The 60948-nt window shown below is 46.7% G+C and overlaps 2 protein-coding genes across 4 annotated transcripts; both read left to right on the forward strand.

Annotated features, from left to right (window-relative positions):
- Nucleotides 1-15843: 15843 nt before the first annotated feature.
- HMGXB4 (HMG-box containing 4) lies at nucleotides 15844-30886 on the forward strand. Of its 2 annotated transcripts, XM_065838738.2 has the most exons (11): nucleotides 15844-16060; nucleotides 17838-17943; nucleotides 18535-18653; nucleotides 19992-20067; nucleotides 21011-22176; nucleotides 23332-23413; nucleotides 23900-23964; nucleotides 24252-24357; nucleotides 24891-25060; nucleotides 26458-26580; nucleotides 28520-30886. In XM_065838738.2, exons 2-11 carry the CDS (start codon nucleotides 17913-17915, stop codon nucleotides 28562-28564), a joined length of 1983 nt encoding a protein of 660 aa, XP_065694810.1. In that variant the 5' UTR covers nucleotides 15844-16060; nucleotides 17838-17912; the 3' UTR covers nucleotides 28565-30886. The 2 variants fall into 2 exon arrangements, with proteins under 2 accessions (XP_065694810.1, XP_065694819.1); XM_065838747.2 differs by lacking the exon at nucleotides 17838-17943 and having other exon boundaries at nucleotides 15921-16060.
- Nucleotides 30887-31631: 745 nt separating this feature from the next.
- Nucleotides 31632-52582, forward strand: TOM1 (target of myb1 membrane trafficking protein). 2 transcript variants are annotated; one of them, XM_065852804.2, is made up of 16 exons: nucleotides 31632-31772; nucleotides 39186-39270; nucleotides 40995-41073; nucleotides 41211-41360; nucleotides 41454-41588; nucleotides 41837-41983; nucleotides 42777-42893; nucleotides 43319-43452; nucleotides 44117-44150; nucleotides 44716-44821; nucleotides 45870-45990; nucleotides 48414-48489; nucleotides 48932-48994; nucleotides 50665-50724; nucleotides 51047-51083; nucleotides 51188-52582. In XM_065852804.2, the coding sequence occupies exons 1-16, from the start codon at nucleotides 31721-31723 to the stop codon at nucleotides 51334-51336; spliced, it is 1545 nt and encodes a 514-aa protein (XP_065708876.1). In that variant the 5' UTR covers nucleotides 31632-31720; the 3' UTR covers nucleotides 51337-52582. The 2 variants fall into 2 exon arrangements, with proteins under 2 accessions (XP_065708876.1, XP_065708885.1); XM_065852813.2 differs by lacking the exon at nucleotides 48932-48994.
- The last annotated feature ends 8366 nt before the right edge of the window (nucleotides 52583-60948 follow it).

Raw genomic sequence — 60948 nt, forward strand, 5'->3', positions numbered from 1 at the left:
CTTCTTAGCAAGCTCTTGCTTTCACATCAATAATAAACTGTTATACTGAGGCCCTCAAGGAGCAGCAGTTAGGCTTGAAATCATAGACAATGATTTTTTTTCTTTTTGGCACATACTGTACACTGAGAAATCTTCAACTTGCCATTCATGTTGTTCCTTTGCATTTCAACACTCACCACTCCAGTGTCACTCCTCAACCCCTGTCTAGTCTTGCTTTTTGTTTCCTGTAGCCAACCTGGCATGCTCTTTCATGAGGCACTGGGTCTATTACCATGCACAACAAGATTTCCCTTCCTTCCTGCAATGCTGTGGCACATGCCAGTGATGTCTGTCTGACTGTGTGAATTTGGAAAGACTGTCACAGGAGCTGAGGTACACAGAACCTCAGAAAATTTGTCTGCGCTCTTTTACCTCATTAGGGCATTTTAACTGATGTGCAAGATGGCAGGTTGTCAAAGTTATCAATGCTCTGACACCCACTGAAATGGGTGGTATTTAAGCAACTAAAAACCAATAAGGACCAGAAACACTATCCTTTTGCACTCTTATAAAGCCTTCTGTATGCTTACTCATGATGTGGGCTACCAGACCCTGTCCTAGACTCTCATCTGTCATAAATCAATGCCCTGCTGGTTTGCACAACCAAAGACCTGAGCCAATGAATCAACAGCTTGTTTTTCTTAATCTAAACTTGGAGTTAGAATGAGGAGTCTAGGCAGACTCCCACCTGTGTCTTTTGTAAAGCTTTGAAATATTAAATCAAAAGTCATTCTAAATTCAACACTTTTCTTGTGTCCTCTTTTCCATTTGTGTAGACCAGGAACATAATACAGCATAGTCCCACAGCAGGAAGAGTTTGTGGCTAGCAGCTGGATAAGCCTCCAGTATCAGCAAATTAAGGGGTCCAGGGCCTGAAGCACAGAGAATTAGTTTGGCTTTCGAGCATGGTCCAGCTTTGTTTTATCAACAATGATTTTTACTAAGCTCACATCTGAAGCAGCACAGGCATCGACAAAGTAGTTCAACCACTAGTTTGATCCCCAGGCACTGACTCATGCAAAACTGGCAAGGCACCTCAAAGATAACAGCTTGTAAGTTTGCCCTCAGGACTGGCCTTTCCCACCATCCACATTGTGAACCTTCAGATGGGACTTACACGGATGTTCCATGTATGCCAGGTGAGTTACTCTGCAGTAGGGGAACATACAGAGGCTTTCCATGGGGCTGAGGGTGCTGTCAGCCCTCCCACAAACTGCTCCTGCACAGCAGCATAGCCCTCAGCAATTCACACAGCCATGGGAGGTGAGGATGTGATGCCAACCTGCAGTTGCTCAGGGGGAAGCACGTCAGAGGCCTCCAAGTGGTGAGAGGCATGGGCAAAGCTGGGGTGAGAAACGTGGGCTATCACAGGATTCCTCACAGTTCTGAAGCAACACTCCGCATGAGGGCAACTTCACCTGTTCACCCCGGAAAAACTGGGGATGCCACCGAGATGGTGGGATCAATGAGGTGCAAAATGCGATAGGGGCTTCTTTTTGCTCATAGCATTGTCATGAAAGGTTAGATTCTTCACTCTTTGGAGACAGAAAGCTGGCAGACAAGCATTGTGCAAGTTTCTCATTCCTCCCTCCACCCAGAGTCACTACCAGATATGCCTGACCTTGCTGCTTCTGTATTACACTTCTGTCCATGCAGCTCAGTTCTCACCTACCTCATCCCCTGTTTTACTCAAATCTGGTGATATCTGCACAGCAGTGACAGTCCTCCTGATTTTGCTTTGCTCTAAACTGTTTTTATCCTGAGCAGAAACTGCCACAAACTATTCCCAGTCTTTTCCTTTCCCCTACAAAAACAGGTTATGTTGCAACAGGAGAACATTCCACCTCAATTTGAAGATCAAGTTCTTGTCATAAAGGGAATAACTTGGTCACAAGGCAGCTCCCAAGGCCTTGGTTCAGCATTTCGTCTCTGATCAGCAAAGCACTTAAGCACATGTTTACCTGTAGGCTGATTATTATATCCCTTAGACTTTCCAGAGCCATGCTTTTCTGCCTCTGGTTTATGGACACCTAGAGGCCCATGAACTACTTCTAATGGGGCCTGAAAGGTACTTAAGAAGAGCAAGCTTCTCACCAAGAGGCTTGTTTGCTACAGAGAAGGTCCAAACTCATGCTCAGGGAATGGAGAGACTGAGGTCCACAGCCTGGGAGCAGAGCAGGTCTGCCTGAGCCAGACCATGGGCTTTAACAAGCTGGGATACAAACTCACCCAAAGGGCTGAGATATCAACATCTCTAGGTATGTCTTTATGGTACCTTGCAAACTGATGCTAACTCATTCTGGAGCCAATCTGACAGGTAAGAGCTCCAGACTGAACATGAAGCAGTGGTGGCAAGCACAGGGCTGAGTCCGAGCTCAGACACCATGCTGAGGGATGGGCATATTAGCACCAGACTCCAGCTTGGAGGTTGTGTCAGATGGATCAGAGCAAAAGCATAATGCACTAATGTCTGCCTGCAAAACACCATCCAGACACCTCCTTACAAAAAAAAAATCTGTGGCAAGCCTGGCATTTTTCATCTTCCCCACCATCTGGACAGAAATGACACAAGCTGCTCATTTTTGCCAGGACAAAGCTGCATCAGATCCTTTTCTCACAACACTGACCAGGAAAAGGCACCTGATTTCAGCCCTGAGGGCATTGTGCCCGCTTCTGCTCTTGTTTTGCCCTCCCGTGCAACCCCAGCAAAATACAGAAGCCTGTGAGTGCTGAGCTAACCCAGCCCCATCCAATCACATTAAGTAAATGTCCCACATCTGCTCTTTATCGATCCATCTACAAATGTGCATACGAAAGTAGGTAATTCGTGCTGAGATTTACTAAAAATATGTCTAACTCACCTTGCATTTTAACTGGTCATTCAAATTACTTTCAGAAACCTATTATGTGCATTATCATTTTTATTTTCAGTGCAAAGTGATTTTTTTTTTCCCAACCAGTCAAGTTAGTGTCTACTTTTATAGAATAAATTGAGATAAATTAAGTTAGCAGCAGTATAAACAGAGGTAATAGATCCCTGTCTCTGTAGTGGCAGCTGACAGCATTATGGAAATGTAGAATGTCTATTTCTGAGTTTATTCTGATGCTGATGAGTCCGCACTGATGTTCGTCCCTCTCATTTCTCGTTTTATCACCTCTAACACAGTGATTTTTCCCCTGCAAGCTTCTCTTTCCTGAGTTTTTATTTAGCCAAGTAAATCCTAAAGGCTATTTTAAAAATTAACTATAGGAAAATGCTTAAAGTTGGCATTGTGGGTAACAGCTTTTTGTTTGAATAACCAGACTTTGTTTTGAAATAATAAAAGTTGCTGCAATTGAATGCATTCAGTCCAATAAAACTATAATCCATTTTCCCCTTGAAATATGCTCATAATAAAAGACAGCATGTATTTTTGTTTTAGGTCCATTTCCAACTTTCAACCCCTGCTGGAGGACAGCATGAAGAAAGTTAAGTAGGAAGGAGAATGAGTAAGTAAAATTTGAAGCCTCAAATGTGTGAGTGTCTGCGTGTGCAAATACATACAATTCTTTCCTTTTCTTTTCTTTTCCACTTACTACTTTTCCACAACTCTGGCCATGTAAAGAAGGCTTAAAAAATGGGTGAAACTTCAGGGATTCCTTCCACTGCCAAACTGTAACAAGAACACTTATAGGAATAAGAATTAATCCCTTAATCTTGTAGAAGTTTCCAGATGCACTAATCCCCATTATCAACTGGACAAAAAAAAAAAAAAAGAAGAAGTAAATTCACAAGTTACATAAGATGTGACCTTGGAATGGAATCATAGAATCATAGCATCATTTTGGTCGGAGGAGACTCTCAGGATCAAGACCAACCATAACCTAACTCTGGCACTAAACCATGTCCCTAAGAACCTCATCTAAACACCTTTTAAACACCTCCAGGGATGGTAACTCCACCACTTCCCTGGGCAGCCTGTTCCAATGCCTGACAACCTTTTCCTTGAAGAAATTTTTCCTAATACCCAATCTAAATCTCCCCAGGCACAACTTGGGGAAATTTCCTCTTGTCCTGCCACTTGCTACTTGGGAGAAGAGACCAACACCCTCCATGCTACAACCTCCTTTCAGGTAGTTGCAGACAGCGATAAGGTCTCTCCTCAGCCTCCTTTTCTCCAGGCTAAACAGCCCCAGTTCCCTCAGTCGCTCCTCATCAGATTTGTGCTCCAGGCCCCTTATCAGCTTCGTTGCCCTTCTCTGCACTCTCTCTAGTACCTCTAAGTCTTTCTTATGATGAAGGGCCCAAAACTGAACACAGGATTTAAGGTGGGGCCTCACCAGTGCTGAGTACAGTGGCACAATCACTCTTCTAGTCCTGCTGGGCACACTGTTCCCTGACAGAAGCCAGGATGCTGCCGGCCTTTTTGGTTTCTATCCAGCAAGATGTTTGATAACCCTGACCTTTGAAGCCTCCATCTGCTTTTTGCTGAGTACAACAGCATTTTTTGATTCTGTAAGAGTTTGGTAAAGGTGGTTTTGACATCTATGACAAGAGTCATGTCCTTTTCAGTAGGTTTGAACAAAATTGCCTTGATCCATTTAGACCTAAAACTCAATTGAAAGGAGCTGTTTCAGGAGGAATAAATGTGTGGGGTTTTTTGGAGTGGGTTTAAGGTTTTTCTTGCTGTTAAAAGAAACAAGCCAGAAGAATCACAACAACCTTTCCTTCTTCCCCCTGCCCTAGTGCTTAGCTTGTCATTGAAGCAGACAGGGAAGGAGCTATTGGACCCACAGAGACCAGATCCTGACTACCAGAGGAAACTTCCTCCTGGTTTTGGCACTGATGTATGAATGGTTCCTGGAGACTTCTCAAGTTTGGTGACATTTCTTGGGAAAACAGGCAAAACAACACTGACACTGCCAGCCAGGCTTCTTTCCTGTCTGTGCATCCATCCATCAGGCTGCTACAGACCTTGGTGTCTAATGGTTGTAGCTGGGAAAATGCCTGGGAATTATTTCTTTTTGTAGGAAATTCCAGAACTGGGAAACTTGAGGATTATTCCAGACCAAATTTATTCTGAATTTTGTAATTCTTCAGGGTATTTCTCTTCTCTTCGCATTTTGCTTGCAGCATTTTATTGAGCAAAACTGACTGCAACAGTGGAACAGCAAATAGTGTCATTAACAAGACTCCTATAAACCAGTGGCATCCCTGAGCCACGGAGTCAACCTCTGCTGGCTCCAGAGACAGTCTCTGCTCTTAGTCAAAGCTAAAATAGCTTTTACCTTGGCAGTACATAGCATAGCATAAGAAAACAGCTATTAGCACATATACATACCAGTGTCTGCAAGCTACAAATTCAGGCAATTCTGGAGAAAAAAAAAAAAAAAGAACATGGAGAAAATCATGCCTTAAAACCCAGCCTTCATGAAGGCACTAAATGGAGAACATAAATCTCTTCCTGAGGAAGAGACAAGTACTTTCTCAGCAGGCATAGCTGCCTTTGCATACCCTGCAAAGCTGGGAACTGTGGCTACAAGGAGCACCCCAGAGCGTGTAAGTGTGATAAGGAGACCATAAATGACTCTGCTGCCATCTGGTGATTTTTGTAGCCATTTGAGCTTAAGGAAAGATGCTGTAAATCTTGTCAGGTAACACTAGCTTAGCAGTGCAGGATAACATGTACAGAATCTGTGAATTTAATGTGGTAAAAAGAGGAATACGGTGAAAAATTCAGTGCTGGATGTCTTCAGAACACAATGACCATGTTGCATAGATCCACATTCAGCCCAAAAGACATTGCTGAGACATTATTGCTGGCAATGACTGGAGTAGGAACATTTAAGTAATGCTGCAGTTGACATTTATGTGACCATTTGTCTCCCAGGAGCATTTCTTGACAAGCTGTCAGAATCCAAATTTGACTTCTTTTCTGGAACACAGCAACTCTTGCTTTCCAGAATGACAGTGTTTAAGTACAAATGCATTTGCAGCTATGGTAATTACACTAGAGTTAACACAAAAAATTCCACCCTTGTTTAGAGCTGTGCTCCTGGAATCCAAGAGACATGAAAGCAGGAATGTCCACTACCTCTTTTTGTCATCTGGAAGAAAGCTTCCTTTTACCAGTCCTCTTCCTCTCCGCTAAACTCCCCTTTCTTCTTGTTTCACAAAAAACAGCGATCAGTAGTCCACCTTCTCCTGCATTGTACCTTATATTGTGCACATTTCCCATTCCTTCTCATCTCTTCACTGATATTTCAGTCTTTCTTTATATGGGAGTTTTTCCATGCGTGGACTCATCCTGGTGGTCTGACTCAATCACCCTCTCTTCATCCTTTGGAGGTGATCTAAATTGAACTGTAAGCTACTGCTGAAGGCATCGATTTGTATAATAGCACTGCAATATCCCACATCCCATAGTTGGTGCATTTTGCTTCTTTTTAACCACTAATTTTGTCCACCGACAGAAACTATTCATTTACTGAATGTGCTGAAAATATGCAAACGCACTTAATAGAAATGGAAGAACGTCTGTTGCTTTTCTCCTTGTCTGATCTTAGATGCTGTCCTCACCCTCCCACCTATCAGAGCTTATAATTTACCAGTGCTATTTCCAGGACAAATGTATCTAAGGAGTCCTAAATTTCAGCTTGGTAATGGGATTGCTAAATTCAAAGACAGAATGATCTAAATAAATATATAGAGGTTTTAGCCCAGCCTCACTCATTTTACTAGAACACTGCTGCGGAGGTGTTTTGAGCTGTGCTAATTTGCAAATTTCTCGGTAATAATCATCTTTTCTTCAGGTTCCTTCAACTGGAAACTAATGCATTTCAAGGAGGAAAATGTGAAGAAAACAGCAACAACTGAAATAGACTCAGTGGGGGAGGTTTTCAGATTTGCTTTTTATTTGGTCATTTATTTCTTCAGAAAAAGCAAGCAGCTCAACTAAATAAAAAAGAAAACTCCTTGCTTATGAAATCTAGCAGACAATACAACGGTCTCTCAAGTGATGTGGTAAAAGCTTCCATTACCTGAGACATATAACTGTGAATTGAATTGAGGACCATAAAACATCCCATTCTTTCTGTGCTCCAAGTGCAGCACCAATACTCAATAGCCTTACCAGGCTGATACTGTTAAAAAGAGAAATGAGTTGTGACCGGGATGTAGACTGATAAAATCTCTCTACTTCTCTCTACGAAAGTACATTAAGTGTTGTATCCTTTACAGAAAGCAACAACAGCTTTTTTCTTGTTTGGGACTCCCCCAGTCTGAAATCTTAATTACAAATTTCTCCCTAGGTTTCTCGCCAAAATAAATGTGGGGCATACAGACCTGCGTGACTTCTTTGGGACCTGTACTTTTTGGGAGAACGATTTATCTGCCCTTGAAAAGTGTACAACTGATCAATACACAGCCTGGGACATGATGAGGGGCTAAGGATCACTGGAAGGCTGGTCAAAACTGCTTCTCAGACTGTTAACAGCTTCAGCAGCCCCAGACACTGTCAAAACTTTCAACTTCCATCTGGATAGCAATTAAAGGAAGAAAAGAAGACATTTCAAAACATTGTTGCATGGTTGCACTGAGCTATGACCTGAAGGAGCTTCCACTCTGATTCATCTCAGAGCACCTCAGCTTCTGAAGGTTTCTGATGCAGATTGCACATAAAATGTTCTTATTGCAAGTTTACATATTGTTTTTTACTTCTGCTTCAGACCAATACTGTCTTCATACAAAAAAGAAAAAAAAAAAAAAAACACACTCAGCTTTTTGACTCCTTTGTCCGTTTGGTGCAAAGTATAGCTAAAATTCATTTGAGAGGCCTTCCACTCCTACATCTTTCCCAGTATTAGCTCAGTCATGGCCCAGACTGCAGACTTCCAGTTAGATTTCTCTTGTACCATGTCATAATGCCATGGGTCCTTGTTTTAGGTTCTTCTGCAATACAGAAAAGCGAGCTTAAGTTTATATTTATTTCAGCTTGTGGCACAGAAAGAGGTGAGGCTTCTTTAAGCAAGTTTGTTAACAAACACTAGTGAGACCACACAAAAAAGACACTGTATCCCTGAGCAATTATATTTGCCCCAAGGTCCAGGACCAGCTGCTTTTAGACAAATGGGGAAAGGTGGTTTGATGGCTCCATGTAGTACAGTTTCTCTTTAATGTGAGTGATGATTCCCAGAAAGTTTCAACACTCCAAGGTCTTTTCACCATAACATGTGCCCCTGCACACATAAGCCCAATGATAAGGATAAATATCCTCTCTGCAATAAATGTTACAACCATCTCCCATGTTCCTACTTTTGCAAGTTCATCCTCTATTCCATTTGCAAATGCTACAAGTCTTGTGATCCGTCCAGCACAAGATAGCAAACAGTTAATTTTTATTTAAGACACTTAAAACTGGTACCTGCTTAAATATAGATCCAGTATCATCTCAGACAGATGTGGGCCAGGCAGACAGCTGACCAGTTCATGGTGAGTAGTAAAAGGCATATCTGCATTCAAGTAGCAAAAAGGTCATAGCTGCATGTTCAGCATCCACTGGCACCTTGACTATCAAGAGAAAAAGTAGCATGGGGAGGAAAAGAGAGAAAAAAGAGAAGAAGGATGGTATAGCCCTGCAGTAACTAGAGCATGTTGGAGAAACAAAGCAAGAGGAGGGTCAGCTCCAGGCCTCACATGATCAGCACCCCAAATCCTCCAGTGTGATGGTGGTGGCCCACCCTGCAAAGCAATATCGAGTGCTACCTGCCTGAGACAACAGTCACCTCCTCCACAGCACGTATGCTTCTGTCACAGAGTAAACCTAGAGCTGAGCGGGCTCTGTCCTGGTCCCCAAAATGCCAAGAAGAAGCTGTATATGTTCCTTGTTTGCCATATCCCCTTGTGACTACAGGGGAAATGATAATGCAGACTGACTCTTGCTGTTTTTTTAACGTCTTATCAGAAAGACTCTTATATCCTTGCAAAAAAAAAAAAAAAAAAAAAAAAAAAAGTATTTCCTCTAGAGAGGTGGTAGTATTAGGGTAATCGTGCGAGACCTTGGTGAGACCTCTGAGCAAACTGTCTCAATTACCAGTCACTCAGCTTCAGGGAAGAATTCAATGTGAGCAAGCACAGAGCAAGGCTGCCAGGGTGGGGCGAGGAAGGAGAAGGCCACCAGCGAGGAGGGAACTAGGAGAGCATGTCTTGCTTAGCCTAGCAAAGCGGGAACTGAGAGGAGGTATGACCACTCTCTATAAATATATCAGCATAAAAACAGCAACAAGAGACAACATGTTATTAAATTAGCTAAAAGAAAATGTTAGCAAAGGAACAAATGGATGCAGGCTAACCATGAATACATTTAAGCTGGTAATCAGGAGATGGTTTCTAACCATCAAACTAAGAAGATTCCAGAACAGTCTCTCAGTGAGGGCTGTGCGGGTATGAGAATCAATTGCTTTTAAGATAAAGATCGATCAGTTTACAATAGGGATTGAATGACGGCGGCCTTGCAATAGCGGAGAATAGCCCTTAGTGGCCCTGATCATCTTGCCTATTCCTGTGACCCTGAAAGCACTGCAAATTACCTGCTGAGTAAATGGCTGCAACATGCCCTTCAAAAACACCACGTCCCCCCACACATCCCATTCTGCAATGCAGACAGTGTACAAGGCATCTTTTGTTATTCCTCACCTGGTCCCAACACCAGTGCATCTCCTTATTGCTTTTGCCATGACTACAAACTCTGGGAGTCTGGAGCCCTTTCCACACATCACCACTCGCCTATGTTTTTGCAACAGCTCCACAGATCATGGCACAGGACAGTCTTGAGGGTGGCATTACCCCAGCTGGTATCCCAAGAGTTTTGCAGGCAGCACTGCCCTGTTGCCAGATTCTCTGCACAATCCACTGCCGCTTTGCAGCTGTTCAGGGCACCATGAAGTTTTCTGCTCTCCCCAAAAGTTCTGTTCTCCAGCTACAATATCCGTAGCCAGAATCAGAAGCAATATGCAGGCTTGGTCCACAGAAATAGCCATGAGCCATCAACATTATTTTAAGAGAACTTCTAGCAATATAATAGTTTCTGGTACACAGTGCAGGACAGATGCTGAAGCTGTGGTTCTGTCATAAACAGAAAACTGTAGGAATGGAGCAGCACAGAGTTATGAGCTTTTTTGTACAGATGACAGATCCTGTCACTGTCTAAGAAGAGAAGAGCGGGACAGTCTGGCCTGTACGGAAGACAGCTGTAATTGAGAGAGTCCAGGCGCAAGAAGATGAAATCGAGTATATCACCACACATAAGGAAAATGTAAGACAACAATACAGATAGGGTTGAATGCCTGATGTTTTATTGGACCAGGGCTGCGATGAATTGTGGTCAGCAGAGACCAGCGAGGTCCCCAAGGAGCAGGCATGGAGAGAGAGCTGAGCACGGAAAGCAATGGCATAGGTCTTGCATGGCTCTGTGAAACTCGGATTAAACCAATTCCGCCTCCCTGTCAGGTGGTGAGGAGGAGGAGATCAAAATCAGTGAAAAGAGGTAAATCCGAGGCTGACTGATTCTCTGCATTTAGCCTTTCCTCTATGCATATTGCCCTGGTACCGTCCCTTTCCGTTTGCCTAACCAGACCCAGGAGCATTTCCTTTCCAGACCCCACTAATCCTGCTGTAACACACAGTGCTGCTTCCCGACCAAATGGAGGAGGACACATCCCACCTCACCTTACTTCTCTCAGCATGTGAACACAGAGAGTGCAGTGCCAGGAGCAGGCGGAGAAGTTGTGTCCCCATCATGACAGACGCTGTGGCTCTGAGGAATGTTCAGGCTGCTATATTGACATTACAAATGGATGTACACACCCATGGGCTTCATTAATTACTAGATTCACAGATGAAGAGGGAATAAAATGAATGCATCCTGGAAAAAAAAAAAAAAACACACACACAAGGACAAATGGGAAGTAATTTAAGTCCCCAACACCAAAACAATGCACATCAATCTTTTGAAGTTTTGCTTCCTTAACAAAGCAAGTCCTTATATTCAAACAGGACTCACTAGCCTTGTTTATAAATAAGACTAAGGAAATTCTATGGCTGAGGTAGTTGGCACACGAAGTCCATTACAAAATCACAGAATGGTTGGGGTTGCAAGGGATCTATGGAGATCACCTAGTCCAACCCACCTGCTAAAGCAGGTTCACCCAGACCAGATTGCACAGGAATGTGTCCAGGTGGGTCCTGAATGTCTCCAGAGAGCGAGACAACCTCTCTGGGCAGCCTGTTCCAGTGCTCCCTCAAAGTAAAGAAGTTTTTCCTCATATCCAGACAGAAACTCCTGTGCTTCAGTCTGTGCCCACTGCCCATCATCCCATTGTTGGGCACCACTGAAAGGAGTCTGGTCCCATCCTCTTGACACCCACCCTTGAGATATTTATAAACATTGATGAGATCCCCTCTCAGCTTCTCTTATCCAGGCTGAACAGACCCAGCTCTCGCAGTCTCTCCTCATTTCACCTTAAGTCCACTGTAACATTGTAATGCCTTCATATTCGCATCCATAAGCCTTTTAAAATGTATTTATTTTTCAGAGAACCTACCCAGATATAACAAGCCATGCTTCCTTTTTAAGGGCAGCTTGGTAGCTGGTAACATCTGTGTATTGTAATATGTACAGGGTAGCACTGCCTGTGCAAAATAAAGTAAGCTTTTCATGGGTAGGGGGCCAGCAGAGGTTTTAACTCAGGTCCCATTCCAGGTAATGCCAAATTGTCTTGGAATCTAGGAAAAATTATGGAAAAATGAAGAAGTAGTGAAAACAGATTTGTGAGTTGCAAACTGTGACAGGGAGAACTGATAACCGTTCACACTGCCCTGAGTGCTGCATTTAACTTTCTACATAACTTGGCTGTGCACTTGTGCTCATGTTACTATTCATTCCTTCTATACGCACTGCACCTGAGAGCCCACTGAACTCAGCACTACAAGGCAATGAAACAAAAGGAGGGCTACTAAATCTAGAAACTTGCACCTTAGTGCAGGCAGGAGAAAACAGGCAGACAAGAAAATATGGTGGATATAACAGGGAGAAAGCTGCACTATATTGAGTGTCTCCATGGGCAGTCGGACCTCAGCACACAACTACTTTTGCATTAAAAAAGCATACACGTGCTAAAATGTTCTGCACTGGCAAGAGTATTTCATACAATATGTATCTCACTGCCAAGAAAACACCTGAGAGAACACACCATGTACCCTTTTGCAGTCTCCCTGGCTATAGGCAAAAGAACACAAGAAGCTCTGAACAGAAGGAACAAACAATATTCTCGCCATAGTCTGAGACTGAAGCAGCCATTCATGTCTTTAAAATTATGGGGACTGTTTGATTTCCTGATTCTCTCACCACAACTTCTTATACTCAAGAGTACAAAGAAACAATTCTGACAGGTGTTAAAGATTTGAAGGTGTTGTGACTCTCTTAAATTTGCTATCAGCATCCTGACATTTTCCCCACCTGACCTGTATAATCTAGGTGTAAACTCTGAAGAGATTCCTGGATTTTTTTTAGAAAACGGAAAGGCTAAGCTGTTTGAAAGTACCCAGTAAATGCCACTGGTTTCTGCTGGCTGGTTCCCCTTATTAGCTCTGAAGAATGGGAGTGATTGAAATGAGTTTCTTCTGAGAATTTCTGCACTGATGAAAAGTGCAGTAGGAGGGACTACATGTTGTTGTCACTATTACAATTATTATTATTATTATTATTATTAATGTTCTATGGGAGGAAAGGAGCATGGATAGATCTCACCAGGGGAAATCTGAATGATTGGTGCTTCAGTGGCTTTATGTGCAAGTATCGTCCTATATGCTCATTTTTGCAAATTCACCTGCAAATTCATTCTCTCTCCTCCATACACAATCACAGACACAATCTGATACCTACAAAACATCCAGCACTAAAAACATTAAACTGCAGGGGAGCTGGATTCCTTTCTCATTCTAGGGTGCAGAATATTGAGCATATCATCCTACACATTTACTAGCAACCATTATCAAATGTCTGCCATTATCAAATACCAGGCTAATTTAGGCTTTCAATTTCCATAGCAATCTGTATCCCTGTTCCTTTAGGCTGCACCTAGCCTCTCCCAACAATGCTAATGACTTATTCTGACTTACTCCCATTCTGCCTCCATGTGAACCCTAGGCCAAGTGCTCCCAGGAGTCAGCCGATGTTTCTGTACAGCCTGTAATATAAGCAAGAAAGCTGAAGACTGTAAAATCCTTGTGACAGGAGCCATGTTGTTGTTGTACTGTGCATTGCCGTATGGGGTATGGATCCATCACTGGGACCCCTAGGAACATCATCAGTAATCGGAGGCAAAGAGCAGGTCTCAGGGAGTTCAACTCTGGCAAGATCTTGGTCATACATTTGCAGAAGCACTTGTCTACCTTAGTTCCTCCCTGGGTTATGGGTTGGAGGGCAAAGAGTGATTTTAGAGAGTTTCAGCAGCAGCAGGCACACATATGCACATGTGTGAGAACACCTTCACAGGTCTTGTGCTCAGCCCAAGGGCTGGTGGGTTTTACTGTGTTTTATTACAACTGCTGCAATTGCAAACATTGATCTGTGCATAAAGACTGCACCCCTCACTTTGGATCAAACTATACTTTCACAAAGCATAACAGGCAGAGGTCTCTACCCTCTTTTCATTCCTCTGTGCCCTAGTGTACGACAAATAATTATTGTCAGCACTATCTACTTGTTAGGACACAAAAGCATCAGCAGGACCAGAGGTGGATCTGTAAGTGCTGGGGAACATGATGGGTCAGATTCAACCTCAGGCATGGCTGGGAATCGTCCGCAGACAGCATGGGACTGTGAACAGCCTCCAACAGAATCATGTGAGTGTCTGCCGCATCTAAATAAAACAAAGATTCCTGCATCAGTGGAGATGATGGGATTTAAGGTAAGAGTTACGTGAGGTTTGTTGAACAGAGACCTCCTGAGCCAGTCAGAGTGAAGAAAGGCAAATCTGGTGGGAAAAAGACTTATCTTTTCTGATCAGGCTGTTTCTTGACCTTTTGCACCTCTGTCTTGAATCCTTTGGAGTAATGAATGAGTCTTTTAGAAGATGCAGGGGGTAATTTGCCTTTCTCTTGCTTGCCACCTTTGGACAGTTGATTGGAAAGGGCATGAGGGCTGCATAATGCCTTCAAGGGCAGTACCCTCCAGTGTGCTGTTCAGACAAGCTTATCTTGGCTTCAGCTGGTCCTGACTCTCCACCTGTGCAGCACACCCACTCAGTTCCTCAGGCAATCATATAGACTTCCAGGAGGTCTGTCTGTTCATGTGCATGCATGACTAATCTGCTGAAAGCGCTGGATCTGTGATGGCTTAGTAACAGGATTTCACTCTTTCCCATTGACCCACCGTGGCGGGCACAAGCAGGCAACAACCAACCCACACTGCCAGCCCAGAGACTTCTCACTTAAAGAAAGGGACGATGAGAAGTTGTGCTGCTATTGCAGAGCACCCGTGCACACGAAGAAGAGGTTGCACCAAAGATGGGGAAGTTGGGCAGCACTCCACACACTGCAGTCAGGGGCTGAGTCAGGGCCCAGCACTGAAATGGAGAAATAAACTTAACAACAGAGTCAATTACAGAATCACAGAATCACAGAATGTTAGGGACTGAAAAGGACCTCAAAAGATCATCCAGTCCAATCCTCCTGCTGGAGCAGGAACACCTAGATGAGGTTACACAGGAATGTGTCCAGGTGGGTTTTGAATGTCTCCAGAGAAGGAGACTCCACAAACCCACTGGGCAGCCTGTTCCAGTGCTCTGTTACCCTCACTGAGAAGAAGTTTCTTCTCAAATTTAAGTGGAACCTCCTGTGTTCCAGTTCATACCCATTGCCCCTTGTCCTATCACTGGTTGTCATCGAGAAGAGCCTGGCTCCATCCTCGTGACACTCACCCTTTACATATTTATGAACATTAATGAGGTCACCCCTCAGTCTCCTCTGCTCCAAGCTACAGAGACCCAGCTCCCTCAGCCTTTCCTCATAAGGGAGATATTGCACTCTGTTAATCATCTTTGTGGCTCTAATTATACTGTTAAGTGGCATTTTTTATTTTATCAGCACTGGAGAGCTCTGGGAATCATCCTCCGTAAGTGCTCCAAACATTGGATGCTCTTGTGTTGCTTATATTCACATAACTGTTACATACGCATTACAATTTTTGAAAATTTTGGCATACATCTATACTAATTGATGATGTTAGCTATAATTGTTGAGTTTCTTACTTACAATACATCTATTAATTATTAGTTAAATATAAGCTTAACACTCTGTTCCTAAACAATGTGTTACTTAATCTTCTGTCTCCTTCTTGTCATGCAGAAGGATCTAAAACTTGAAAAATATCCCCATTTTGCAGGTGGTCAGAAAGCATTTATCATGTCAGTTAGTTAATGATGGGTACATCTTTTGTAAGTTAGTGTACATTTATTTGGCAGCTTCTCTCCACCGGGCCCGTGCACTCGCACCAGGGCGGACAAAGAGGCCCCGGCACACGGTACTCCAAACCCTGCCCGCGCTAGGAGCCGCGGGCCGTGGCAGGGAAAGCTGAACGTGTGGCGGCTGCGGCGCCAATTCCGTGCGGCCCAGTGCGGGGCGCCGGCGCCCACGACCCCGCTCACACACCGGGAACAGCAATCCCCGCCATCGACGCCCTCGGCAATCCCGCATCCCGCCTTCTCCCCCGCGCCGCCGGCCCCACGTTGGATGCGCTCGGCGCTCGGCTGGCTGCCCCTAGCCCCGGCGACAGAGGGACGTCCCTCTTCTCCTTCTCCAAGATGGCGGCCGCGGGAGGCGGCGGCGCGGCGGGAAACGGCAGTGCGGAGTGAGGCGGCCACGGTGTCCCCTCACCCTGCGGCTCGGCGCCGGCGGACCCTGTCACCGCTGGGTAGCCGGGGTACGCCCGAGCCCGCTGCAGGGGTGGAGCCGCGAGCTGGAGCGAGGCCGGAACCCACTGAGGTGAGAGGGCGCGCGGGCAGGAGCGGGGCGGCCCAGCTCGCTTCAAACGGCGACGGCGGGTCCGGGGGCGGCGGCGCGCATGCGCCGGTTGGGACGAGGTTTTTTTCCCCTCCGCCGCGCTCGGGAATCCCGTTGGGGCCCGCCTGCCCCTGCCGGCCCCCGCGGCCTCCCGGCTCTCCCAGAGCGCCTTCCGCTTCCACCCGCGGGCTGTGCGGACGCTCGGTGGCCCCTCAGTTCAAGAAGGACAGGGAACTGCTGGAGAGAGTCCAGTGCAGGGCAACAGATGATTAAGGGAGTGGAGCATCTCCCTTATGAGGAAAGGCTAAGGGAGCTGGGTCTCTTTAGCTTGGAGGAGACTGAGGGGTGACCCCGTTAATGTTTATAAGTATATAAAGGGTAAGTATCATGAGGATGGAGCCAGGCTCTTCTCAGTGACAACCAGTGATAGGACAAGGGGGAATGGGTATGAACTGGAACACAGGAGGTTCCACTTAAATTTGAGAAGAAACTTCTTCTCAGTGAGGGTAACAGAACACTGGAACAGGCTGCCCAGTGGGTTTGTGGAGTCTACAAATTGCTGTGCTTGCTACCAACAATGTATAGTTGTCAGAATATTGACTTGAAACATTTGGTGGCAAACAATTTCCCAAAACCTGATGAAATAACGTACATTCTTATAAACTTGAACATACATCTCCTGTGTACCTGCAAGCTTGATTTATTTGGGACTTTGTTGTTTCACTTAAGTAACTTCTATAGGATTAATATGTTGAACATTCTCCACCTCAGCAAAGTATTTATAAATTTGAGGTATGTGCAGGGATGTACGAGCACAAGTTCCCTGCTCTCCAGGTTTTCAAATGTAACTTTGGTGTGGAAAGACTGTGACAGCTATCAAGAGAAGCTGCATGGTCTTTGTGGTTGAACACTTACAGATGTGTGCACAAACACACCAAATCTGTTAGGTTGAATTGCTTATGAGAAGAAGGTTGATCTTTTCATGTTAAGCTGGTCTCTGACCGAAGGAAAAAAAAAAAAAGTTTACTCTGAGAGAACCAGAGTGTAGCTATTCCATAAAGCCACTGTCCTGCTGTATGCCAGCAGCTGTAGAACAGAGTGACTCAGTTAGAGGAGACCTGAAGCTTGGGGGCTGACAGGGGTTCAGGTGCTGTGGAAGCCCCAGCAGAAAGGAGCGCTTTCTTCCATACCCTCTCTCAGACTGGCATTCAGAATGGCTGCAGTGGTAGTGTCAGGAAACACATCAGAGGGATACACACCTTCGCTACAAAATGAGCAGTTATTTCGTTCAAAACGTTTGAAATAGTTTTTTTATAGCACAATTATTCCCACTTGGTTTCTTCTATTCCTTCACTTCATCTGAGATTCAAGGGTTTGGACTTTCCTTTTAAACATCCCCCTCTTTGCCACACTGGCTCCTTACAAAAAATGGCTTTGACACAAGTTCGGGTGCAGTTTTGAATGTTATGAAAATTTAACTCGGCTATCTTCTCACTCTCTATTTTTGTAAATAAATTACTTCTGTGATTTGGAGATTTTCCAAGGAAGAGGTGGTCTTAGTATGTGTTTAAAATAATAGAAGAACATCATCCAATTTAATGTTAAAAGAATATTCTGTGAAGCCTGAGGAGTGAGCATGAACTGATGAGAAGGTAGACTCCTTTCCCACTGCCTGCCAGAGAATCTTCACTTGATTCTGAGGAAGTTTCACATTTGATTCTTCTTTATGGGAGGATTATTTTCATTCTCTCTTTCTCAGACCTTTTCCTGTAGATGGGAACGGGGCACGGAGCCCAGACGTGGCAACGTGTTCTCAGGCTCCTGCAGGACCACCATGGCTTATGATGACTCCAAGAAGAAAGAAGGTATGACTGCTTCATAATCTCAGAGGGAGTTACCAAAAAAAAAAAGGGTACCCTCTGCAGCCTTTGCCAGGCCATGGAATCAGAGTGAGAAAGGGAGCTAGTCTGCTGTAGAGCCCTTAAATTTAATCTGGCCGTGTTGCTGGAAGGTCCCAAAGCCCTTCACCTTCAGGTGTACAGTGCTGGGATTAGAACATGGCAGAAATGGGTGGTATTTCCTAATGCAAACACCTTGATTGGAAACTCTGCCACTGCAGCCTTTCTTCCTGCCAGGTCAGTGGAAGCATAGACCAGAGATGGGGATATGTTTTGTCATAGCAATATTGCTAAGGGCAATTGTCTTTAGGAAGAATTATACAAGGGTTAGAATTGAAATCTTGAGTGATTGTGTTACAGCATTAGAGCACTGAGCCCCATCCCTGTGGTCAGAGAGTACAGATCATTACCTTTTAGGCCCCTGTGCTTGTTGTGTTTTGTGCATCATTCTGTGCCAGTGTGTGCTGTTATCTTATTTTGTGCATAGTCCACATGTCTATCGTTCCTTAATGGGGTATTTAATTTCTTCCTTTTTTCGCCATTTGACATAAATCTTAGAGTTCCTAGAGAGCGATCGAAGTGTTGATGACGTGGGGCTGGCAACTGGCAGGATACAGCGAGAGAAAATGCGCTCTTACAAGGATCTGCTGCAAGAGGGAGACGAGACAGCGACTCAGGTCAGGAAGCTCTCCAAGAAAAAGTTGAAGATGTAATGGTATATGTAAAGCTAGTAACAGGATGGGTGGGTTGATCATTCTTTTTTACATAGAAATGCATGTAGAAGACAGCAAGAGCAGCTAATTGTGTCTTGTATTGTTTAGTAACTTTCCTGGGGAAAAGGTCAGTCTCAATTACAAGTGATACCGATTTTTTCTGGCCTCAAAAAATAGGGTAATGCCCTAGTCTTGTTGTAGAACCTTGCAAGTCATAAGGTAAGAATGAGTAACTTTTTACACCAAAAGAAGGATTTTTAGAATTTATGTTTATAAATAAGCAGCAACGGATGAGTATAATGTTAACTGATGCGCTGTTGTCTTCCTGATTCTGCAGACAGCCTGAAACGATAGCTCTTGAGAGGTATGAACTTGCCCTATTCACCTCTTTGGGGCCTTAACTCTGAAATCACGTAGTGACAACTTAAGTTTCTTGAAAACTTTCCTCTTTGAGCTAAAATTTCTGCTGTTAGCTCAAAGGTGACTATCTTGTGATTGTTGTTTTTTTTCAATCTGGAAAGCAAGGTCTAGTTGAAAATGAAAATCTTCTACCACACAGATGGAATTCTGTAGAGGAGCTTCATTTTTAGACCAAAAACTGGTCAAGAGACATGTAATAATTGTGTGACATGAGATATTAAGTCGATTTTTTGGCCCATCATTTTAATTGTCACCTCTCTGTACCTTCTTTCACTTATTTTATCTTCTTCAGCATATTAAACATGAACTGCTCACCTCCATTTTCAAGGCTTGACAGCCTGTGCATGCTTAGTTATTTCTTAGCTTTATTAAGAGGTAGATGTCTGTCTTCCTATCAACTCATCAGCTGATCTCCAAATGCTGACTCTCATTGCCCATTTCTTAACACTTCCAAATATGCTTTTTCAAGTTTTCTTGTCTAATGCTCCACTCAGCTGGGGGGAGCTCCCTGTAGGGATCTGTCTTTCAGTTTCCTTATAGCCTTATGCTGCAATGCCTACAGAAAGCTTGATGCCAGTTAAGTGGCTGATGTGCTGAAATCAATCCTGACTAATACCATTTTTTTAATATTCTCCCACCATTCCGTACTATGCTTTTTGTCTCTTACTTTAAATCTACACTGTGGGCTCTTGGAAACAGAGTATGTTTACTTGTTTTAGCACCTAGAATAATGATCCTGGTTCATACTTAGGGTTCCTTGATGTTACAGTAGTACAAATAACTCTTGATATCTCCTACAAATTGCTATCTATGCCAATAATCCATGTGAATCTCATATTGTTTCCCTCTTGTTGGTTAGCAACTTTTTTCTTCTTATTCTAGGACAGTGACCTTTTTCCGGGGACAGAGCCTCACAAAAAGAAGAGAAAGCACTCCTCCGATGAGTTCTGCTACAGAGGTAAGATAGCAATCAGGCAGGGAAAAGGGCTAACAGACCATGACTTTGAGGAAAGGCTGCTGTTAAAGCAGTGCCTTCAAGCTTTGTGGTTAGCATTTCATGGGGGGAAAGGACGTCAACCTGTCTTGGGACAAGTAATCAGAAACCTGACACTGATCAACACCAAACAGCAAAAGATTAGGGAATGATATTTTCAGAGTCTAGGTTAACAAGTTGTCATTGTTGGGGCTAGAGATCTTCCACCCCTCTTTTCATTGACAAGTTGTAGTTTTCTAACCCTTGCCTTCCCTTCTGGCATTTGCACTTCTTTTTTCCCTATTGCATCTTAGGCTGTAATTTTACTTGAAGATAGTATTACTTTCTCTGAATTTACAAAGATAGGGTGATAAATAAATGCTTTTAGGTTCAATTTAGATACAGAAGCATTATTCTCACAATTAATAAGCTGGCCAGAAAGTGACAGTTCTGTTCATAAAAGATGTAATTTTGGCCCAATGAAAAGAGAAAGCCAAGCTGAAATTTTTCAAAATCTGTTTTCAGAATTAAAAAGCTTGTATTTTCAGTTCCTTGGTCTCACCTTGGTTAAAAATGGCACAAAAACCTTGCACTTGAGATGTAATTTCAGTCTAGATAAGATACATTTTCATCAACATACATTGTTTCACAATACAATACAGAGTTTGAAGAAACTTCAAGAACTTTCCTACTCTGTCTTCCTGCCTCAAATTATTTGACCAGCTCAGGCATTACAACTCCCAAATCGTGTCAATAAGGCCATGCTGAGCTGGCTACAAACTTCAGAGATCTTCTGTTTAAAGCACGATGCAAATCCATTAGCTGTAATCGTAAGTCTTGCAGGATTCCCATTTCACTTCTTTGGGCTAGCATAATGCTTTCTTTAAGGGGATCAGCTTGGTGTACTTTTCTCTTGACTTTTTTTCAGGTGTTTCACCTTTGGATATACCATCAAAGAAGAAGAAAAAAACAGTTTCTAGCCCATCCTCAGCTGACACAACCATGGATTTACTCAAGACTGCCACCTCACCTTTGTCCACAAGCTCAAAGTCTTCAAAGAAAACCTCTGAGAAATCATCTTATTCTTCCTCTGGCCATTCCGAAAGCAAAAAGGAGCACCACAAGAAGAAGCTGAGTGGGAGCAGTGGGGAGCACTCAGTGGATGATGGCAGCTTCCACAAATCTAAAAAAATGAAGCCTCTCTACGTGAACACAGAGACGCTCACTCTTCGTGAACCTGATGGCTTGAAGATGAAGCTCATCCTTTCACCAAAAGAGAAAAGTAGTGCAGCAGACGATGATTCTTTTTCCTATTCTTCAGCACCAGCAGCTGCAAAGAAATCTTCAAAGAAATCAAGTCGAGATGAGCAAGGCTCGTTCCTTTTGGGTCATGAACTGCAGAGCTTCCTGAAGTCATCCCGGAAGAAGCACAAACCACATCCAGACACACATCCACCTTCTGAGAGTTTTGGTGCTGACACCTCCCTTTACTCAGAGGGTCATGGGAGCGAATATGAGGTTTCAGGTATGGAGGCACCACCAGAATCTGGTTCCTCATCTGGTGGGGAGTTAGAGGCTGGAGAGCTAGTGATAGATGACTCCTACCGGGAAATCAAGAAGAAGAAGAAGTCAAAAAAAAGTAAGAAGAAAAAGGACAAGGAGAAACACAGAGAAAAGAAGCACTCTAAGTCTAAAAGAAGTTCTGGACATGCTCCTGTGGCAGTAGCAGAAGCAACAGTGTCACCACCACCACCTCCTCCCAGTACCCACTATGTTCTTCCTCCACCTCCTCCCGCAGTTTTTCATTCAGATGGTCAAAGTGAGAAGAGAAGGAAAAAGGAAGACAAGGAGAAGGACAGATCTGAGAAATGGGAAAAGGACAGGGAAAAGGAAAAGGAAAGAGAGAAGGAAAAAGACAGAGAAAGAGAAAGAGAGAAGGAAAGAGAAAGAGAGAGAGAAAAGGAAAGAGAAAAAGAAAAGGAAAGAGAAAGGGAAAAGGAAAGAGAAAGAGAAAGGGAAAAGGAAAGAGAAAAAGAAAAGGAAAGAGAAAAGGAAAAAGAAAAGGAAAGAGAAAAAGAAAAGGAAAGAGAAAAAGTAAGGAAAACTTAGACGGAAAGTAGAAGTTGGGTGATGGGTAATGGTGAATTACAAAGGCATGTTAAATTGAAACAGAAAGATAACTAATAACGAGATTGATCATTTCACTGAAGCATGTTTGTAAAAATGTGTCAGTCACTGTGACTTCTGTTTGTAGCAAAAGGAATATATATCATTCTGGTTTTGTGTCACAGGCAATCTTTAGCCAATAGAGGATCTTTGAAAAGGTTATACTTAATTTGCTTGTTACAGGTTATATAGCAAACACAGCTGCATCATTTTCTAAAGCAACCAGTTCTAGCTATTGGCAGGCAGACTTTCGGACTAGTAATCTATCATCACTTTTTCTGTAAAAAGGAATCGAGCTCTAACATGAAAAGTGAAGATATTTACCCATTTACTCCTGTATTCAAATGAAATTCTAATTCTTACAGACTACCACATTCCCAGTTCTGTCCTGCACTCATAAATTCAGTTTTCCATGGTTGGTGTATAAAAATATAAGTAGAAGAAATGATAGCTAGCATATGAATGAGTTTACAGGTGATAGCACTGCAGCTGTGTAAATGGGGAAAAGCAGCTTCTGTTTGTTCAGAGAAACAAGAGTTGCTTTGTGTCAGGAAATGGGCAGACGTAGCCCAAATTTGTTCAGCCATTATTCTGTTGTGTTTGGTAAGTTTTCTCTGATCATAGTTCAGCAACTGCTTATCCCTCTGCTGTCAGTGTACATATACTGTATTTCCCTGCCAGTTTGAAGTATTTTTTAAGGATGCAAAGAATGGAACAAAACGTTATGATGAGAACTGAATTGTTTTGACAAATCTATGATAAGTACTGTGAATACTAAGACAGATAGTTCTGAGATATATTAACAGAGTTTTATGTTGATCCTAAGATTTAGAATATCAAGTTGTAACTTATGAATGAAAAGGATTGATAGAGTTGTTTTAAGATAAGCCTTGTACTAAGGCTGGTTCCTGTGCTTTCATAAACTCCAAATTCAGCCAGAACATGTAAAACACTGCTTTTTTAGGTTCCTGATCTAAGCACCACAACTTTATTTAAATCTTCCATAAATGCCAAATTCTTATTAAATTCAAGTAGGTCACATTGTAATTAAAAATATTTGTTTTCATTTCTTCTTCTGACTAGCCAAAGAAGAAAAATATGTCTGCCTACCAAGTGTTCTGTAAGGAATATCGTACAACTATTGTGTCTGAGCACCCTGGAATAGGTGAGAGAGTTATCTAGCCTTCTCTTCTCTTGATTATACACTAGCCAGGTTAATTAGCAGAACATACTGTCTCTGTTAAAGAATCTGCCAATCTTCTTTGAATAAGAGGTGGCAAAGGGACAGGAGCATATTTCATTATTTTATGATTGCATTTTAACCAAGCTGTGAATCTGGATAAAGAAATTATTAGCTCTTTCATATTTTACTTAAAGAGTTATCTTCGTTGTCTCACTTTTCTGTAAATACACATGTGACCCTATATTCCCACTATCAGCTTGCTTTTTTTTTTTTTTCCATTTTAAACAGTAATGGGAATGCACACTGGCAATCATTTTCAGGACAGTGTGGAGAATTCCAGTTGTGGAATGGATTACTTCCTAAAGGTGTATGCATAAGCCAGTACATTTCCTATGTTCTCTCCATGATTTATTATTTCATTTGTTTTAAACATTTGTTTTAAACATTTTTCGTCTTTCCTTCTGCCAGATTTTGGAGAGCTAAGTAAAAAACTGGCAGAGGTGTGGAAGCAGCTACCTGAGAAGGATAAACTGGTGAGTGTGTGTGAGATGTTTTTGTAAAATTGTTTCTGTGAACTAGGTGCTCAGGTCAGAATATGCTGGCAGCATTGCTGCCACACCTTGGAAGATGCTACCTATGTTCCCAAGGCATGGGAAGTATGGAAATCTTGCCCTTTGTGATCATAAAAGCATCCATTTTCTTCTCATGGCATTGCTTCACCAGTTAGCTACATAATGTCAGTGTACCTCCAGGTTCTGGCATCAGGTAACAGAATTACCTAATGTTACAAATCTCTCTTTTCATTCTGTGGTAACTGCAGATCTGGAAACAGAAAGCTCAGTATCTCCAACACAAGCAGAATAAAGCAGAGGCCACCACCGTGAAGAGAAAGGCGTCAACTTCAGATGGTGCGCCAAAAATTAAAGGTAATTATTTGCTCTAGTCTTCTTCCTTTGACAGGGAAGATAGCATTGCCTGTGGAATAAAAAACAAAGGTTCTTTCCTACTTCACACCCCTATCTGCTTTCTCAGAACTCTTGACCTTAACTCATCATATTACTCAAAAACAACATTTCTTGAAGAATGAGAATGACATCAACTTCTTTTTTTTATAAAAAATCCTTGTCTAATTTGTAGCATGGTATTGTTTTTAGCAGTTCAGGGATTGAAATGTAAATCAAAAACAGACAGCAGGGAAGTTCTACTGGGATTAGCTTGCTGCAGGAGGAGAAAGGGTTGATCTTGACCTGGTATCTGTTTACCCAATCTCCTGGATTGTATTTAGCTGAGGTAGATGCTTTGCACACATAGAAGGAAAGTTTCGACTCCAAAGGCCACAGGACCAGCTCCACATAACTGTTTAAGTACCTCATGCCTTGGAGATTTGAACTTTACCAAGTCAACAGGCTCGTAAGTAAAAGAATGAGAGAATATGGAACTTTAATTTGCGCGTTTCCAGCTTCTCCGACAGGAGTGGTTTCCCCTCATAAAAAATCCCCCACCAGCACCGTGGTGGTGTCCTCGTCACCAGCCAAAGTCCCTGAGACAGATCCTATTGATGTAGCTGCACACTTACAGCTGTTGGGTGAATCTCTGAGCCTCATTGGACACAGGCTGCAGGAAACAGAGGTGAGTCTCTAACCAGCAATGTCACAGTGATGTCAAGTAATCTACACACAGGATTGGGGGACATTGTTATTTTATTTTACTTAAAAGCTTAGCCACTGCTTTTCTGTTAGGAAGATGAATTAGAGATGGTGTATTTTGTTTCTTTGATGCATTGCTGTTTGTTTTCAGTGAAATAAAAAGCCTTCTTTCTCAAAGACAGATAGGTCCTTTTCAGCTATAGGTCCTTGAAGGCAATTCTTAGTTCAACAGGCTCTTCAGTCTTTCCTTACTTTATGTTCACCTTGGATCTGGTACTTCCTTGCTATCTTTGCCATTCTCTGGTCCAGTTTCTCTTAATGTTTCAAGCCTTCTTAGAAAACCATCAGAGAAGGCCTTTGCCAAGATAGTTTTGCAGGTCCTGTTGTTTTCTGGCAGATTCGTATTGCCAGTGCTTTGGATAGGGGCCACTATTGTTTCAACACACCTGGTAATGTAGAAGATGTCATATTTTAATGGTTTCCTACTGTTAGATGAGAGTGATTATATGTGGGTGTGCATGTGCACACACATGCATCCCACCCCACCCCCCAAACCTGTAAGGGGAGCACATGTTTGGCTCAAATAATATCATTTAATTTTATGGGTAATGTGGTCACCTCATCCCACTATGCTTGCTTGTTGTATCAGCAGTAAAATAAAATGTGCTTTCCTTTTGTTTCTGGTATGACTGATTGAGGTCATTCTTCAGAGGAACAATCACATTGAAATCTCCCCCTTGATAGAAAGGCAGGCAAACAAATTCCCTTTCCTGATAGTGTATCAATAACTAAAACATTTGTTACAGACTTAGCATTTCTTTGGACTTCAATAGTAAAACAACTATTGTCTTTAGGACTCAGGTAGTTAACCAAATAGGTGGTACAAAATGGTAAAGGAATTCCATTACAAAAATGGTGGAATTAAGTGTTTTGTCAAGTTTCTGACCTTTTCTGATGTTCCCTACTTTTTTCCAATACCAATGTGTTCACAGTATCACAATATGTTTGGGATTGGAAGGGACCTCAAAAGATCATCTAGTCCAATCCCCCTGCTGGAGCAGGAACGCCTAGGTGAGGTCGCACAGGAACATGTCCAGGCGGGTCTTGAATGTCTCCAGGGAAGGAGACTGCACAACCTCCCTGGGCAGCCTGTTCCAGTGCTCTGTCACCTTACTGTTGCCTACTGAATCCTTAAATTTTTTGAGCCAGCAGTCTCTCTGTGAAGTTCATGGCATAATTTTGTTACTGTGTAAATTATGAAAGTGGACTAGAGGAGCTTAAGAGTGAAGATACTGTATCTGCATGAAAACCAATACAATTGTGAAAGAACCATAATTTCCACTACTCATTCCTATGCATTTTTTCTTCCCTTACTTCCAGGGAATGGTGGCTGTTTCAGGAAGTTTGTCAGTACTTCTAGATTCAATCGTCTGTGCTTTGGGCCCGTTAGCATGTCTGACCACGCAACTACCTGAGTTGAATGGCTGCCCCAAGCATGTTTTGGTGAGTTGCTTGTGGTTATTTCCATTCTAGCACTGTTAATTTTAGCAGAGTCAAGCTAGAATTTTTAATTAATCAGTCTTACGATATGATTATAATTCCAGTACAACACAAAAATTGTTTTGGTCATAGACTTTTATAGAGGAATATTTCTTGAAATTCTTTGAAATGTTACTGTTTTAAGGTATTGTGCAACTTTTTTCTTTCCGATGGTAACTGACTTAATATTTGTACCGTTGATTGCATTGTGTGTAGATCTTGTTCTAGTGACTGAATCAATCCATCCAAATCAAATAGAAGGCCTGTATACATTCATTTTGAAATCTCTAAATTTCCATTGAAAAATAAAAAGCACCTTCCAGATGCTCTGTATTACACAACATATTTTTCCTTTAGTAGCATGAAAAACTTGTGATCTCGCGATTCCAAATGTGATGGAGTAGGGCCTTTTACGTGTGGCTGTAACCTTCTCCAAGGAAAGAAAAATAGTCTCTGTTTTAAGGAACTGCATAACTACAGGTTCTTTTCCACCTTAAACTACATTTTCTATTGAGCCCTGATTTAGCGTGGCACCTATGTAGTGTGATGTGGACATAGATTAAGATGGCAGCAGCATAAAAGAAATCAGGAGCCAGACCTCCAGCAGGAGACATGAATAAAGCAGAGAAGGAGAGGAGCAGAAGTGAAAAATAAATATGTAGTCTGCAAAAGTTAAGAGATTAATCTGGCAGAGAGAACAAAAAAGGGATATGAACTGGCATGTCGTAAAAGGGCAGCCCAGACATTGATTCATTCTGAAAAAGCGCTATTAACAACAACAACGAAGGTGACAACTTAGGCTGTGTGCTCCCACAAACTGGCTCTCTGCACAAAAGCTGAGTCAGTGGGGTGTTCCCTCCTAAGCCCTGGAAGAACATCCTATGCTTTTTTTCCTTCTTGCTTGCCAAGTGCATTCAGAGCAATGACGGCACATGACTAATGGTGCGTTTGTTGGAAACTTGATCAACTTATTGTTATAAGGAGCAGTGGAGCTTTAAGTGGATTAAGGCACTTGTCCTTCACTTCTGAAAACTGGTATTCAGACTTGAATAATAAGTTATTTTGAGTTTTACCATCAGAAATGTCATGACAGCGGTAGTTTAAGACAGATAAAATTGTCAGTGGTCGTGTTGCATGTGGGATGCAATTTACCTTTTCAGTCAGTAGGTGGCACTGTTAAATTCTAGAATCACAACTGATGCAGATCCAGCTCCTCTGTCTTAAGGAATTAAAAGGTGGTGTTCCTAAGGCCTTCTTCAGCCATCCAGCCACAAGCTTGAGCTTACTGAAATACTGCATTTGAAGAACGTGCAGATAGTATACTGATGAGTCTTGTTTTCTGATGTGCACCAGAAGGACTTTTACTCTCAGAACTGTATTATATTTTTGTAAGAAAAACTGGAGGGTACTTCTTTTTTCCATCTGACGCCCTATTAATGGGTGTGTTTGAGGGTTTTGTCTTTACTTGTACATTACAGAATTTAATATAGGACTTGTGAATGTAAAGTCAAGTAATTATTTTTTTTATATGCTACAACTTCGGTCACTTTGCTCAAGTCCTTTATAACTAGTCTTTCCTGTGCTTGATGTGATATGGTTGATGTGGCTTCTTTCATATTCAGAGATAAGAGTATGAGGTTTGTAAGGAGAAGGTCACTTGAGGAAAGCCTCAAGCACTTTCATCATTTCCGTGTGTTTACAAATAGTGAGTGTTTTGTTAACTTATATTTCCAAAATATGAATGTAAGCCTAGCAGTGGTGGTGATGATGACACAGATTTGTTTGTTTCATCATAGGATAACTTGCAAGACAAGTGAACATGCTTAGTACCCTTGTTTGTGTCACTTTTTAAGGATTTTGAGTCATTAGCTAACACTAAAAAAAAATTGATTTCTTTTCCCAGTCAAACACACTAGACAACATCGCCTACATCATGCCTGGACTTTGATGGGAGAGGATCCTGGGACGTACTCAGCCTCTGTGTAACTGACTTGCGTACACATGTACTACACCGGCACTCCAAAAGGGCTCCGTGTGTAGGGTTTTAAAATTTTATATCTGTGTAGTATATACGTAGGATTGTAACTATTTGACTTATATTTTATGAAAAGTTGTGAAGTTAAGCTGAGAAAACCCTTTTGTGTTGGTTAGTGAAATGTCCTTCAATCTGAAAGTATTCTGAATGAACAATTCAGAAAGCTCTTGAGATACTCGCCTTAAGTTCAGATCCTTTAGTGGGGGAAGCAGCCAGAGAATGGACTTTTCAATATAAAGAAAAAAAATAAATGTCACCGTGAGAGCAGTCATTGAAACAGGTGGCCCAGAGAGGCTGTTGACTCTCCATCCTTGATAATATTCGAAAACTGAATGAGCAGCCTGCTCTATTTGGGCTTTCTTTAAGCAGGGAGATGGACCAGATGAGCTCCCGATATCCCTTCCAACCTAAACTATTCTGATATTCTATGGGCAGGTAGAGATGATAATATATTTTGGACCAAGGAATAGTATTGAACTCTTCACCAGCCCTATTTCTAACTGTTTTTCAGTTTAAAATCTGCTGCTTGAGGGGAAAGCTGAATAGCTGATCAAAGATACAGAGGTCTTTACCTCTTGGTCACTTCTTCTGACCGCCCCTCTTCAATCAGTAATAAATTTGTCGGCATCAGCTGGCTGGTCTGGTAGCTGACATTTGAAGTAAAGTGGAAGATGACAACTAATTTAATCTTTTCTTGTGGACTTGCACCCAAATTGTCTTTAGGACAATCTATCAACCAACTGCATTGGCTTGAGAGAATGAACCTCCTGCTGATTTTTCCAGGGCATGGTCAGCCTGCTTTGATGGAAAGGAGTGTGGAAGCAGATTGGGAAAAACTTGCTTCTGCCCATCTTGCTGCTGTTTTGTGAACAGATAGCTTTGTTTTCCAAGGTGGCTGATCCCCCATCCCTTTCACCAGCAGTACTGAAAGAGCTGTGCTGCTGGTGCAAAGCAGTGACTGATGACCAGTTTGAAGCAGTTAAAGCTGGGTAAGGCACATGTGGGTTGACTGAACTGATTCCACTTCCAGCCACATACTTGGTGTTTGGTTTTCTACTGCTCTAGAAGAGGAGCTGCAGGAGAGCACTTGATTCTCACAGGGGCTTTTGTCTGTCTGTATGTACGTGTATGTGGTGTTCATATCATATGTATTTAACTTTTACAGATATCTGTAACAGATTTTAATTTATCCTGTATATTTCTCTGTGTGTGTATATATATACATATTTTAAAAGCAAAAATCCCTCCCTCCACCAACAGTGCATGGAAAATATGAATCAAGTTTGCTTCACCCCACTTCCTGCAGGAATCAGCTATGTGTGTCATAGTATGATGTTGTATGGGGAAACACCAGGAAGATTTTAAGTGTTTGTAGAAACAGGCTATCTTGTGAAGGCAGCTAGAACAACTGAACTACAATGTGGCTCTAGCCTTTCCAGCCTTATAAAAGTTTTAAAATGACAGAAGAGCACTTATTTACATCAAATCTCAAGTGTAGCTTCTGTTTTTCAGGGCAGTTGAAAGCAAACTGTCCCTCATTGTGGCTGGGCCCCAGATCATATTTAAATTAAATCCTCAGTTGTGTGAGAGGGTTTTTCTCCCCGTTCCTCTTTACCGTGTATTCCCCAGCTGTGCCTATAGAAGGTAGCCGATCTCTTACAGAGCTTTTCTCAGTGTACTGTTAGATTTTCTCAGACAGTGGAAGAAGCAGAAGGTTCTCAGACCACCTCACAAGTTCTCAATGCAAGCCTCAGACCCGAGTGTACATGTTTTAACAACATATGACTAATCCCAGTGAGCCTGGAACTGGGAAGGGCCCTGGAGGGACGCAGCCTGATCCCACTTCAGGTCCTGGCACATACTAAAGCATCCGCTCTTGGGAGCGGCACAAAATAACTGGCTCTTTCCAGCCCCTTGTAGTTGAGAGCATTGTGGTGCAGGGGTAGACCTGCTTGCTAAGGAACAGAAGGGGATCAGCTTTACCTTTGTCGTCTCTACAATGGAAAACTCTTGAAGAGTTTGAAAAACAACCTTGGTGTATTGTGTTTTTATTTTAAATTTGTACACTTTGTATAAACTGTATCTTGTGGTATTTGGTACTAGAGGGAAAACTTTGGTAAGACTTAGCCGTTTTTATATTTTTGTTATTTCCTTGCTGTTTGAACCAGATTATGTTACACTTATACACAGAAACTTTTTTGTACTGTACTTACAATATAATTTTTTTTAAACGTTTGGAGTACTGTCATTCATTTCTGGCATGCACTGTGTTTCTTGGAACTGTTGTTACTACTGTTAAAGCACGTAGCATTTCTCAGCAGAACACGTTCAGTTCAAAGTCGTTAAACTCTGTTTGCAGGCCAGCTATACTGCTTCCAGTAGCACAGTTCACCCCCAGTATCACTCGGAGAACACTGACAATCTGGGGCCCTTTCTGAAGGGAGTCGCACTGCAGATAGCACCGGGGCACTTTTCCTCCCCGCTGCCCCCCCCCCCCCCCCACTCGTTGTGAACCGCACAGGGGACCCGAGCCAGTGACACGGGGCGGCGTTCGATCGTGATTCGCGTTGGCTATTCGCGCGTCCCCGTTGCCAGGGCCCGAGTGTCGGCGGTTGCAGCCCCGGCTCGGGCGGGCGGCGGCTCAGCCCGGTGCAGAACGCAGAGCTTCGCCCGGACCCGCTGCGCTCCAACTCGGGGTTACAGACAACGACACGCCCGTCACCGCGGGCTCCGCGTCTCCGGACACCGCCCTCGCTGGCTGATTTTCCGCAGCAGCGCAGCACGCCCGCAGACGGCGGCGGCTCCCGGTTCCTACGGGCCGGCGGGAGCGGGGACGCCCCGGCAGCAACACCGCCGTGCCTCGGCAGCTGCCGCGCACGGACCGGACAGCGGCGGCGTGGGGCCGGCCGGCCGGGCCCCGCCTCGCTCCGTGCCTCAGCCCCACGGCGGGGCCGGGCGGGCCCAGGCGGCGGCCGCTGGCGTCACAGCGGGGCCCGGGCGGAGACCCGCCCCGGCCTGGCGCTGCGGGTCACGTGAGCGGCGGCGTCAGCTGATCGCGGCGCGGCGGCGATGGACTTTCTGCTGGGGAACCCCTTCAGCTCCCCCGTGGGGCAGCGCATCGGTGAGCCCCCCGGACGCGCGCCCCCGACACCCTCCCCGCCCGCCCGCTCGCCTGTCCTCTCCCCCACCCCGCGCCCCCGGGGGCGCTCGCTCGCCCGCCGGACCCCTTTCTCCGGGAAGCGTCGGCCCCCGCCTTCGCGGCGGGACGGAGAGGCCGTCGACCAATGAGAGGAGATATCTACTCTGACTGACGGACATTGCCAACCAATAGTGAGCGCGCAGCCCGAGGCGTCTCCGCCGGCGGCCCCGCCAGCCAATCCGGGCTTGAGAGGGTCTTGAGGTGGCGAGGCGAAGTTTCCTTATTTAAAGGGACCGCGGACCAGTGGTCCGAGCCACGCCCCCCGGTAGAGGTGACGTCGGTGATTGGCTCGGGGCCATTCCCGCCCGCACCTTTTTGGGGGCTACGCGGGAGGGGCGGGGTCCTACCTGGTGTGGGGGACACAGCGAAGGTTGCTGATTGGCTGGGCTCCAGCTGCAGCGGCCTATCACGTTCTGGGCGGGAAGAGGCCACCTGCTCTCTGAGCTGCAGGCATCACCGAACTGGGGGCTGCGGGGGCAGAGGGGCTGCGGAGTGGCCTGGCCCTGGGGTGCCATAGCGCACCTCATTTCATGAGAGCTTCCCACCTGAAGGACGAGCACCCTGGACACCCCGGGGGTGGCTGCCCAGCCTGCGCTGCCCAGCACAGGGGTCTGGGACGAGCAGGGTCCAGAAGGGCCATGCCCTGGCTCTGTGGAGAGCAGATGTCCTGTGGCATGGCCCTTCTCGCGGGGCTGAGTACCAGCTCCAGCAGTGCAATCTGTGACCTCGCAGGCCTGCAGACACACAGTCTCTTTTAGCCCCTGTGTGAAGTCAGCTAGGTGAACACAGGAGAAGGATGTAGTCTGAGAAAGTGGAGCAAAGAGATGCTCTAGTTAGAAAGAACAAGACCATCAATAGCTATGCTGGTCTCAAAGCAGACATGCAGTTCTTAAAATACTTAGAACAATGCTTCTTTTCTTCCCATTTTGCCTGCGTGCCTTCAGGTTGTGCTTGAAGGTTACTGTTGCCTGTTTAAACTCTCCAGCTTGTGCAACTTCCATTTGTAAGTTTATGCACTTGCTCAGTCTTGCTTCTTGTCACTCATGCAGACCTTTGTTCTTCGCTGTGAACATCTGATCCCAGATTCAGTAGCTGTTGGTGTAGGTTGTGCAGCAGTTGCTTCCGTGGGCAAACAGCCTGCTGTGGCTGGGGTGGGAACAGACCAAGCAGCTGCTTTAGGTAAATGCTTTTATAAGTGATGCGTATTTTAGAAGCTACCCAAAGCATTGTCTGAATGATGTGGACAGGGCACACTGCAATGTGTATTGGGTAAGATAGGTGAGACACACTACAGCAAGGTGGGAGAAGGATCACCAGGGAAGGTTTTCTGTAACAAAAACCTCCAGATGATCTTTGATGTCTTCCCAGATGAATGTCACATGTTTCATTAAACTTCCCAGGAGAAGCCATCTCCAGCCCTTTCCACAATTAATGCTCTTTGATTTCCTCAGTGAATGTATCAGATATGGTTTTGTGTTTGGGTAGAGGCAATCTGAAGTTATCTTGCCCTCTGGATCTTCTCATCAGTACAGTAGCCAGACTGTAAGTGGGTTCGCTCTGGGCTTTGCTTTGATTAAAGGAGGGATTTTCAAGCAACAAACCCAACAGCAAAGAATAGGAAAAAGGTATTTCAGTATTTCAAGAGTGTTATCAAACAGGAGTTTAGAGTCCTTAGTACCAGAGGCGTGACAGTAGAGAGATCTTAATAACTGGGGTTGATTTGGATTATGCGAGTCCAAAGGGGTGGAGGAATTGCAGCATATGAGAAAGGAGCTAAGTGTGGAGGACTTGAAACAGCTAGTGGCTGAAAATATGAAAATTTTCTCCTTTTGAACATTGCCTATCAACATCCTGGGGACATGGAGAAATGCTATCCTCCCTGTTTAATCTCAGACGTGAACATGACTTACCCAAACTTGTTTGGTAGGTCTGTGGCAGCTCGTGTTGAACCCGTGAGCCTGATCAGCAAACCTGCACAGCACTGCTGCTTTGGGCTGTCTGCAGAAAGCTAATACTGCGTCCTTGTAAATCACTTGAGCAAAGTCATCTATGTCTGATAAAGCTTATAGAGTCTAAAATAGCTTCAGGTGAAGCCTACGGAATAAAAAAAAATTCCTCTGTGGGACACTGCAGCGACGATCTCAAATTCCTCCATTAATGTTAATCTAGCAAGTCCCATTTATTTTGCTGACAAGGAAACAAATGCTCAGACAATCTCAGTGATCTGTCACAGAACGCGTCAGTTGCGGAGACATAGATTTTCTAGCTTCTTACTCCCAGTCCTGAGATTTAGTTACAAAAATTGCCTCTGTCCTGTTTTTGGATGGTGATGTCGCTTCCTAAGTAAGATGGATACAGACTTGTTTGAGGGGGGACTTTGTTTGTTTTTTATTTCATTGTTTGGCTGGTTGGGGGGGGTTGTTGTTGTTTTGTGGATTTTTTTTTTTTCTAAACACAGTACTTCAGTGGAAAAGATTCCAAAGAGTGCTGGAGCATCGTAGTTTGGATTCCCCTCTCAAAAAGGAAACCCACTTTACCTCCATCTAAGAGCTAAGGGAAACTTCAAAATGGAAAATCTAAGTTCAAGGAGGTGCTCTGAGTGAGAGAACAGAGAGGAAACCACCAATGCTCTCTACTGACCGTGGAAGTCCTGAATAACTAGTAATTATAGCAATACCAAAAGGGACAGAGGCAGGTTATTTCAGCTATTTCAGCACAGGCAAGGGAGAGGAGTAACGGTGTGGGACAGAGAGGAAGAGGATTTTTGGGGATTGGGAGTTGGGTTAAGCACGAGAAGCAGGAAAAGTTGGGACTGTAAAGAGGGAGCAGGTAAGAGAGGCTCATGGGTGAGGAAGAGGGGCAGATACAGCACAATACACCAGAAAAAATCCCCACAGCTATTTGGATCCCACCTTGCAGGTGTCCCTAGAACCCCTCTGTGGGCTGGGACCGTGGGCGCTGGTGGGCAGATGTTGGCAGCTGTTGCCAGTAGCATTCTCCTCTCGGAGCCAGATGGCTACCTGCAAGGTAGCACTTCTCAAAAAGGCCTTGCCTTGCGTTCTGCGCCCACTCTATCTGGAGGAGATGGGGCAAAGGCCATGATTGGAGAGTCGTTTGATCTCTAAGAGTTTGAGCTGATTCACAGGAAAGAAGTCAGAGACACAAATACCCGCAGCACTGTGTCAGCACAAGTCGGTGTCCGTCACCATTCTTCAATTAGGTTTGGAGATGTATCTCTGTTCTCTCTAGAAAGCGTGTTGTCCCCTCCATCTTTGGAGGAGCGATACAGCTGGATGGGGGAGCCTGGACTGAGTTAGTGCTGAAGTTTCTTCAAGGGAAGCAAAAGCATGAGGCTCTGTAAGGAGACTTTGTACGGGACACTGGTTTGGGCTGGAGGGTTCATGGATTGAAGAGAGATTGGGAGAAAGGACTGTTAATGTTGCTTTCTGCTGATGCTACACTGCCTTGTGCAGTGAAAACACCTGTTGCAATGGATGAGAAGGTGCTCAATGGCTTTGCTGGAGAATTTAAAGCCAGCGAGACTGTGGGGAACGTTGGTTAAGGGCCTGACTTGGAGGAGGGGCACAGAGCCTCTGGTGAGCCATGGCAGAGCTTGTCACAGGCAAAGGGTTTCTGAGCAGCACCAGGCTGGTTATGAGACCTCCAGATCTGTGAAGGGGAACAAAGGGGACGGGAGCCTGCGCAGCATCTTCCGTCCCCAGCTCCCGTAGTTCCCCGTGCTACTGACCATCCTGCCAGTGTGCTGCTGCAGGGACACCTGGGTGGGATCGCCAGCCCCGAGGGCAGAGACAGCAAACTTGAAAAGAAGCAAAGCTGTGACATACAACTGTAACGTACAGCTCCGTTGTGTCAGTTACGCTGTGCTCAGAGTTCTTTCTTATCTGAGGATTCCAGATAACTTTTATAACCTAGTCATCAGGTTCAGGCACACACCAAATGCCAGGCAGGCAAAGAGTCAGTGCTCTGGTTCAACCCGTACCACAGTCCTCAGCGGTTCTGGGTCAACCCGCGCAATTTGTGAGGCAGCAGACTGGAATCAGGCAAACCCCAGTGCTGACACACCCGGGAAGCTGGACTGGCTGCCAAAACTGTGTGGCTTTGAAGCAGCTCCCTGAAGGGCCTCCTGTACCTTCAGCAGCCGGTTGGTTTCGGGCTTGAAGAGAGGCAGCATTCATACAGCATTCATACAGCATCCATATGCTCTCTGATAACCTCTGCCTGGGGAAATTCTCTGTGCCAGGTCAGGCTCGGCTTGTTAGCTGGCTCGGCTCATTAGCACACAGAAGCAGACGCTGCCTGATGAGCCCCATCAGGCAGAGCACTGGGCAGGCGGCACGGTCCTGCCGTTTGTGCTCACTGTTTTTAGGGACTCACTGCTGTCCCCAGCCATCCCGGGCTCAGATTTCATGTGGGGCAGACAGCTCATGTGCTAATTATGACTTCTAAAGTGGGGCCAGCCACCCTGAGCTGTCATGTGACTAATGAATAGACTTTGTTTTCTTCCCTTCTGCAGGCTTTAGTAAAAGAGTAAAGTTCAGGATTTCAGAGAAAACTCCAACATATCCTACTAGGCTTGGACGGTCCCTTAGGGCTTGGAAGCAAGGAGGATTAAAAGGGCATTAGTGCCAGCTCTCCCAAGGCCAGTTAGGCCAGGCCTTAACCTGTACTGGGTGAATTCAAGCACTTCATCCTCTGAAATGCCTCATGGTCACAGTCCTGTTTTCCATATGCCCTAATACTGCCCTTCCAGCTTTGCATTTTTTGAGCCTATGTTGCATTTATGGTAGGTTTGCTGCTTTCCTGCAGGTTTTCATTGGCCAGTGTGTGAACAGGGTAACAGTGAGGTGGTGAGTGTCACTTCTGAGGAAGCCCCATTTTCCCATAAGTGGCCAGCCAGGTGAAGGAGCACATGCGGTTTGTTTGCATTCCTTTCCAGAAAGCCAACCTGCTGCCCCACGGTGGCAGGACCAGTGTGTTTGGAGGAAAAGGGAGGGTAGGGATCAGGTCACAATGTGCCACGAAGCATAGGAAAGCAAGGAAAGGGTGTTTGCATATTCAGTTTATGTTTGCATACAGTGAAAATGAGGATGAGGAGGGTTGGGGAAACTTTTGAACAGCAAAGATTTGATGGTTAAAGGCAGTTTTAATTTAATCCTTGGATTCTTCTGTAGCTCAGAGCTTCCCAGCAGCCTGAGCCCAGTTCCCGAGTTATGGTTTTTTCCTTCCATGTATGGTGTGTTTCTTCAGGGGTGAGAAGGGTGGATGTGGACTTCCCTTCAGTAGAGCAACCCCTGTGTGATTGATTTGTGTGCTTCATTGCCAGAGGCAGCAAACAATACAGAGACACTTCTGGCTAGGCTGGGGTTCCAGCCGAGGTGTGTCATGAGCAGGAGGTGCTCCTCAGCGTGCTGGTGGAGAGCATGAGTGAAGGGTGGTTTGGTGACCACCTGTGCCAAATCCTTCAGACCGACCTGAACTTTAGTCTGTCTCATGGCAAGGCTGGCCCTGTGGTGTCCCAGAGCTGGAGGGAACCTGGAGCTCTGCTTCTGTACCAAGCCTTGATCCCAAAGGAGCCCTGACAGAAAACATTTTCCCCCTGTGTGTTACCAGTTTTACCCATTCATTGGTATATACTGTGGTGCACCAGACATGCTCCTCTGCAGCCCACTGCCCTGGAGGTGTTCTCCAATACACTACCCAACACGATGGCAGCTCCTGTGCCTCACTAAGGGACTTTAGATCTGCAAGAGACCAGGATTCTTATATAAAATTAATACTCAAAGTTACAAAAGTTCACCTGCATCGAGGGGCCTTCAGGATATTACAGCAGCAGCCAGACCTTCAGAAAGGTGGAAGAGCATCAAGAACTTTCTGCCATTCTCCTTCCCTTATTTGCCCTCTTTCATCTGGCTGTGGCCACAATGTACTCAGCGTAATCACAGTGTAATCAACGCATTCTGCAGTCAACAGAAAAGGTGGTGGCTGGATTGTGATAAGATTTGGATAAGTAGCTTCATGCCATGGTGTGTGAGCTGTGGGAGGGACACAAAGAGGCTGCATTGCCGAGTGCTTTGAATAACTCTCTACCTGACCCTTAAAAATGGGACATCTCAAAACATGATGGATGTGCTTACCCAGGCAGGAGGTTAAAAAAAATCTTTTTTTTCCTACGTTATGGCCCCATCCCGCTACAGCTCTGTGAATGGGCGTTTCATTTCATTCCCACAGAGGAATCATTACCTGCTGGGTCAAAATCAGGAAAAGGCAGCTCTGCAGAGGGAGGCCTCCTCCAAAGGGGTAGAGAACCCACAGCAGCAAGGACCAGGTGCTGAACCAGTCTGGCTAGTTTTAATTCCTTGCTCCAGTGCTAATTCAGGCTATGTACAGGATGGGAGAGCTGGAAAGGATGGTTCTAGTCCTGTTTGCTGCATCTCTGTGTTTCCCCATGGTTTGGAGAGTGCCTGGGTCCTGCCTGCCCCACTGCTGGTTCTCTTCCCACAGCCGCTGGGGCTGTCACTGAAGGCATCAGCCAGCGGGAGCGGCTAGGACCGAGACATGGCTGATTATAGGGTGGAGACACTGGTGCTCTCAGTAGTAGCTGCTCATTTCCCAAATCTCTGCCTTGAATAACATCAAGGCTGGCTGAGGAATTCCTAATTAAAGGGGACACGATCAAAGCTGAAATAATATTGCTTCGACTTCAGCCTCAGTCCACTTTTGTCCATTCTTCCCAGAGGCCAGAAGTTCTGGGGAAAGTTGTATATGTCAAACAAGAGAGAGCTCTGCTTTGGCTGTTTATGTTTGCTTGTTTGTTTTTGTAGGGCCTGTGTAAAAAAAAGGGTGTAGATTCTTTTGTCTCCTTAATTTGGTGCAAACCAAGTGTGGTGCCATTTGCCTCAGATCTGTGTCAGTGTGAGCAGACCAAACTCACGTTTTCTGGCCCTGCAGCAACAAACCAAATAAGCCCCCTTTGCTCCAGCTGTGGAGCTCAAGTCATGCTGAGCCCCCTCCATTCATGTGCAGGACACCAGAAATCAAGCAGTGTGTTGTTTGTGTGTTGGTAGCGTGGGTAGCGTGGGCAAAGTCGAGCAACCACCCATCCCAGCACCAGCCAGCCACTTGCTTTGGGGTGGTGACACCTAGCGGGGAGCACCTGTGGCCTGGACCTTGCAGCCAGAGTCACCTCCTTGTGTGTTGTGGTGAAAGCCAGGGAGAAGGTGGCTGGGGTCTGGGGTGTTGTGACAGCTGAACAGCAACCCACAAGCGTGCCAGCACTGCTCTCATCCTCACTGTGTTTTGGCTTCCGTTTTCCAGAGAGAGCTACTGATGGGTCCCTGCGGAGTGAGGACTGGGCTCTCAACATGGAGATCTGCGACATCATTAATGAGACTGAAGAAGGGTAAGGGATCTGGCAAGGGTGCACATTCAGCAGCAGGTCCCAGTATAGCCTGTAATGCTACATCCCTACACTGCAGTGGTAGCATGCACTGGTGGAGGTAATAAGCCAGGCTTCCCAACAGTCCCTTAGATGAGACTCTGCTTGTCAGAGCATCTGTTAAATGCTTCCCTGTAATCTTCTGGAGAGCTGGGAGCCATTTAAGCAGGCTTTATGGTCCCCAGAGAAACCTCGATTCAAGTCAGGCTGCCTCCCGTCTCCCAAAGGCATAGTTGCAATTCCTCCACTTTGGTTTATTCCTCCTTCAATACCCTTCTCTTTCTCTCCTCTGTAAATATAAAAATCTGATGGCTGGTGACTAAAGAGATAGGAAAATCTCAGGCTGCTATTTGGTCCTCTGACTGTGCAAGTCCTGCTGGGGTTCACTTCTCAGGTATTTTCATGTATGATCACTCAGGCATGCGCAGAGTGGATGGGGAAGCCCTTGTCTCCCTCTCCCTGCAGAGAGATGTTCAGAAATCTGCCAGACTCATTAACTCTGGACCTAGGAATTTGTCAGGGAATTCAAAGGGGACTGCTCCTTCCCACAGTGGAGGTGTGAAGAACAGCATGTAAAAAAGAAGGTGCTACATGGAATAAAAAAGTGTAGGTTTCACTCCTGCTGTCCTACCCCACAGTGATGCTGACAGGATTAGCAAGCTCAGCCTTCAGCTTCACAGTTGCATGAAAACGGAGTCAAGCATCTCTGCTCACAGATCTGTCACTGCTTCTTTTCCATACTGTCCTCACAGTGCAAATACGCCTGTCTCAGCCCACAGTTCTCAGTCTAGAGCTGTATCCACTTGGTGTTTCAGTTCTGTCCACCTGACAACGCAGCTGTACCCTCCTGGCGTGGTGAGCTCTCCCATTGCCTTCTAATGTCCATCCATGGCAGCCATGCTGCCCCGTGGGCCAATACACTCCTGCCCTCCTTGTTGCCTCCATGTCTCTACCCCACTCTTCTCCTCCAGCTCTGCTGCTCTTCCAGCCCAGCCTCTCTTCGTGTGTGCTGCCAGAGCGTGTTAGATCACTTGTGCCCTCTCACAGGACCACATTGGGGTGAGACTGCAGTGCTTCTCCCCTCTGAGAATAGTTAAGGAGACCCTGCTATGCTGCTGCTGTCTTGGCCACCTGCAATATAGACAAGATTTTGCTACTGTGTCTCCCCTGCTGCTTTTTAGCCCACTTTCCTCCAGGGAAATGTTGTTAAACTGCTTCTCTTTCAGTAACACAGGGATGGCTGCAGCTTGCTCTTTCCTTCACGCTTCTAACCCACGCCAAGCTTTCTTGTGATCTCCCCCTCTACAGTCTTTCTGCCATGGGATTTTGCTCTACCCCCGCTGATATTTTTGTGTTGTTTTCTTTAACATTTTGGAAATGCATTTCTAACATTGCTTTTACTCTGCTCTCTGTTGTGTCCTGTACACCTCGAGTTGTTGCAGACATCGGCACAGAGGCCTCCAACTTCAGTAACAGCATTTAAAAGCAGGACCCCTCTCCTTTTGCAAGAACCACAGGCAGAAGCTGCTTCACCAGTCATTTCTTCAAGCCTCCCTGAAAACATGGTGGGGAACATCGTGGCCACCTGCTGAGCATGAGGATCCAGAGCCAGTGGCTGTTGTGCTTTCCCTCTCTGTAGATAGGTCTCAGTCTTCTTATGATCGTTCTTCATCTGATTTCTCTTGCAGGCCCAAAGACGCTTTCCGAGCCATTAAGAAGAGAATTGTAGGGAATAAGAACTTCCACGAAGTTATGCTGGCTTTGACGGTGAGTGGTCAGGGCTCTTTCCCAGCTCTGTGATATCCTGCTGTAAAGCTGAGTCCCTGGCTGAAAATACCTAAAGCCAACAAGGAGAGCACATGTAGGCAGAGAAGGCCATAGCTAATGCTTTGTTGCCTTTGAAGGTCCTGGAGACATGCGTGAAAAACTGCGGCCATCGCTTCCATGTCCTTGTGTCCAGCCAGGACTTTGTAGAAGGTGTCCTGGTGAGAACAATCCTGCCGAAGAACAATCCACCTGCCATAGTGCATGACAAGGTGCTGACCCTCATCCAGGTGAGCCAAGAAGCATGAGCATCTGTACCAGTTCAGACAGTGTTTGTCTTTAAGTGTAAATGATGATGAGCTGTACTGTCTCCTTCTCCCCAGTCCTGGGCAGATGCCTTCCGCAGCTCACCAGACTTGACTGGTGTCGTCGCTGTCTATGAAGACCTGAGACGGAAGGGCCTGGAGTTCCCCATGACTGATCTGGACATGCTGTCACCCATCCACACACCACAGAGGGTATGGGAGCATGGCTGAAGAGAAGGGTGTTAGGTAGCTGCCATTCCCGAGCTATGAGGGATCTTTAGGAACTCTAGTTTGCCTTTAGAGGGCTTGTGGGGAATGAAAAGCTCCAAGACAGCTTCTTTGCTGGAAGAGCTTTTGAAAGCAGATGGGGAGTTGCCAACAACATTTCTGTCTACTGCCCTGTCAGCTGTGAGTGTCTAACATCTCCTTCTCTCTGTCACTTTTCCCACCTCTGTCTGTAGACTGTGTATAGCTCCAACTCCAAATCTGGGCAGAACTCACCTGCAGTGAACTCCCCTCAGCAGATAGAGTCCATCCTTCACCCTGTCACCCTGCCCGCTGGGAGAAGCACATCCAGCGACACACCCATCACGCCCACACCAGAGCAGGTGAGTTGGACACGAGCTCCGTGCTGCTGCTGACCCTCCCTACCTTTGGAGGTTGTTTCACAAACACTGGGACCTGGTCCTTCCCCAGCCTCTGTCCTCACAGAGCCATTCCTCTAAAGCACAGTCCCTCGAGAGCTCCCCAGAGCTCCACAGTGGTCACAGTGATGAGCTGGGATACTCCAGACATGGAAAGGTTATATTTTCCTCAGACAGGGCTGCTTGCAGGTAGGGGGAAGATCTAGCTATAGGGAAGTGGGGAACAGAGGTGCAGAGGTTTTGACTGAGGTCTTTGTAGTGCAGTACAGCAAAAGCTTGCTCAGTACATGCCTCCTTATCATCTGTTTATCTTGTCTTGCTGATGATTTTAAATCAACCCTGTCTGGCTATGTGATTACCAAAGACTCTCTCACTTGCTTCCCCATCCTCTTTTCTCCTTCCTCACCCTGACTTCATATGACACCATGTTCAGCACCAAACTTCCAGCTGTTGAGAGGCTGCATCCCCTTGCAGAATAGAGGGTATGAAATGTTCTCAGGAGGCTCAATAGCAGCTTGTGAAACCAGAGGGATAAAGCTTCAACTCTGCACTTAGCAGAAGCTCACCTTTTGAATGGGAATTTGTTTCCTTCTCTTACACTGCTTTGGAAATGAAATTATTTGAATGACTGTCACACAGGAGCTGCTAGCTGTGCAGAGATCAGAATCAGAACAGATCGTAACACATGGAGTGCACTGTCATCCAGAGCTACCTCAGTCTTCCCCGGCAGAGCTGTCACTTCCCCTCCCTTTTGCAGATCGGGAAGCTGCGCAGTGAGCTGGAAGTGGTGAATGGGAACGTGAAGGTCATGTCGGAGATGTTGACAGAGCTGGTGCCCTCCCAGGCTGAGCCTTCAGACCTGGAACTGCTGCAAGTAAGGAGCACTGGCGAGGCAGAGGGCTGGCACACGCAGCTTGATTTAAAAATGACTTGATAGACTGAGACATGACACTTGCCAGGCGTGGAGAACAATTGGACAGGCTTATCGGAGAGAGATGGGATAAGGGAGGCACGGGTAAGGTGGAGTTTCAACTGCAGTACTGAGGCTGGAATCATCTCACATGGGGACTTGTAGTCCCCGAGGGTTTCTCTTCCTGAGTAGTGCATTACACAAGAGGCATACAATTATTGTCTGTAAAGCTCAGACTCAGTTTACGTCTCAGTTTAATTCCTGCCCATCAACCCTTCCTAATAGACCCCAGTAGCCTCTAGGGTCTGTCTGTCCCAGTCAGATTTCCAAATCTGTGGGTGCTCAGCCTTAGCCTGATCTTTGCGGTAACTTTTCCCTGCTGTGAGCAGGAGCTGAATCGGACATGCAGAGCCATGCAGCAGCGTGTGCTGGAGCTGATTCCCCATGTCCTCCATGAGCAACTCACCGAGGAGCTGCTCCTCATCAATGACAACCTGAACAATGTCTTTCTGCGCTATGAAAGGTACCTTTCTTCTCCCTTCTCTGCCCTGCTTTTCCACAAGAGTTTACTGCCCCTTGAAGGCCTTCTACCCCATGCTTTTGATCTGCTCATGAGTATAACACTCAAGATGTATGAGCTTGTGTCATCCATCTTGGAGAACTAAGTCAATTCTGTTATTGCTGATTATTCCTGTCTATTCAAAACTGCTGTGTGTAAGTTACTGATGAAAATATAAGGATGTCCTTGTGGCATAACCCGGAAGGAGGGAACTGCGTGGGAAGAACGGGTTTTCTAGCTCTGAGGCAGATGGGGACATAAAGGACTTGCCCAGATGGGATCAGCACCCATTTTTTCTTTCTGCTATTCAAACCCATCTCTTACACTAGGATGAAGTCTGGAGAATTTAGTTCCTGTGCCTGTATGGAGAGCTGAGTTTGCACCATATTGGTTCAAAGTAGTTTTGGAGATCACAACAAGTTTCCTTACATCACCTCTCAGGAGATATCAACTCTGTGGGCCTTGTTGTTGTGTCTTTGGTATTGAAGAGGATTTGGTTCCTGAACCATGTTACCCTCTTCTTAGTATGCAGGAAAGCGGAGGCTGTACCAAACCTTATAAGAGATCTCATGGACAGTGAGTGAATAAGCACATGCTACTGAAATGCATCCTGTCGTCTTTCTTGCAGGTTCGAGCGTCTTCGGACAGGACAGCCTGTTAAGGTAACTCAGAGCAACCATTCCCCTGTGCAGCTTGGTTTGCATCCTGCAGGTCCAGCAGTGTTCTGCTGAAGTGGAGAGAGGTTCAGTCTGCCCCACTTATAAGCCACAGGCTTTGCTCTCCCAGCCCAGCTGCACCAGGCCATGCTGGTGTGTAGGACACTCCAGTTCCCACTGCTCACCTCTTCCTCCCTGCCAGTGAGAGCCTTCGTCTCACCTGAAGAGCAAGAGCAAGAGCAGACCAGCACCAGTTCTGGTTTTCCAGTACTGAACATTGAGATGACTAATTCCCATATGAGCCTCCCTTTGTCCTCTGAACCAGCACCTACCCTACTCACTGATACCCAGCAGAGCTGGCAGGATACCAAGCCATCTTCTGCCCTGGGACATTATTCCCAGCCAGTCCTCTGAGCACTGTCCCCTTTCTCACAAGGGAAAGCTTCATGGCTGGTATCTTTCAATGGATACAAAAAGGCTTCCCTCTCCAGTATTAATGAGCTAGGATTGTGGGGTCAGGATGTCTGAGGTTCAGAAACTTTCCACCATCTTCCTTTGTTTTCCTCCAAAGGCACCAAATGAGGCAGAGAACAGCTTGATTGACCTGGGACCTGGTACTTCTGCAGTGAGACAGCCTGAAGTCACCAACAACCTTTCCTCTCAGCTGGCTGGAATGAGTATGTTGCCATACAGTTTACCCCTCAGCCCTTCTCCTGTGCTGCTTTGGGAATCCTTTCATGCCCTTGAATTGCCTCACAGAATTATTTAGTCACATTCATGAAGTAACTTAGAGAAGTAGGGTGTATTGTCAACTAATAAACTCCTGAAGAAACTTGTATATGCCCCAAGGCACACAAGCAATAATCTCAGCATCCACACCTCATGTTGTGCAGGAGGTGGGCATTACTTCAGAAGGACCTCAGCATTAGGCTGTAGCTGAGGAATGGATCTTCCAGCAGGGCAGGGGAGAGAGCTCCTCCCTCTCCAATGCCCAGCAGCAGTGCCGTTACCTCACTTGCTGTGTGGTGTCAGGCTGACCACTGAGGTCTGGGAGAAGAAAAGCAGCTGAGCGATGCTGCAAAGGCAGCCATGGGCTCAGGATCCAGCATTTGACAAGTGGTTTACTCAAAAAGCCTGATAGTCCCTGAGGGTTCTTCAAGACATATCAACACTCTACATAGCACTGCCTGAAGCTCTCACTAGCTGTGAGCATATTCAGTACAGCCTGAATTCAGCTACAGAAAATTGGCAAGACTGTTTTTTCAGACCAGATATTTTTCAATTCAGGGTTTTTGAGATGATGCCTGAGTCATGAAAATCCACTCATTTGTCTCAGAGGTGCTTGCCCAGAAAAAAGCACAGGTTATCCTCTTCTGCAGGCTACGGAGCAATTCCCTCTGAGTTGTCTTAAATAGCCAAGAACATCTAGCTTACAGCATCAGGGCAGTAAATTGATGCTGCTGCTGCTGCCTCCTGAAACTGAGCTAAAAATATCTGCTGAGCAGGCGAAGAAACTGCTTCTGTTACTTCATCCACAACACTGCACACACGCATAGACTGTGGGCAGGATAGAGGAGTGGGCCTGGAGCAGTTTAGCCAATTCTGATGCCAGTTTCCCGCAGTTTAGCTAATTCTGATGCCAGTTTCCCACCTAGCACTCTCTAAGCCCCCAGCCCTCCATTTACTACTCTGTTCTGCCTGCTCACCCTGCTTTCCCTCCCACAGACCTGGGCTCGAGCAGCGTAAGTGCAGCGCTACGCTCCCTCGACACCTCTGGCAAGCTGGAAGAAGAGTTTGACATGTTTGCCCTGACCCGCGGCAGCTCGCTGGCTGAGCAGCGCAAAGAGTGAGTGTAGCAGCCCTGCTCTGTCCTGTCCTGCCTTTTTCTTGCGGGGGGGGGCGCTCAGGGTAACTGGGGCTGTGACCCCAACCAGCAGCAGCAGCTCCTGGGAGACAGTAGGATGTGAAACTGCACTCTTCTGACACACAGTGTTTGTAGGATGACCTCTGTGTTCCCAGTCTTTCTGCTGCCATCATCTTCACAGTGTCCTGCTGGGCACAGGAAGAAAGAAGCAGCCTCTACATGCGCATGTCCCTCACCGCTGGGTAACGGACTATGGTGCCACCTGTACTGAGGAGGCTTAGTGTCTGGATGTGAGGGTGTGGAGTGGGACTGGCTGAATTTTCTTGTCTGTCTCTGAACGCACTTGCCCTGACTGGGATGATGTCGAGTTTGGGAATCGCTGAATATCGATGCAGCCTGATGGCAGAGTATTGAACTAGATTGTAGGACATATGCAGGCAGTTGTGGTTTGCAAGGCAGGGCACTGCTCTGTGCCTCAGCTTCCCAGTTGGTGAGTGGGACTGATGTCTCTTCCTCCATAGTGTGTTTGAGATCTCCTGGTGTAAAGCACTAAGAGTTGGGTCTGCATAGTACTGGCTGAACTGAAGGAGACTCATCTCTACTGCAAAGAGAGGATTCCTGAATCCTTGTTCTGGGAGGAGCCAACAAGAGCCGTTCTGACCAGATCCCTTTGGCTTGAGAGACTGCAGCTGATCTCTCTCCGTTTTGCCTGTCAGAGCCATCCGCTGCTCTCCAGCAGTTACCAAGAAGTAGAGCCCACAGGCACATGGCTGCCTCCCACCCTCAAAGACCTATGCTCCCAATCTCCATCCAGGGGAGCACCTTGTTCTCCAGCTGGGCAGTGGCAAGTCAGTGTCTCTTAAGGATGTCTCCTTTCATTCCTCTGTCTCAGACTGCTTCGGGTAAAAATGGTGGGGAAGTCCGTGGCCTACACACAACTTCATGTGCTTTGCCAATGGGTGTCCCCACCATTTTTACTGTGGGTTGTGCTGCCTGAGGACAGAGGCAGTCCAGGACAAAAAAACAGTGGTGCCGACAGCACCCAAACTGGGGCTGTAATCCGAGCCACTGGTATGTGCCCAGTCAGTGCTGGAGGCTAAGGGAGATCTGGGCAGGGGTGCAATCGTATCCTCTGTGGCGCAATCCTTAACAGCCTGAGGCTTGTGATCTCTGCACAAGTAAAGAGACATCTTCTATTTATTCCTCACTGCCCTCCATCTGCCTGCGCTTGCACTCCTGCCAGGTGGCCTCTGCTCTCACTGGCTCAGGCTTCACATTTCACTCACCAGTCTCTTCTCTCAGCAGACCCATTGCCCTGCTGCTCCCGGACGGGACGTGCTGGCAGGAGACACAGGCAGGGCTGGTGGGGTTTTTTCCTGACGCCCCTATTCTTCATGTGTGTCTCGGTGAAGCAGTGCTTGAAACACCTCAAGCCTTTCCTGCCGTTCTTCCTCATCAGTGGCATGATAGCAGCATTGTACTTCATCCTTGATGCCATTGTCCACAGCGGCCCCTTCACTGATGAGCACTTCTTCGAGAAGTTTGAGCGCCGGTGGCCCAAGCCCCTGGCCCTCCACAAAAACAGCTCCACTTGACAGTCTGCTGGATCTGCGAAAAGGGGCCTGGGAGCAGCTGAAGAGGAGACTTGTGGAGAGTTTCTGGGAAGGGCTTCATTCTCCCAGCACGGACGGACTGTTTTCCCCACTCTGCACAGATCAAATGGTGACGCGTGGCATTAGCCTGGTATCAGCGTAATGGGGACACAGAAATGTAATGAGGGAGGTTATGGGTGAGATGTGTCTGTGTGTGGAAAGAGTTTGCTCTAATGGTGCATTTTGAGACCCTGAAGCAGCACTAGGCTTTTCTGATCATCCAGTCTCACCTCCTATGTAGCATAGACCAGTGAGTCTCTGCCACAATCAGTTCTTGAGCAGTATCAGTTAAAGAGATGTTTTTGAGCTGTGTTTGTGTCTGTGAAAGTAGGTCAGTATGTAGAAGCTTGTTGCTCAAATCCTTTCTAAAGCAGCTGTAATCTTCTGGTCAGTCTGTGTTAATTATCTCTCTTCTGTAGTGAACCCCAGAGCAGATGAGTGTCCTTTCTGTAAGTCTGTGGTTTTGGTCTGTTGGATGGCTGTTTTCATATGATGCCTTGTCATCCTCCTTTCTTGTGCCAGGGCTGTCCTGTAGTATCCCACAGTGATGTTGCAGTGCATAGATTAGTCTGTTTTGTGGTGGGCTACACCTTTCGTAGGGGTTTTGCACACCTTTCTGGAAGCTCTTGGGAGCAGAATGACATGAGGTGAAAAGCTGCATAATCAGAAATACTGAATATATGTTTAGGAGTTCCTACTCTTCACTCTCAGAGATCTTATCAACCTGTATGTTATCTAACTTCATGCTTTCAGGGTAAAGTACGAAGATCCTCAGGCCTCCAAAGGACTCGCTGGTGCCCTGGATGCCCGGCAGCAGAACACAGGAACGGTAAGTGGCCACAGAGCTTTTAGTGCGTCAGCAGGAATGGGAGTATCCTCCTTGCTCACCAACACAATAAATGTGCTGTCTGTTTGGAAAAAATCAACTGCTTATCATGACTGATTATAACTTGCATTCTCCACCAACCTGCATTTCCTGCCTGGGCTCTATACCTCACTCTTTAAACCCCAGAGGTGGGGGACTATGGAAAGTCTGGAGTTGACTCTGTCAGTAACAGGATGAACACCTTATATCTGCAGAGAAATTTCCACCTGGAAATGTATGCTTTATTTCTCTTCAAGAGGTTTCCAAGTCCACTTGCCTTCTCTCTGCCATCAAAGAAGGAGACCACCAGTATTACTGTGTTCTTTCCCCCACGCTAAACCTACCACCTCCCTTCTCCCTCACCATCTGTGATAGCAGCTTTCAGTGCAGCCTCTCTCTCAAGCAGGGGGAGTCTGGTGCCACTAGTGATGGAGCCCAGCTGACTAAGTGGATGATGCGGCAAGGAATGGTGAGATGGTGGAGTGCCAGCAGGGAGGAAGGAGGTTGGGGCTGCTGAACTAGAAGTGGTACTGGCACAGCACATGAGGATGCACAGCAAACATCAGCAGTAATCATGGGCTAGGCCAGTAGTGGAGGCCAGAGCTGGGAAGGAAGCAGGCAGAGTGTGAGTCCTTCCTCAAGGAAACATGTCTCTAGGAAAAAATCCTAGGAGCGAAGAGAGTGTGTGACACTCTTTGAGCTAGAGAATGGCCTGTTTTGGGGTGGATGTCTGGGGCAGAGATGCTAACTGGTGGCATCATGAGGAAGGCTGCTGCCATTCATTCCCCCTGCAACCTCTCCTGCTCAACATGAGCTGACTCATTTGGAGGAAAACACATTTTGGCTTTTACCCTCTTCTAGGCCTCCTCCTCTAGCTAAAGTGTTAGAGCATTCAGGCTGCTGAGTTTTGTGTTTTGGCAGCAGGAATTCCTTTGATTACATCCTCTCAGGCACACAGAAGCTTTGACACACTCCCAGATTTGAAGCTTGGTAGCCTGTCTTCTTGAAACGGGTACTGCTCAGACTGATGTCTGCTCTAGGAAGCCTCCCCACATGCTGTCCAGTTGTTTTGAATGCACTTCTACCCCAAAGAGTTCCTCTCTGGATAGACAAAGCCAGTTCGCTTTTAAGCTTCCCTAATCTCACACATCCTCTTCCATCCCCATTGATCCATCTGCCAGCTGTGGTAACTGTGGTAACGCTCCTTGGTTTGGGGAAACCTGCCTGTCCTTGGTAAGAAGGCTTTGCTCTTTTTCTTGGTCTTGCTCTTTTCCTGAGAGCAAGGGAGCTATATATATTAGGAGACTAATAAATAACTTCCCACAAATGCTCTATCATGCTTCTGCTTGTGGAGTCTCTAGCAAGGGCTGCTCCTTGCTCAGCTTTGTTCAGGAGCTTGTGACTGGAAAAAAGGATCTGGGTTTTGAATCAGACTTGGTTTGCTTCAAGGTTGTCTCTGTCCACTAGGAAGGTGTCTCTTTGCTGCTTAAATTGGCCAGGGACATGAAGCCTTCTGAGCAAGCCTCATCCCTACTGGAAGTAAAATCTACTTTAATTGTAAAGGACTTTCTCTTTGATGGGTCTGTTTCTGTAGTTTGGTGTGATGTCAAATTCTGCTGTGCTCCGTGATCCTACCAGGGAATCACTTCTCGGGAGATGTCATTCCCCCTTAATGTGGTGCCAACCTGGCATGTCCAATATCTTCAGCATCACAGACTTTGACATCAGACTGTCACTAGTTTGTAGAAAGGAGAAGGTGTGGAGAAAAACACATCTCTTTTTCTCTGGCTGCCTAACACAAGCAGCCAACTTCTGCCTAGTGAGTTCTCACCAAAATTGAAAGCTTGGTCCAGTCCTAACATCCCAAAGCCAACCATCAAACCCCAGATGCTTTGAATGGTGTGTACCCTGGAAACTGTGTGTGTCTGGGTGTGGATGGGGCAGAGGAAGCAGGTGATTGGTGGCATTGGTAGCTGGGATTGCTTTGCAGTGGCACTGGCTGGGTTTGGAAGGGCCTGAGCTGACTGAACAGTGGAGCGAGAGGGTTAGCTTTTGGGTCAGGCTTTCTGTTTGCAGACTGGGTTTCCTGGAATATCCTGTCTTTTCTTGGCCTCATCACTCTTTTTCCTCCTGTCCCAGGTGCCGGTTGCCCAAGCCAACTTCATGGAAGACATAGAAAAATGGCTCTCCACTGATGTGGTAAGTGAGGAGCCAGCAGTCCTGCGAGATTTTGTCTGTGAGGCTGGATTTTAGGCAGGGTACAAAAGTGCTGGCACTGCGGAATGTGTGGCACAGGCTGCTCGGAGGCAGAAGGGGAGAAAGAACCAAGGACACAGGATCTGGGATAACACACCAGTATAAAGGCATAGCTAATGAAGCGAGGCTCAGGGGCGCTCTAACCTGTTTGTACTCTAGAAGTGGGGGCAGCAGTATCCCATCTCTCTCCATGCAGACAATTAATCACATCTGTGGAGATGCCTTTGTCTACCTTGCTTCTAACCATGCCCTTCCCCTTCCCTAGGGAGAGTCAGAAGATGCAAAAGGTGTCACCAGCGAAGGTAAAACTTACCAGCCAAGCCCTTTCTCCAGCTGTTCCTGGCAGCACCTTGGCTCTTCCACAAACCTCCCTCCTTGCTAATCCTCTGCTCTTCTCTTGCCCCAGAGTTTGACAAGTTTCTGGAAGAGCGAGCAAAAGTTGCGGACCGGCTACCCAATTTGTCCAGCTCCTCAGCAGGGACGTCCACCTCCCCTCCTGCTGCCAGCCGTCATCGGAAGCAAGAAAAGGAAGACGATGCCATGTTTGCCTTGTGAACATTGTGGACTGGTGTGCCGTGGAGCAAGAGGCTGTGTGTGCTGTTTTGCTTGCCTCCGACCAGGGGCCAGCAGGGGAAGGACTCTGTCCCCTTCCTCCACTCTCTTCCTGTTTCCCCTTTGAGTTGTTTTTACTTTTAAGCTGCTTTCAGATTTCAGATAATCTTTGTTGTGTTTAGGGATGTCACACAATAGACTTGTGAAGGGGGTTTTCAAAGCTGCTAGAGAATGTGGGAGTTCAGTGGTCTTTTTTTTTTTTAATTTTGGTACAGTGTGGGCTAAGTGGATGGAGCTCCCCATCCCCGTCTCCAGTGAGGTAGTTAGAGATCTTGCCCATGAAACAGGAGAGGCTGCAGTCTGCTGCTGAAATCATTCCTGCCTTGGCTCTTCCCTCAGCCCATCTCTAGGATGGCTCTCTAGCCCTCTGCCTGCCAGTGTTGGACTGGAAAGCAATGAGGAAGCGAAGCATCACAGGTGGCAGAGGAGGAACACAAATGGTATAATAGAGGCGCACTGTTGCTCTAGTCTCTTGCACAAGTGCTTGTGGTATGCAACACCTTCCCACTCACAACCTCTTCTCTTCCTCTTCCCTTCCTCCTGCTCCCCACCATTTTATCCAGAATCCCACCCACAGCTCGAATGTTTCCGTTGTGTCACCAAAGCCCTGGGCTGCGCACAGGGCTTGAGCTGCGAGCGGTGCCCCAGGCTGAAGGGTAGGATGTGCCTTCGGCAAACTCTTTGCAGTTAATTTAATTCTCCCATCATAATACTTTTCTCCCCTCTTTTCCCAATGCGATCCCACCTCCCTCTCTCACTTCCACTGATGCCTTGCACCATGTTGTGGGGAGTCTCTCTGAGCCTCTCATCAGGCCAACACTGCAGACTCCCTCTGGGTAGCTGTTTGTGCTGGGGGTGAAGAGCTATGTTCCCTAAAGCAGGAGGCTCTTAGATCAACACCATTATAGCAGCGAGGCAATGCTATTGCTGGAGCAGCTTGCTCAGCTCGTGAGCACCAAGGTGAAGTGAGACATCAGTCATCTCATGCCTGCAGCAGCCAGGAGTTCCTTTGCACAGGGGGAGAAAAACGCTTCCGAGCAAACCCCACATGCTGCCCAATTGTAAAAGGCAGCCAGGGCGGAGGTTGCCAAGCCTGGGGCTCCTGCTCGTGGGATTTCTTGTTGAGCATGGGAGAGTTGCCTTTTTTTTATTGCACATTAAAGGAGCAAAGTCTTGAGCTTCCCTTGAAGATATGCGTGTGCTGTCAGTGCTGGTGTGGGGAGGGAGGGAGCCTGGTGAGGAGAAGAAAAGTGCACCTGTGCAACCACATTCGCTCTGCTCAAAAAGGCAAGGGCACTGTGGTGTTGAGACAAGGCAGGGCATGGGGGCTGAGGGTGCTGCCAGCCAAGGCAGGCACTCACAGCTTTTTAAGCACAGTTGCCTGGGGAGGTGACTACAGCCCATCTCAAAATAGCAAGAGGGTGAACTACCTCCTCTTCTTAACCTCTCTGCCTTGTGACCAGATCCAAATGCCCACCTTGCAGCCCATAAATCACTTAAAGGCATGCAAGAAATACAGTTGTTACAAAAGGGCGCTCTAGTATTCACAGGGAGTCTTCAGCTGTCCACATCTCATCCCCTGGTGTCCAGCTGAGTGGAAGCTGGGGGATGAATTCTTAAAAGGAGGTTGAACAGGTTGAAAGTGTCACCTGAGCCCTACACTTGTAAGGAGAAGTTAAATTAGCTGAAGTTGTCCAAACCTCAGCAAATCCCTCTCCCTGTTGCCTGCGCTGCAGTCTCAGCTGTACCCAGCTCAGGCAGAGGCTTGAGGGCAAGAGTTGTGAGCAAAGCAGGGCTGGAGACAAGCAGAGTGCTGGGTTTCCTCCTCTGTAAGCAGTTGGGGACTGGATATATTGGAGACCGTATATATTATCCCTGGACAGTTTGTCCCTTGGAAAAATGAATTGCCATTTCCCATTCCAACTGCATTCCCAATGCCTCTGGGAGGAACAGACCCCCTGCCTTTCTGCACCAACTGGTATTATATATTTAATATAACCCTCTTTGAGAAGCAATCCTCAAACCAGGGTGTGCATGCTATCTTCTGGAGGTGGTGGGGTAAGGAAAGCCCAGCCTAATGATTTTCCCACACAGCACTCTGCTCTCACCCCTGCAGCAAACCCAGAGCCAAAATCAGCTCCCTGGAGAGCAGCCTTATCCCCAAACCAGCCAGGGCATGCAGAGCTTGCACCAAAGAATCTATGCTGGGAGTGTGGACCACAGGATGACACCGGAAGTCAAAGGATCATGAAGGTCCATGAACTCCAGGCCATGGCAGCATCCCCTCAATGCTGCAGACCTGCAACGGCAGGTCCCTCCTGTGAGAAGGATGTTGAGCTGAGCCACAAGGGTCTGAGAGCCCCTGCAGCTTCCCTCCTGCCAGCCCCAACTGAAAAACACAACTAGGATGAAAGGCAAAAGGGACAAATGCTGAGCTTCCCCTCCTGGAGCACCTACAGGAGTGGAATCATAGAATCATTCTGGTTGAAAGAGACACTCAGGATCATCAAGTCCAACCACTAACCTAACACTGTCACTAAACCATGTCTCTAAGAGCCTCATCTACGCATCTTTTAAACACCTCCAGGGATGGTGACTCCACCGCTTCCCTGGGCAGCCTGTTCCAATGCCTGACAACCCTTTCCATGAAGAAATTTTTCCTAATATTCAATCTAAACCTCCCCTGGCACAACTTGAGGCCACTTCCTCTCATCCTATCACTTGCTACTCGGGACAAGAGACCAACCCCCTCCACACTACAACCTCCTTTCAGGTAGTTGTAGACAGTGATAAGGTCTCCCCTCAGTCTCCTTTTCTCCAGGTTGAACAGCCCCAGTTCCCTCAGCTGCTCCTCATCAGACTTGTGCTCCAGACCCCTCACCAGCTTTGTTGCCCTTCTCTGAACTCTCTCCAGCACCTCAATGTCTTTCTTGTAGTGAAGGGCCCAAAGCTGAACACGGGATTTGAGGTGGGATCTCACCAGTGCTGAGTACAGGGGACGATCACTTCCGTAGTCCTGCTGGCCACACTATTCCTGATATAAGCCAGGATGCTGTTGGCCCTTTTGGGCACCTGGCCACACTGCTGGCCCATGTTCAGCTGCTGTTGACCAACACCCCCAGATTCTTTTCTACCAGGAAGCAAGAGCAGAGGCACAATGGAGCCCAGGCTGATGGGTTTTGCAGTTTTGGGGCCAGAAGTGAGCATGGGGCCTGATGCCCAAACCCTCTTTCCCGTGCCTGGAAGCTGCCTGGATCTGCCAGGAAGGGAGGGCTTATGGTGCCCAATCACCATTTGCACAGGACACCAACCTCTTCACACGGGTGATGTTTTGAACACCAGTTTGTGACTCAGTGAGAGTTTAAAGTTCTCGGTACCTCCAGCTGTCTCGGTGCATCGCCTGCACTTTCCCCTAGAAGAACCTTTGGCTTTTGAAGCCATGCCCAAATATATAACTTGAGCACAGGGAGCCCAAGCTCCTCCTTGCTGCCCCTGGGATGTCCTGAGCTCACCTTGGGGTAAGGATCCTTTCTCCACCTGAGGGTGTTTTCTTTCTCCCCAGAGAGCTGGCACATGTGCTGGCAAAGCCAAGAGGGGACCGTTCCTAAGGAAGACTTGGGCGCAGGGGAATTGGCACGCCACTATTTTCATCCCGGGGCGAACAGGTGGGAAGGGTTTTTGGTGGCTGTCAAGTGGGGTCAGTTTGAAGCAATGACCAACAGGTGACAATTCAGAGTGCTGCTGGTGGCCCTCCGGGCGAACCTGTCCCCTCCCCACCACACAGCCAGACATGGTCACAATGCTCTTCGCCATGGGCCACCTGACACAGAGATTTATCCCACAGGGAAGGCATATCTTTTTTCACACAAGTGACAATGTGAACAATGAGGATGAGGGCATGGAATCTTTCTATGCCCAAATTAGCACTTTCACAATCACACTTGTTATAGATTTTACCAGTAACAGCTTGAATAATGTTGGAGAGTTTCTTTCGAGGAGGAACTTGTAGAAAAAAACCTGCCAGGTCCACAAGGGTCAAGTGTTTTCCATTGGCAGGAACTGCATTACCATCGTGAAAATATGAAATTACACCACTATGAAGAAGCCCTTTAACTGCCTTCTCCTTTTTGAAAGTATTTTCTCATGTTGCTATTTTTACAAAAATAATGCTGCCTGCTCTCTTCTGACCACCAGATGGCTGTGGTGCCCTAGCCTGAGCTCCGTCAACCACAGAGGACAGCCTCTTGCTTGGCAGTGGCTTGCTTAGCAGGCTAAGCAACCACTGGAAACAAAACAAAACAAACCAAAACAAACCAAAACAAAGGTTTTCGTTATTCTAAGAATTATGCTGCAAGCAGTAGCCCAGCATGGATGCACACAGCAACCGCTCCAGAGCACACGTTCGGGCATTGCGACTGCACGGGGACCGGGAAAGGAGCGCTTGTGCCGTGTCTGAGCATCCCTTAATAACCACACTGGGAATAGGATCCTGACCTGGATGGATATTTTGCATGACCCAGAACAGTTGTTTCTATGTAAGCTGAAGAAAGGCATGACTTCCTTGTACTGGGTCAGAGTTGCTCCACATCCACGAAAATCAAGTACATGCTAAAAGTTAATGAGAATTTCCATGATGTTTGGGTTGCGTGGTTCTTGGCACACCAATCATATGCATAAAGGCAAAAAAACCCCAAGCTTCTCTTTTACCTACTACTAACTTCCAAATAGTATATGATTTTTTATTTTTTAAAGAGCAGTTAACAAAAATATTGCCTTATTTCCCACAACATCATTCTCACAAATCATCACAGAAGTACCCCGTGCTAGTACACTGGGAAGGCTGTTCTCCATCCCACAGGACTTTCGTGTTGCTCTGCCCTGTCAAAACTTCCTCAAATCTTGTCGTGGGTAAAGAAATTCTCCCTTCCTTCACAAAATGAGAATAAAGCCACTTCTTCTTGCCTTCAGATCACTGTTAGTGGTGCTGCTTATGGCAGACGGAGATACTGGGAAGGCACATATGTTGGGGACCCGGTGGGTAGCAGAGAGGGGGTTGTGAGGAAGGAAAACATTTCTGTAGGTGACTCATCTTATCTGTATGGGGGTTTAAGCAAATGGAAACACAAGAAGAGAGGAAAGAGACAAAAAAGAGAGGAGGACAGGAAAATGTGGAAACATATGAGAGGAAAAGTAGGTGCTGCAATGCTTGGGAGCAAGGAAATGAAGGTGGCCGATGGTCACTGGTGCAACACAAGGAGTTGCACTGGCAGCCAGTTTAGGGTTTTTTTTCTGTTTCTCCTGACCATACTTCCACAAACCATGCAGACAGAGGTGACTTCTTGCACCAGGGTGATGCCAAGGTGTTTGGTAGCCCTGAGAAGATTTCTCTTTCGTTGACTTGCCTGATCTCCCCTGGCTTTTAGGGCACCCAGAGCATCCATTCCACTTGGCGTCCAGCAGCTCCAACACGTGTTGGGTGAACAAGCGTCCCTGTTGCTTTGTGTCAGTGACCTGAGCAAGGGGACGGGGACTCAGGGGCATGGGCGTACATGCAAAATCTCACTGTTCCCTATCCGCCCTTGTCCTTGCAAAATCCCCTGTGTGTGTCAGGGTGCAGGGGAACTGCAGCAGGTTCAGACTGCACAAGCAGGCAGATTCGCTTCCGCCTCCCTGCAGGGTCAGAGGGATGGAAGTGGGTGAGGGGGGACAGGATTGCTCCCCAGGAGCAGGAGAAGTTTGCTGCAGCACCATTTCCAGCAGTGTTTCTGCAGGGCTGGACCTTGGCCCTTGCCAGGAGCCCCTGGTCAGGGGGCGAGGGGGTGTTTTGCTCTGCAACAGCAAGGCTGGGGGCTCTTCTCTGGGAGGATCAGTAATTCCCTCCTGGCACATGTGCCAGTCTCCAGGAGCTGTGTTTTCCTGATTGATCTCGGCAGAAAAGCGTGGATCAGGTACAAGGTGAATTTGACAGTGGGGTAAGGCAAGGACACGGCTTTCCTGCAGCTTTAGGAGAGGCTCTTTCAGCAGTACAGAGCGGCAGGAAAATCTGTTTAGAAAAATCGCCACAAGGCACTTCAGTGCTATTTTTAGCTCCTTGACCAAAAATAAAGGGCCTTAAAAAACAGACCAGTCTCAGTGGGACATAGGTGCCAATTTCTCTGAGCTCCTTTGCACAATTTTGGTCCAAATAGGAAAAAAAAAAACAAAAAAGGCCAGGTTGTGTGTGATTTGCTGCCAGCAGTGCCCATCTGCCTGCCCGCGCTGACACCTTTTGTGCAGCAATTCATACCATCGACCACCAGCTCCATCAGAGCGATAGGGGGTGGCTCACCCTCTGCCAAGCACCTTTGGTCCCTTTCGCTTCTGCCAAACCAAACCCAGCAGCTGAACACTTTAATTCAAATTCCACATTCCACGTCTGCCTGGTGCTCTTGTTAATCATTATTTCATTCAAGAGCCGCAGCCACAGCCCTGAGGTCCTCCTGTGCCAGGCACTGCTCAAGGGAAGGGGGTCTTGGCCACACAGAGCCGACAGACCTGGCTCCCCTGTGCCAGGCATGCTAGAGAAGACCTCCCCAAAAAGGGGGATGTTCCTGCTCTTTTGCACTAGCTGCTGTGGTCCATAAGCACTGTGGTGCACAGGGATCTCTAATGTTGAGCCCCCTAAATTAATGGCTTTGAAGAAATATCTGCCCATGATGACCCCTCTTTGTCTTATTCCTTCTCATTAGCAGGTAGTGTCATGCTTTAAAAACAAATAGAAGCTCGGTGGGTTAAACATAGACCTGTCTGCCTGTCCTGGAGTGACCTTTGATAATGAGTTACAAAAAGGGAGGGGGAAGGGGAGACACAGGCTGTATCACAGACAACTTGTATGGCCTTGGGCAAGTCACTTAAATTCCATGCCCCACATGCCAATCTCTAAATTAAACTCTTTCCCACACCCTGTATCTCCCGGGTTTGGTGTTTTCTACCAGCACAGGTGAAGCTGGGTGCCCCCCCAGCACCCCAGAGAACAGTGTTTCCACACCCCTATTCCCTCCATATGGAGCAGGGACCATCCTGCTCTCAGGGCAGATGGCCACAGTGCCCTCCGTGTCCCCAGGTCAGTGAGGTGTGCAGACTGGTGGCCAGGGACACCAGATTTCCTGACCTTTCTGCCCTTTCCTGCCCCCCCGTGCAGCTGCAGAGCACTGGGAAGCACAGCTGGAGTGGGGGGAGCGTTTTGCTGCTGCCGGCGATGCTGCACGTCCCACCGGGACTCCCACCTCTTGCATGAGCCCCCAAACCCCGCAGTCCGCCTCCCACTAATGCTGACTCGCCCTTTTCCCAGCGTGGGCGTCCTGCTGAGTCAGGGTCACGCCGGGTTGCCCAGTATTGCTGAGTAAAGGTTTCAGGCTGTGGCGGAGGGGCTGTTTTGCTGAGTCATGGTGGAGCAGGGGCCATGTGAGGATGTTTGTTAAAGGGGCAGTTTCCTTTGCGCCTCCCTGAGATTGCAGCTGCTGCTCTTGGCCCCGGTTCCACTTCTCGGGACAATCGGAGAAATATCCAGAAACAGCCCCGGCTGCTCACAGCCCACCGACTGCCCAGCGCCCTGCAGGAGGGGGACACGCGTCTCCCGTACTCCAGGGACAGGCAACCATGCAGAGGTGGTTTGGAAACCTTGGGCGGGGGGGTCTGGGTCTCACTCTCTTTGCAAAACTTGGTTTCCAGCCCCATTTCCTCCCCTCCCCTTAGAAACAGGTGTGAGCTGTGGCGCAAGGTCCTCCCTGTTGCATGTGTGGGATTTCCAAATCCAGATTTTCACAGTTTGTCCTGTCTCGCAGTCAGGGCACACTTTGTTTTACACAGTTGTAGCACCGAAACAAAGGAGGTAGCACAGACTGAAGCAGTTGCACAAATGGGATTTTTATTTGCTAACTCCACCCTGTTCCCTCTCACATGTGCCTTTTGCTCCTAAGGCAGAGCCCCAGCAGGTCACAGGGTCTGTCCCCATCAGCATCGAGACTCTGAGCATCGTGGTGGGCTCTACGCACTCTCCCCCAAAAATTCAGCCCAGTGTACCTGTAACCTGGAGACCTGCTTCACGCTTTAGGTCGCTGCCTGACCCTGGGTCTCTGGTCACAGAACAGGCACGTACCTTGCAGGGTGCTTGTTCCGTTCTCCCTCCTCCTTCCTGCTCTATTCCCAGCCAGCCCAGAGCTCTCTCCTTGCTCACAGCCATGTGCTGGAGACACCCATGCACTGCAGCATCTATATATCCATACATGTATAAAAAATATGTATTGTAATCTGCACATCCTGGTTTTGTCATGCTGGTTCATTTATGCCCAAGAAATCTGCCTGCACTTCTGTCTCCCACAGAGTCGGTCTCTGGGGTTCCCACGTGGGGGTTTGCCCAGTGCAGCCATGTCCATCTATAGGGCCCTACCAAAGGTACCAGTGAGGCCAATACAAATGACACCAGCAGCGCCTGTGCTCCCCAGGGGGATTTCCAGTGTGTTTCAGTCCCAAACTCCCTTTTTCCTCCTGTATCTTTAATCTGGTTTGGATTGTTCAATGCTGACGGCAGTGAGCACAATCTGTGCTGCTCAAGCCAGGCTGGGCCAAACAATCTCCCTTTGCTAAACATGAATTAACCCGCAGCACATCCCCCTACACTCCAGCACTGACTCCCTTCTTCAGCAAGTCATGTTAAGCCATTATCGCAACTTCTTTGTTGTCCGATGGTTTTGTTGGTTTGGGTTTTTTTTCCTCCTACCATTACTCAGCCATTCCTGGTTACTGAGTCAGCTTTCCATGTGCAAAACAGGCAGCTGCATTTTGCTGTGTCACGATCTGAGAGAGCCCATTAACCCCTCTGAGGCAGTGAAGGAAGGCTGGCTTTCACCGAGACGTGCCTTCCCTCCCAGCTAAACCAAGCTGAGCAGAGCCGAGCTGCCGGGAGCTGCATGCTGGAGCCCAGCGTGCAACAGCGGTTTCCCACACGGGTTTAAGTGAGCTGGCTTAGCACTCTGTAACTGCCTGTGTAACTAGGTGTTTCTAGCTCTAGATTTATTGGTAGAACATGCTGTTAAGTTTATAAAGAGGATAAAATCCCCCACTTCCCTACCTGTGATGAAAACACCAGCCCCTTGATTACTTTCTGTTGTTTTTAACCATTTATCTACACAATGTCTTGATGAAGCATTTTCTCGGGGGCTGGGCTGTGCAGACAGAGGCTTTTAAGCCCAGCAGAAACTATTACAAATATCTCGCCTGAGGCTACTTGATTCATTTTTGCTAGAAATCTCCCAGGCAGTTTCACTGGGGCCCATGCACATCGCCCTCACAGTGAGCAGCTCTGGAACCACCTGGCTGCTGCTTGCTAGAAGAGCAAGAGACAATAGACTTCTGGCAGGCACAATGGAGACCACAGATCTGACACTTTGATGTGGTCCAAGAAAAATCTCACAGTGACCTAGATGCGGGCTGGCCTCGCTTTCCAGTAGCCCACCATGCCCAGAGTGAGTTGCTCTGAGGGCCAGTTTGTTCTTTCTGCTAAAAGCACACACCTCC

The sequence above is a fragment of the Patagioenas fasciata genome, chromosome 1 (genome assembly GCF_037038585.1).
Source record: "Patagioenas fasciata isolate bPatFas1 chromosome 1, bPatFas1.hap1, whole genome shotgun sequence".
Classification (NCBI taxonomy): domain Eukaryota; kingdom Metazoa; phylum Chordata; class Aves; order Columbiformes; family Columbidae; genus Patagioenas; species Patagioenas fasciata.

Excerpts from the sequence above, each read along its gene's own strand:
- HMGXB4 (XM_065838738.2), top strand. The coding sequence starts at position 17,913 with ATGGCTTATGATGACTCCAAGAAGAAAGAAG. Across the intron at positions 20,068-21,010 it reads CGATGAGTTCTGCTACAGAG|GTGTTTCACCTTTGGATATA; the intron begins GTAAGATAGCAA and ends ACTTTTTTTCAG. Across the intron at positions 22,177-23,331 it reads AAGAAAAGGAAAGAGAAAAA|CCAAAGAAGAAAAATATGTC; the intron begins GTAAGGAAAACT and ends TCTTCTGACTAG.
- TOM1 (XM_065852804.2), top strand. The coding sequence starts at position 31,721 with ATGGACTTTCTGCTGGGGAACCCCTTCAGCTCCCCCGTGGGGCAGCGC. Across the intron at positions 41,074-41,210 it reads AAGTTATGCTGGCTTTGACG|GTCCTGGAGACATGCGTGAA; the intron begins GTGAGTGGTCAG and ends TTGCCTTTGAAG. Across the intron at positions 44,822-45,869 it reads CTCTCAGCTGGCTGGAATGA|ACCTGGGCTCGAGCAGCGTA; the intron begins GTATGTTGCCAT and ends TCCCTCCCACAG.